The 54,599-nt window shown below is 33.9% G+C and overlaps 7 protein-coding genes across 8 annotated transcripts; 3 read left to right on the top strand and 4 right to left on the bottom strand.

Moving 5' to 3' along the window:
- The first annotated feature begins 11,950 nt into the window (after positions 1-11,950).
- Positions 11,951-14,183, top strand: LOC110728210. Its single transcript, XM_021907872.1, has 4 exons — positions 11,951-12,065; positions 12,334-12,553; positions 12,673-12,736; positions 13,513-14,183. The coding sequence occupies exons 2-4, from the start codon at positions 12,381-12,383 to the stop codon at positions 13,825-13,827; spliced, it is 552 nt and encodes a 183-aa protein (XP_021763564.1). The 5' UTR covers positions 11,951-12,065; positions 12,334-12,380; the 3' UTR covers positions 13,828-14,183.
- Positions 14,184-15,485: 1,302 nt separating this feature from the next.
- LOC110728208 (50S ribosomal protein HLP, mitochondrial-like) lies at positions 15,486-19,381 on the bottom strand. Its single transcript, XM_021907871.1, has 4 exons — positions 19,251-19,381; positions 17,935-17,984; positions 16,249-16,343; positions 15,486-16,107 (listed from the first exon to the last, which is right to left on the bottom strand). The coding sequence occupies exons 2-4, from the start codon at positions 17,966-17,968 to the stop codon at positions 15,724-15,726; spliced, it is 513 nt and encodes a 170-aa protein (XP_021763563.1). The 5' UTR covers positions 17,969-17,984; positions 19,251-19,381; the 3' UTR covers positions 15,486-15,723.
- Positions 19,382-19,397: 16 nt separating this feature from the next.
- On the top strand, positions 19,398-26,674 carry LOC110728207. 2 transcript variants are annotated; one of them, XM_021907869.1, is made up of 11 exons: positions 19,398-19,542; positions 19,964-20,065; positions 20,946-21,335; positions 21,656-21,763; positions 22,869-22,959; positions 23,259-23,327; positions 24,082-24,159; positions 24,891-24,980; positions 25,432-25,482; positions 25,975-26,211; positions 26,304-26,674. In XM_021907869.1, the coding sequence occupies exons 2-11, from the start codon at positions 19,992-19,994 to the stop codon at positions 26,451-26,453; spliced, it is 1,338 nt and encodes a 445-aa protein (XP_021763561.1). In that variant the 5' UTR covers positions 19,398-19,542; positions 19,964-19,991; the 3' UTR covers positions 26,454-26,674. The 2 variants fall into 2 exon arrangements, with proteins under 2 accessions (XP_021763561.1, XP_021763562.1); XM_021907870.1 differs by lacking the exon at positions 24,891-24,980.
- A 3,839-nt stretch (positions 26,675-30,513) lies between these two features.
- On the bottom strand, positions 30,514-31,377 carry LOC110728204 (ribulose bisphosphate carboxylase small chain 3, chloroplastic-like). The gene is made up of 2 exons (XM_021907867.1): positions 30,997-31,377; positions 30,514-30,901 (listed from the first exon to the last, which is right to left on the bottom strand). The coding sequence occupies exons 1-2, from the start codon at positions 31,309-31,311 to the stop codon at positions 30,671-30,673; spliced, it is 546 nt and encodes a 181-aa protein (XP_021763559.1). The 5' UTR covers positions 31,312-31,377; the 3' UTR covers positions 30,514-30,670.
- Positions 31,378-32,873: 1,496 nt separating this feature from the next.
- LOC110728206 (ribulose bisphosphate carboxylase small chain 3, chloroplastic-like) lies at positions 32,874-34,062 on the bottom strand. The gene is made up of 2 exons (XM_021907868.1): positions 33,638-34,062; positions 32,874-33,436 (listed from the first exon to the last, which is right to left on the bottom strand). The coding sequence occupies exons 1-2, from the start codon at positions 33,947-33,949 to the stop codon at positions 33,203-33,205; spliced, it is 546 nt and encodes a 181-aa protein (XP_021763560.1). The 5' UTR covers positions 33,950-34,062; the 3' UTR covers positions 32,874-33,202.
- A 4,123-nt stretch (positions 34,063-38,185) lies between these two features.
- Positions 38,186-50,679, top strand: LOC110728203 (probable manganese-transporting ATPase PDR2). The gene is made up of 22 exons (XM_021907866.1): positions 38,186-38,467; positions 38,882-39,163; positions 39,807-39,899; positions 41,618-41,808; positions 42,443-42,515; positions 42,661-42,833; positions 42,914-43,085; positions 43,623-43,727; positions 43,810-43,920; positions 43,999-44,085; positions 44,189-44,371; positions 44,844-44,894; positions 44,984-45,109; positions 45,199-45,278; positions 46,114-46,222; positions 46,717-46,845; positions 46,980-47,045; positions 47,121-47,192; positions 47,787-47,938; positions 48,111-48,222; positions 48,301-48,417; positions 49,236-50,679. The coding sequence occupies exons 2-22, from the start codon at positions 38,915-38,917 to the stop codon at positions 50,331-50,333; spliced, it is 3,549 nt and encodes a 1,182-aa protein (XP_021763558.1). The 5' UTR covers positions 38,186-38,467; positions 38,882-38,914; the 3' UTR covers positions 50,334-50,679.
- A 782-nt stretch (positions 50,680-51,461) lies between these two features.
- LOC110728202 (ribulose bisphosphate carboxylase small chain 1, chloroplastic-like) lies at positions 51,462-52,947 on the bottom strand. Its single transcript, XM_021907865.1, has 3 exons — positions 52,709-52,947; positions 52,009-52,143; positions 51,462-51,913 (listed from the first exon to the last, which is right to left on the bottom strand). Exons 1-3 carry the CDS (start codon positions 52,880-52,882, stop codon positions 51,683-51,685), a joined length of 540 nt encoding a protein of 179 aa, XP_021763557.1. The 5' UTR covers positions 52,883-52,947; the 3' UTR covers positions 51,462-51,682.
- Between the last annotated feature and the right edge of the window lie 1,652 nt (positions 52,948-54,599).

Here is a 54,599-nt window from a genome sequence, read left to right as displayed (position 1 = left end):
GGGATGCGTAATTTCATCCTTGTTGCAATATTTGTAGAACGGAGGAAATATAACATTGTCTAGTTGTAAGAGGTATTATTTAGAGGTGATTAGAAATTCAAGTCGGGTTAAACCTTAACATAAAATTTCATGTCCAAACTCAAAAAGGTGGCGGGCTTTGTCGGGCTACAATGAGCTTATTAGGTTTTTTCAGGCTGAGCTCGAGTTTTTAACTTAAAAATGTTTTTTTGCCTTGCCCAAACCTACCCTGGCCTTTTTCAAGTCGTATGGTTTTATTTTTTATTTTTTTAGTTCATAGGAGGGCCAAGCCCAAACAAACATATAATAAACAATTAAACAATAGACTGAGAAGTAGCCACCCCTATGACATCTTCACGAAGAAGGTCCCTTATCTCGATAGGTGGAACTTCGAAATAATTAACCCTCCCCGCTTGGATGACTCCTAAATTGGCTAAGTTATCGACTATCTTATTGTAATAACTCGTATTTTTGAAACGTATTTTCTAATTAATTAACTAATTAATTATTATTTTCTAAAAAAGGTATTTTAGTAATTTATTTTACTATTTGAATTTTGGAGCCAAAATGATATTTGAATTTTGGCGCCAAAATTATTTTAAAACTTTAGTTATTATTTTTGGATTTTGGATAAGATTTATTATCCATTTATTTTATTTTAATATCCGAATTATTTATATATATTTCGGATATTTTAATTAAGAAAAATTATATTTTATTATTTTATTAAGAGGTCCGAAAATTCCTATTGATTTGGCTATGATTTTCGGATTTTCCTAGTGTGGAAAATCTGATTTTTTTAGCTAAATTATTTAGTGAATAATTGGTATTCTCTTAATTAATTATTTTATACAAAATATATTATTTATACAATTATTTTTAATCCCTTAAATCTAGCAAAATAATTTCCTAAATGCTACTAATATGGTCCGAAAATTTGGAGCATGGAAGCTCAAAATTTTCGGCCACTTTGGTTGGATTCTGGGTGATTTATTTTGGTAATTTGTATTTTTAATTATCTCCCTTAAATCTATTATTTTCTAATTCTTATTTCTCACCTTCTAAATATTTAATCATCTTATTTCCCTACCTTATTTCATCCTTGATTATCCCCAAGCAAACTCCTTTTGCCATATTTTTTTTATGACAACATACTTTCCTTATTTTTATTATTCTTAGTCACCTTAATATTAAACTTTTCATAATTCTTAAACTCTCTTCTCCAAGTCATTTCCTTAATTCTTTTTACCATAATTCTTCCTGTATTCTCCTACCATAATTCTTGCATTAGCTAGCCATAATATATGGCTAAACACTCACATCAAATTCTCTAATTCTCTCTTAATTTCTCTCTAATTTTCTCTTCTCCTTTTCTCTCTTTCTCTTGTTCTTGCGCCAATCACCGCCACCAAACACCACAACCACCACCTCCGGCTGCCACCTGCCGTCGAGCACAACCACGGCAACCACCAACTGCCTCCCTTGCGCCACCTTTCTTCTTCCTTTTTCCTTGGTTTTCTACTTCTTCTTCTTCTCTTCTCTCATTGAATTAATTATTATTATTATTTTGGGGGATTTATGAAAAAAATTATTGTGAGTAGTTTTAATTAAATAAAATCATATTTTTATTCAAGTTTATGAAAAAAAATTTAAAAAGGTTCATGTACATATAGTTGGGGGATTTTTAATTTAATTGTTGTGATTATTTGTTAACCTTATATTAATTAAGGTTATGTTTAATTGCAGGGGGTGTTTAATCAAAGTTCTTAAAGTTCTTTTGTGTGTGCTAAGCAAGGGCCAAAGGTACGTTTAGGTGGTTAGATAGCTTTGAAGTTGATTGGATTGAATAAGCATGTTCTATATGATTTTTAAGATGATTGAATTAAATTGAATTGAAATATGATTTATGAAATAAAAGCATGTTTAAATAATTGGTTTTGATAAATAAATTGGAGGATTGATTTTTATATCATGTTATTAATGATTAAAATTATTTATCATGTTTAAAGGATTTGACTTTGAAAGCATGTTGAATTAAATAAAAAGGAGTTTTGAATTATATTGGAATTGTTGAATTATAAAGGATTTATTGAATTAATATTATTATTAAAGCTTTACAAGCATGTTGATAGTAATCCCACTATGCGGATTTGGTTGATAAGATTTTGGACTTTGTATGACCGAGTCTTTCCTCAAGAATAGCCTTGCAATATAAGGAGACTACCTTGGGGGGTGTGCACACTTGGGTGAGAAATTAGATTTAAAAAGAGGAATTGGTTTTACTAATTAATTATTTGAAATATTGGATTATTGGAATTGGTTTTGAATAATGAGTTTGGAATTATTGGATTAATTATTGGAATTGGTTTTAAAAGCATGTTTGCAAATAAATTGAGTTTACTTATCTTGCACTTATCGTACTTAGCATATTTTGCTAACCCGTATTTCCTATTTGTTTTTGTTCGCCCTGTTTACCTTAATGGTAAACAGTGTTGACTATTTTCAGGTGGAGTCGATAATTGAGCATTTGGGAGTCACAGGATGTTCTTCACCTAGATTAGGAATGTTGGTCTTTGTTTATTTATGAGTACTCATGACAATGGTTTTTTTTATAGCTATTATTAATAAAGAAAGAGTTTGAGTTTCCGCTGCAAAGTATTGGTTTTGGTTAGTACTTTTGGTAGCCTTGCATAATCACGTGACGGTAATACACCTAAGTCTATCTTTATGATATAATTTTACATGTTATATTGGTATTTCCGTAGTGGGGGGATTTAGGGGTGTTACACTTATTACCTTTACGAAAACAATGGGAAATACAAAAATTATAACCAAAGGACTTTTGGATCGGATCGTAGTTGATCACCTCTAGTATTGTTCAAGGCTTCAAATTCTCTTATTCTTTTCAACCCACCCACAAAAATGTAAGTAATTCAAATAATTAGAGATAGGGAGGGTACTTTCATTATAGGGCAGAAAAGGGAATATAAAAATAAAAAATCCGACATGAAAATACTCATAAATAAGTAGATATTGGACATGTGCCCCAAAATCTTTGCAAAGTCGAGCCCAAATTTATAAGAAATTGGACCCATAGTACCAACTAGCATAATTCAAGCAAAAGTGGAACCCAATTACAAAAAAGTTTGGTACTAGCATAAAAGTGGGCCCACTAGTATGAAGGAAGAAAAGTGGGAAGAACAAAAAAAAAAAAAACAAAGGATTGAAGTAAATTTGCTTAGTCATAGACAGCAAGGATGAGATCAAGAGTCAGATCACGCGCCGAATCCATGCTTTTGACTTTTATAAAGGAAACACACTTCTAACATGGGTCCCACTACATGTTCCCTCTCTGTCACCTTCAGCGCGTGTGAGTTATTATCCAGTACATACAGTTGCATGGAGATCTACAGTTTGGAGTATCAATGTGACGTGGCATGTTTTGATTTGTTGGTATTTGAGGAGATATCGGTGTATCTTGGAATAGTTTGACTGTCTAGCACTAACCCTCTCTTGCTATAATACAATACGAGTACCAAGCTTTGGTCTAGTGGGATACTCACTCCGTCTCATAATACTTGGGATGTTGAAGTAGACACATAGTTTAAGTAAATTGTAAGTGAGTCAATTTAAAATATTTGTTTATTGTATAAATGATTCTTTTTTGTATTTTTTTATTGTAAGAAAACAACAAAGTGGGGTTGGAGTGGGGTAGGTGAAGAGAGAGAAAATGTGGAAAATTATTTTTTTATTAGTGGTCCCTTTTCATTTTTAGTAATGTGTCAAGTAATGTGGGACGGACGTAAATGAAAACTATGTCAAGTATTATGGGACGGAGGGAGTAGTTTACATCTCACAACCAAGATGTTGTACAATCAAACCTCACTAGATGCACTTTTGGGTTGATATTTCTTTACATTTGCCTCCTCACCTTTTCCTCAAAAAAAAAATGTCTAGCAAGCTAATTCGGGTTTGGAGGACCTGTGAGAAGTTCCAGTCCGGTATAACCCTTCTCCCTACAAAAAAAAAAAAAAAAAAAAAAAAAAAAAAAAAAAAAAAAACATCTCTTGCTACAACCTTTCCTATGTCCTTCTGAAGGTTATTTTATGTGTATGTATAGTTGAGTGTATAATATAATGTTGAAGTACAATTATATGCTTTTAGTTTTGTTTAGTGTTGTTTAATCAATCTGATTAAGGAATAATATTCGGATCTAATGCATTGATGAGGCATTGAGGGAAAAGTGTGGTGGTGGTTTGGGAGTTGTATTATGATATTTTTGGTAAAGTGTGGAATACATTCGTGCGGTGCATACTAAAAGGTAAGTTTAAAGATTAGGTGATGTTTGGATCTTGTTACTCTGTAAAACCCATAAATTCAATTTGTTGAAGTAAATCACAGGGATTCAACGATCGTGTATATTGTCCTCGATTGAAAGAGTGAGACTCAAAACATATTAATATTTTGATGAATGTACGAAAGGAAATTAATAGGTCCTATAGATATTAAGGTGACTCTAAAACTCGAATGTATAGTCCATTGTAAAATGTAGCAATCAATGTTAGGTCTTATGGAATGAGTTTTCTCATTCTTTACAATGATGATTTGCTTTGATCTTTGCTTGCTTATGGTTAGCTTCTTGATCGGCCTTGATAGATACAATGTATGTATCCTTGATCCATGGCATACTAAATTACTAACTACCCTATAAGCAAGACAACTAATATACTAAGTCTATAGAGACAGTAAAGTTCACTATTGTGGTTTGGTTGTTTGGCTTGTAACTAAATACACGGGAAATACAAAAATGTGAAAAGGGGGTTTAGATAAAAGATTTAAGGTGGTGTATGGTTGACACTAGTATAGAAAGTAAACTTCATATAAAAAGATTTAATTGTAATTGAATGGGAAATTTATAAATGCTTCCTTCAGTTAAATAGGACTTTCCTTAAGAAATTTATCTTTCGATGATCAATTTATACTCCCTTTCTTTTCAAGTAAAGGATTATAGGAAGTGCAACTTTCCATGTGTAATTCTTCCCAAGGGAGTGTGTTCTACCTGTTTCCCATATATTCTTGTACAATACTAATAGACAAAATTAGTCCTAAATACGTCTTAGTTTGTCTTACTAGCACATAAACTTAGTATTCACTGTTTAGTAATGCACATAGGGTTAAGATTGTCGAAACATGGAAAAATCTTACTACAAGAATATGTCAATCCCTTCTAGGCAACATTTAAGGTATGTTTAGTAGTTCACATCATGTAAAAACCTAATTACTAATACTTATTTCATATAAGTTATGATTAACAAAATTAAGTTCAAATCTACTTTTTCGATTTATTTATGTTTTTCATCACTAAATATTTTTACGTCGTGAGTAAAAACTTATGAAAACTACATATATAAAATACACACACACATATATATATTTATATATTTATATAAGACCATATTTGATATGTTTTTTTCCCCTTATGGATCAACGTACATATAAGCTTAAAGTTTAGTTCAATAAGATAATTGATCAGATCATTGAAAATTAATTCAGATTATTAGATAAAAAATAAAAAATAAAAAAATCAAATTAAATCAGATATGCAAAAATAAGGTGCACGAAACATAGCGTTAGAAGTTTTTCCATGTACAACATAGGCTTCCATACCTAAGATGTTGCTACCCTAATTTTAGGCACATTGTAACTTAGAGAAGCTTTTGCGTGAGATTGGACTCACCGAGAGTCCAATATTTCTGACAATAATATTCTAATACTAGATGGAAGCCCGTGCGATGCACGGTTTTTTCATCTAAGATTTTTAATTATTTGATTTATTGTATTTAATAATTTCAGACAAATATAAAAAAGTTTAATATTTATTTTTTTTACTATAATTTATAACGAATTTATTAAATATAAATAAATTGTAAATATGATATTTTTTCCGTTATTTAAAATCTTTAATGTGAAATGATAAATTTTTAATAATTTAAATCCTAAATCATTATTCATTGTTTTACCATATCTTTTAGTTCGATAGAATCACCAACCTCGTCCACAACCAACCTACTACATCAATAGATAAATTAAACCGTGAAATGTTAGCGAAACTGAAATTGATATAAGTTAAATCTTTACATTTATATAAAATAAATCAATACATTTACCAATAAATGAAAAATTGTTGCGATATAAAATCAAATCTATGCATTGGATTTTTTTCATCATCTCCAAAAATAACTAAAGCCATCCATATATTAAGTATACAACATCTAATCGTATGCCATTACATAAACAAATAATCGTTAAGTATCCTAAATAAATACAATGTAACTAATAATTACAAATATAAATTTAAACATAAGATTTTAAAAGTTACCCGGACATTGATGACCTAAAACTAACACAAAATTCGCTTGATGGGGTTTTGTATTGATACGAAATTTTATTTGTGTCGTATGATGTGTTAGATCTGCATCTAAAAAACTTTTAGTAAATAAAACATAAACATATAATTGTTGAATATCCCAAATTAATACAATGTGAGTAATAATTAGAAATACTAATTTAAACACAGGATTTTAAAAATTAAGCTAAAAATTACCCGGCCATTGATAACCAAAAATTAACACAAAATTCGATTGATGTGGGTTTTTTATTGATACGAAATTTTCTTTGTGTCGTGTGATGTGTCAATTTATAATGGTAGGTATCACAAATTTTAATTTAATTATAATTAACGAACAATTTGTATTTCTTATCATATATACTATCAAAATTTATCTTATAATGATAGGTATCAAACTTTATTATAAGCGTTTATCATTTAAATATTTCTTAGTATGTTTTTTTTGGATTTCTTATACTCGTAGTATTGAATTAATAAATTTATCTTTTCCTATATTTTTACTTTATTTTTTTTCATTAAATAATTTAATTTGTGGATTATAATCTACGTGGCATTAAAATTTTAGATATATCAAATCTAATTCGTTACTTTTATCTAGGTGGCGACATAATTTTTTAATTCAAAAATAAAATACAAATCTTTCTTCTTATTGGTCGAAATAAGTATATCAAACTTTATTATAAGCGTTTATCATTTAAATATTTCTTAGTATATTTTTTTTGGATTTCTTATACTCGTAGTATTGAATTAATAAATTTATCTTTTCCTATATTTTTCATTAAAATAATTTAATTTGTGGATTATATTCTACGTGGCATTAAAATTTTAGATATATCAAATCTAATTTGTTACTTTTATCTAGGTGGCGACATAATTTTTTAATTCAAAAATAAAATACAAAAACTTTCTTCTTATTGGTCGAATTAAGTATATTTCTTACGTGGCGCTCCGAACTCTCTCCAAAAATGCCTACTTTTTATATATATATATGTGTGTGTGTGTGTACACACACACACACACACATATATATATACACACACACATATACACACACACACACATATATATATACACACACACACACAAGAAAACAGCTGGATTCCAATGGAATTTTTCCATCGGAAACATCGGAAAATCCGTCAGAAAACGGTCTTCCAACGGAATTCCGTCGGAATCAGTCTGTCGCAATACCCTTTGTAGGAAATTCGATGTTTTCTGAGGGAAATTCCGTTGGAAGCCACTTTTCCGACGGAATTTTCGACAGAATCCATTCTGTCGGCGCTGGTTTTGACTTTAAACGAAATTCCGTCGCAATTTCCAACGGAAATTTCCGTCGGAGTTGGAGAGGTTTCCGATGGAAATTTTCGTCAGAATATTTCTGTCAGAAGAGGTATATTCTGACGAAAATTTCCGTCGAAAGAGGTATATACCGACGGAATTTTCCGTCGGAAAAGTCAATAAAAAAAAAATAGCCCCACCCAGATCCACCACTGCCTACACCCCTGCTCACCACCCCAACCCACCCCACCGCCACCCCCTAACCCACCAGTCCCCACCTCACCACCCACCAAAACCCCCACAGAAACCACCTTAACCAAAACCCCACCCACACCAAACCGAAACCACCCCAACCATTAACTTACCTAGCACCAAACTCACACCAACCCCCATCCCACCACCACTGACACCACTACACACCACCACCATTCCAAAAATAAACTCTAAAAACCGAAATTAATCCCAAAAATACGAAAAGCCCAAAAAAAACCGATAATTAACCCCAAAAATACGAAAGGTAACACAACATAGTAAAAAAATACCACACAAAACAATCAAACCCAGTAGATCTACAACTTAATCAAAATTTCATTAAAAAAATTCAAAAAATAAAACGATAATTAACCAACGAAAATTAAAAGAAATATATAAATATACAATAAAATTTATAAACTTAACATGACAATTACATACAAATTAAAAATAACTAGATCTACACTGTTGACGGTGGTTGTTGGCTCGCGACGGTGGTTGTTGCCTTTGTTGTTGTTGGGTCGTTGTTGTTGTTGTTGGCTTTGTTGTTGTTGTGTCGTTGTTGGCTCGCGATGGTGGAATCAGAGAAGAGGAGTAGAGGAGAGAGAAACAGAGAAGAAGAAGAAAGAGAGAAGAGGAAAGAGAACAGAGAGGAAAGAGAGGAAGGAGAAGAGGACGGGAGAACAGAGAGGAAGGAGAAGAAGAAGAGAACAGGAGAGAGAAGAGAGGATCAGAGAAGAGGAAAGAGGAGAGGAGAGAAAAAGAGAAACGAGAGAAAGAGAGGCGGAGAAAGAGAAGAGGAGAGGAGAGAGAAATGAGAAATGAAAGGGGGAAGGGGGGTAGTTCCGTGTTTTAGGGTTTGAATTTTTTTGTATTTTTTTTTTTAAATATCAAAATTCCGTCGGAAATGGTTCAAAATCCGTCGGAACTAGAGTTAGGGTTTGGTTTTTTTTTGTTGTTTTATTTGTTCCGATGAATTTTTTTCCTCAGAATTTACAGCTTCCGACGGAATAAGAAAATTTCCGAGGGAATATTCCGTCGAAAAGTGTAAATTCCGAGGGAAAAAAAAATCCGTCGGAATATTTCCGAGGGATTTTCCGTCATAACTTACCTTTTCCGACGGAATTTTCTGACAAACCCAAATTCCGTCGGAAATTTCGAAATTTCCGATGGAATTTAAGTCAGTCGGAATCCGACCTATTTCTTGTAGTGTAGATTATATGACATTAATATTCTAATATCTAACATAATATTTGACATTAATCAATCAATAATAACATAATACTAAAACAGACACCGGGAATGACACATGTCACTTTCTGGTATCGTTTTTTCCCTCCAAAAACCATTTTCCAAAAATAAATGTTATTCTAACTTTATTTTTCTTTTTATATCTTTTTAACTGACAACTTATTTAAGGCAATAAATTTTTATATTATAATACCAATTAAAGATTTTTTTTACTAATATTAATATTATTTGCTTAAAATGATTTTTTTCCTGATTAATTACACTCAAATGGATTTAATTTATAGTATGAAATAATAAAAACATTTTTACATTATATTGCATCATATTGACTTCAACACAGAAATCTATAACTATAACTATATATTATATTAAAGGAGAAACCAAGAATGACACGTGTCATCTCCTTTATTTTCAAAAAATTTCCCGCCAAGATAATTTTTTTTCCCCAAAGCTTCTTAAAGAATATTTAGTACTATGAAATTATATTTCCTTTACTATTTGGTAATTATATTCTATTGATACACATTCAACAAAAATATTATTCTTTTATTTAATACTATGCAATAATATTTTCTTAAATGTAACTTTGTGACGTAATCTGTAATTATTTATATTAGTCGTGCATGTAATACTCCCACGATTTTCTGTAGTATGATATGATTTCATTTTTATTTTTGTAATTACGAATTTTTCATATTATTTCGCATGCAATTAGATAATTTTTATGATTAAATATATTGTTAAACTAATAATAAATAGTGAAAAATTAACGTGCATGGCACGAGACCTAATCTAGTAATCTAATAATTTAATGTTAGGTATTAAATTATTAATGTCAGATATTAGAATATTTATGTCATATATTAGAATATTATTGTTAGATACTAGATTATTATTGTCAGATATATTGGATTCACCGTGAGTCCGACTCCCCCAACTTTTTTCGTTGCAACTTAAATTGAGGTTGACTCGTAGCGGTCCATTTGGCAAAACTCAAAGTATAGAAAACAAGTGTTCCACATTGAAAGAATTTGAAAACTTTACCCTTATTTATGATGTCAATTTCCTTGTACTTTTTGATTAAAAGAACCATGCCCCTAGTAATCGCTCAAGGAAGTTTTAAATCTAGTCATATTCCCTTGCGTATGTTATAACACTAATTGAGTTACGTCAAAAATGCATATTCTTGATCGTTACGAGTATTACTTTGTGTTGTAATCTATGTTTGCTACCTTAATTAGTCTAGCCGTTTTTTCTTGATTGCCTAGTCGTTTTATCTTGTTATAGTCATATTGATTGCCTTTTAGTGATTAATAGTGGGGAAAAAAATAGTACTCCCTTTTTTTTTTTTTTTTTTTTTTTTTTTTTTTTTTTTTAATTTTAGTCCCATATATTATTTTGGGCGTTTAAAAAAGATCTACTCATATTGAATATTAGGTTAAAATTTCATGCAATGTACGGTTGTTAAATATTTTTGACAATAATATTATAAAATACTCCGTATAAAGTAAATGATATGCAAAAATATTTCATTTGGGTATATATGGAATATGATTGTCAAACTGGAAAAAAATTATCATAAGGTAAAAAAAAAAAAAAGCGAAATTGGTGGGAAAAATTTTCACAAGGTAATGACAAGTGTCATTGGTTATTCGCTTTTAGTATAAGTTAATAGATGTTGCATTTTTAACTTATCTTTTTGGAATTAATTGGTTGTGGATTGATGACATGACTCTAAGTAAGGAAATCTCTACCTTGAATTATGCAATTATGACTTATGCTTTCTCAAAAAAAAAAAAAAAAAAAAAAAAAACTTAAATAAGGTAAATTAATTATGAATTATTTTGTACTTTAATGTTAGATTCCAAATATTCTTCTTTTCTTATTTTATGTGATTGATTCAATATGAGACTAACATTATGAAATTGAGGGAGTAATATATTGTTAAAAGTTTTCAAAAAAGGAAATGAAGCAAGTAATAAGATACGGTCGTAAAAGGAAAAATGAAGCAAGTAATAACATACGGATGGAGTATAATAAAATAACTGAGCCTAATCTCCCTTTAGAAGCACATACAAAAATTCCTCTTCTCATCTTCACAAAAATCTGAAAATCATAAACTAATTGTTTTTTTTTGGGCAACGTCTAAACACAGAGCCTCAGCCTACCTACTTGATGCACATTGACTTGAGCTCGATTACGAGTTGTGTAACCCTAGAGTTCGCTTGTTAAGTGGTTGTGTACAACCATGACAGATTGACAATAATAATCAGACAAGCTTTGTGGGAAAAGAGGCAACCTTGATCAGACCTCAATTCTCATGGTTTTACTTCAATCCTCACGTTTTTTTTTTTAATTCAGTATTTACGGGCAAACTAATTGAGAGTAGAGAGGAGGTTAAGGAAAACCCTACACTCGACCCAAACACCCTCACTGGGTAGGATTATTCAAACCCAAACCTCTAAAATTTAAGGTAAGAAATTTGCCAAATGAGCGAACACTTTATTAATATAGTACCCATTTATTTATTGAATTGTTTATGTGTTTGGTGTTAACAAAATTGGTACGGTATAATTACCCACACATAAAAATTACCAAAATTATCCTTCCTTGTCAACCACAAATAAACGTGACAGCAAGTTGGCAACAAACCAAAGTCGCACGCTCTTTCTTCCCCGACAATCATACGACGCCGTACTACCTTAATTTCACTCTAATACGTCGTCGTTTCACCATTTTCAAGTAGGTCACCTGCTTCCTTTTATCCTCCTATAAATCCTCCTTTTCCTCCTCAGTCTCTCTTTCGCCCTTTCTTCTTCCATTTCATCATTTTCTCTCTCCTCGGAGATTTTTCCAGGTATTCTTTTTTTTTTTTTATTTTTTATTTTTAAATTTCTCCAATTTTCATATCTAATTTCAGCTCAGATCTAGTTCATCTAAAAAAAAAAACCCCTAATTTTTGTTAGATCTAGTTGGAAAATTTCTAATTTAACCAGTAATTATTCTGGGTTAGATCTAGCTGGAATTTTCAAAATTAACCAAAGAAAAACTGGAATTAATTCTATCAATGAGCTGGATTTGATGATCCTTAAGACTAATTTGCTGAATTGAATTTCTTTTTTCAGGCGTTAATTTTTTGTTATAAAATTCCAAAAAAAAAAAGAAAAAAAAAATGAATCGATGGGAGCTTCAACAGAACGCCATGGTGGTGGGTTGTGAAGAATTCCGGGGCCCCGGTGGAGTATCGTTGTCGGATCGCAAAGGTCCTGTTCTTGTTTGCCCGAAACCCAGGCGAATTGAGTTTTTAGCAACGAATCTTACCATGTCTTTGAGATGGCAGAGAAGGTAATTTTGAATTTTAGTCGTAATTTTAGTTTTTTCTTTGATTTTGATTTTTAGTTTTTTTTTTTGTTTTTTTCTTGGATTTTTTTGCTGAATTTTGGTTGCTTTGATTTTGATTACAGCCAACAAAACGATGTTTGTGATTCAAAAGCTGGTGCTGATCTTCTTGACATGATTCTTCGCAAGGTAAATTCCTATTTATTTTTTATTTAATTGATTTTTATGATTAAATACTTTATAATTTAGAGCTGTTTATGGTATGATTTATTTTATTCGATGAGATTTTAATATCTTTGGATGAAGAAATGGTTAATTTTAGCTGATTATGTTAAATCTTAGAGGTTGATCTGTAAAATGGTTGGAAAATTGTGTACTTGAGACTATTGTGTAATTTTCTGTTTGATTTTGATGAAACATGACCCTGTTGTTAATTATTTAGCTGATTAGGCAAAGAGTTTGTGTGTGTTGAGGCGTAGCCGCCGTGTAATCGCGTATGTTTAATGGGTGGTGTTGATTCAAAGATCTATTGTTTGATTGTATGGTTAAAAGTTAACCTCCTGGCATGTCGTATGTGTGGAACATTGTAGCCGGCCTCGGTTTTTCTAGATGTGGTTGTGGTAAAGATCTAGTGTTTGTTTGTGGTTTTAGATGATTACTTCGTATATGTTATGTTGTAGGTTTATTAGATGTGGTTGTTGCAAAAGATCTAGTGTTCGATTTTGTGGTTTTAGGTGATTATTTAAGTAGATGCAACTATTGTGTAAAAGAAAGACTTGTTTTATAATCTTGGGTTGTTTTTGTACTTAAGTATGATGTTGCTTATTGAATATGTTGGTTGAGTTTAATAGTATTCTTGTTTCCGAAAGGAAATCAGTTGTTTATGATTGATAACTTGTTTGTGTACTTTGGCACTTTTGCGAAGGACAGAATTTGCTAATCAACCTGTGTTATTGTTTCTGCAGGAAAGTCACGGTGAAGGAAGATCTTCAGCTAGAGAGATTGCATCATCACCCCCATTTTTTTGTGGATCACCACCTAGTAGAGTTTCTAACCCAATAGTTCAGGACGCGCAGTTTGGGGATGAAAATTTATCCCCTTTGTCAACTTTACAACTCGCATCTCCTTCCACATCCGCATCATCTTCACCATCACCTTCGTCTATGAAGTCCGGTGGTGTGAGGATGAAGTTTGGTCTCAAGTCACCCACTGTAAGAGTAGAAGGTTTTGATTGCCTCAACAGGGATCGCCAGAATTCAGGCATCACTGCTGTGGCATAAAGAAAGAAAAATTCAATTGGTTAACTGTATATATACAAAAGATCGAAGTGAAGCTGCCGTTGCATAAGCAACTGCATCAAACTTCTTGTCAAGGAATTCCGGATTTTGACGAAAAAGATGTGTTTTTGGTTTTGTAGAAAAAATTGCTGGAGAGAAATTGTCTTGCCATTGTATATAGGATGTTGTTCTACTAGAAAGAACACTAAGGGAGACAACCCAGAGGTGTGGTCTCTTTTCTTTTTGTACTATATGAGAGAAATTTGTATAGAGAGCCATTGAGAGTGGTCTGACCTTGTAACTTATGGTGTAAATATACGCTCATTTGCTACTATTATATCGACTCCACTGTTCTTTAACTCGTGCCTCAATTCCCAAAGATCCTCAGCAATCTAGCATGGATTAAGAGCACTTTCGAATCTCCCAAACAGGGTGTTTCTGATGTGTGTTGAGAAGGCTCGATTCAACTCAAACTTGCAAGCCTAAGTTTGAGCTCGAATGTTGATGATGTGTGCTGAGAAGGCTCGATTCATCCCAAGTTTGAGCTCCAATGCACCATCCATTGACCTAGTATTATCATATTCAATTAAAATTTTCGAGGATTAGTCCAAATCTCGGGTTCATTTGTCTTCCGTAATTGTTGATAATCCACGACCTTAATTTGATGGACTTGGTAAGAAGACAACGTGAAGAAATGGACATGTATGGAGGCTGCTTTGAGGAATTCAACCACATGTTTATTTTAAGAATCAAGTTAAGATCAAGTCTTTTGGCTGAGTGCGAAAAACTTTGGCATTGGTATTATGTCAATATCATGATTTAATGGGTTAAATAATACGTCAATACCATACTTTATCACTCTCTTATTTTCTTCGTGTTTGTTTTTTATTCGTAGTTTTTGGTTGATGGGTTTTTGTTGCTTGGTCAAAATATAGATTAATTATACATTAATTATAGGGATATAGTACGAGGACAATTAAGTAACAGCTATTGTTAGGTAGTAATTTGCAAGATTAATGCTTTGCATGTTCTTATAAGATTTGAACCTTACTTTTTCATTATTGTTGTTGGTTAGAAAGAGACATTCTTTACTTTTTAAATTATTTGATTTGAAATAGTTATACTTTAACTCCTTTTCTTTTGACAATTTCGAATTCATAGTAGGATTATTATTATTATTATTATTATTATTATTATTATTATTATTATTATTATTATTATTATTATTATTATTATTATACAAGTATCATTTAGGGAACAGGGCAGATTAAAAATCTTTTTGCAAGATTTTTAGGTCTCTTGCGTTGTTTGTACGTTCTTTAATAAGATGTCTTATTTTTATCAGAGTACTTATTACATATTATTGCTATAATAAATTACTGTACTAGATTAGATTAGACCCGAAAAAATCAAATTAGGCTACAAAATAAGGTGAAGTAAACAACCAAAAAAAAAAAAAAAAACTCCTTTCCTATTCAAATAATCTTATTGCCAGGTTTAATAACAATTTAACGAACCATTCTTCAGGACCGATAAATCCTTTTTATTTCAAGTTAATGAAATAGATCTCAAACTCATGAGCACTATCAGAATTAGTAACATACTAACATGTAATGACAAAACAAGCACCACGGCAAACCCATGGTTAGTTGATACTGAAGGAAACCTAAACAGTCAACACCAGACTAATCAATGAGAATTAGAAAAAGCATCAACAGCTTCAGGGCAAAAATTGTTTCTGTAGCCATCACATTTCAAGTTTATGATACTTTTATGATAAGTTGACAATCAAATAAAACTAAGAAATTCTTCAATCTACCTTACAGTTATCTTACAAAAGAGTGAACATTCGCCATAAAAACGACGAGATAAAAAATAAAACTTATGGTCACAATTTGATCATGCAAGATGTTGGGCCATTGTAAGAATCTTGAGATGCTTTTTCTTCCTTAGCTCATGTGGGACTGGGCCAAACACTCGGGTCCCTACAGGCTCACCTTGCTTGTTAAGAATCACCACAGCATTGTCATCGAATTTGACCTCACTTCCATCACAGCGACCTCGCTGCATGGCAGCTCTCACAACAACAGCCCGTACAACATCTCCTTTCTTTACCTTCCCCCCAGGACGAGCTTCTTTCACTGAAGCTACTATAGTATCTCCCAATCTTGCTCCTTTCCTTCCCTTTAGAGCTTGTATACACATTACCTGTTTAGCTCCAGAGTTATCAACAACTGTAAGCTTTGTCCTCATCTGAATGAAAGTCCTTAGCTGCTGCAACACCTAAAGATGTTCATGTAATATGCCAATTTTATTTTTCCACTTCCTCATTGAGCAACAATTCAGCATTATTTGGATGTTTTGTGGTGAATAGCAGATGAAATCTGCAAGGAAAGGTAAAGTAAAGCAGAGAGGGTAGCATACCTGGGGATGGGGGTGGTTGCCTGTGGTCTCACACGTAGATATCAGTAAACTAGAGCCACTACCATTGGTTAGACCACCTAGCAATGATCGGCCCCCTACAACACATATTGCAAGAAACAAACCAAGTCAACCTCAGAACAAGAATTAGAACATATACTCATCCATTTTAAGTTAACCGCAAAAATCTAGAATTGAATTAGCTTCTGTTAGTACTGCCAGAGTGCCAGGGACTGATAGGCTAGCAAAGTGAGTGTGGGTAGGCAACAAAATCCAATTTTTTTTTTACTGCAAATGAATCAGAAGCTCGTAGAGTTGCAGCTATAAATGGGATGGTCAATACTCAATACACACAAACTAGCACAACCACTTTCCTTGTTAACGTAAAGAGTCTTATTCTGAACACAAGGTAAACCAAAAATAATGTCCCCCTCTCCCCCACTCCCCCCATAGAGTAGCCAGCGAAAAGTCACTGTCCAAGAAACTAGCAGTCTAGCACACTACAAGTACTTTTGGAGAAGTAATAAATAATTTGGAACAGCTTCCAAGTCCCCGATTGTAACAATGATAGACACACCTAAATAACAAATAGTCACAGACTCACAGCACATACCACCTTAGTTTGAATAAGTGCAAGGTGCACTGAGGCATCAAGTCCTCAACTCCGAGGTGCAAAGTGAGAGACAGGTACACAGACAATCGTTAGGAAGCACAAAGTTCAACAAGAAGGCTCATAAATTCTTTGGATATTTTAGCTACTAAGAAAAACATTGAAGGTTCCATTGTCAAATTTGCTGGAATTTGAACATTACCGGATGGATTTAATAATGTGGGCTGTGGTGGTGCACTTTGATGCAAGCCTCACTGCCTCGCCACCATGAGGCAAAGAGGTTAATACCTTCAGAATAAAAATTGCAAAGGTTCCCCGCACATTTTAGAAGTCAAAACTAAGTGTGCTATTTAAGTTTTATAGGCTGGTAGAAGAAAGCATCCCACTTATGGGATTAAGGCTTTGACTGATTGATTGATTGAGGCTGGTACAAGAAAGCATCCCAAAAGATCAAAAACAAAACCTTTTTTTGCTAAGAAAACATCCACTATGGATCTGGTAGTTTAGCCTGATTCACAAGGGCAAAACATCCTATGAATAGATTTGAAAATAGTCTGTGAACACAATATGTACAAAAATACTTTTCTAGTTTATGGATTCTAAGCAACAATAATAATTTCTAGATGGAGCAAATAAAGTGCCTATAATTTCTAGACACATGATCAAGTACAATAATAATGTTTTGATACATCATAAGCATGGACAGATAATACTCTTACTCCCTTGATCCAAGCACAAGAGTACGTACTTTGTACTCTGCACTATTATATGTTTCTCCCCAGTGTAACTACTACTCCCCTTGTTTATATTTCATTTTTTCTTTTCCATGTTAGGGGGAGGGGAATTTGTCATGACATGTTAGAAAATTTTTGCACAAGGTCCAGTACGACAGCATAAATAAAGGCAAAATCTAAGATCAAATGATCAGTCCAATAAGAAGAAAGAAAGATAATCAGCATCTAAAATGCTGATCATGGTTTTTTACTACTTTGTTTGTTGATCATTTAAAAAGCACTTGATAGACAAATAAAAGCGGAAATCAAAATATAAAGCAATACGAAAACATTATGAGCATATACCACGAGATAACTTCGAAGCCAGAGAAGATGACATCTTTACTTTGAAATGCCTGTCCAATGACAAGAGAAACAAAGGCACAGATATGAGAAAATGCATATAATGCCTAAAGTAATCTGCATAAGTAGAAATGTGATGGAGAATAAAGACAGTCTAATGAGTACAAAAAAGTCAGTAGCAAAGAAGAAAGGGACAGGGGGCATTCCTCTCCCTTTGATGGTAGGAAAATCTGCAAAGGGCTTGTTCTTTTAGGCATCTTTGCCTAAAGTTTTTTAAGGGGCTTGTTCAATCAACACTACAAGTCACGTTTTACTTATTGAGTTGTAAAACAATTCATGAAGTTAACCATCAACACTGTCTAACATTTCACTCTCCAAAAGATAATACAACTAACACATTTAGTAGCAGAGAAATAACAACGCATAAAGAATTCATTTCGAGAAATTCGAACAAAAGATACTTGGTGAAGAAGAAGAATTAAAAGAAAAGAAACAATGAAGCTACTCTTAAGTACGCGAACTACTAAGTATTGTTTCTTGAATTCGTTTCAGTGCATTAAATCCTTACAATCAAATATCCGTCAATGTATTGTTCTTACATGCTCAACAGTAAACATAACCACTTAAATCATACAAGAATTACGCAATGCATGGTATAATGAGATTTTCACAAATTTATTAAATAATGTGTAATCTAAACAACTTGTGATGGATCTAGCAGTAACGAAACAGGGGGGGCAATACAACCCCTTTTGCAAGGAGCCAAATTATTTCAATGTATACCCAAAGCAATACTCTCATTCTATCGAGATTTCCAAAAACCTATAGTTAATCATGGCATTTTATCATTACTTTCATAGATTCTTAATCAAGCCAAAAACTACCTAATACCCAAATTCACTCTTCAATCTCCAATCCTTCATATCAATTATACAGCACAAACCAAATATAATCAACAAATACTAATACGAATATCGACGATGAATCGCCCGATCCTCCTTAAACCCAAAACATGAACAACAAGAACAGCTCCAATTTCCTGGAAAACCCATTTTGCACAAAACATACCCCCAATAACAATCCAAACACTACCCATTTTCTAACAACATCCAGTTGCAACATCAAACTAAGTTTAAATTTGTCACATTTCAAAATAGTAAGCAAATCACTTCTTCTTCTCCTACTGTTTCAATACTGTACCCTAATAATTATAATTAGTAGTCCAGAAAATTACATTAATTTTAATCATTAATTTACAATTACAATGACTATTCAACTAATTTTCTACAAAAGTAAACGAATTAAAGAAAGAAGGTTACCTGAAAACAATGGCAAGATGTCAATGGAGCTAAAACTCACTGCAGAAGACGGTCGCTCAGTTTATAGAGACACAAAATAGAAGGAGAGAAAAGGGCTGATTTTTTTATTTTTTATTTTTTATTTTAAATTTTTATGGGATTTTTCTAAGAAATAAAACCCCTCCTTTTACAATTTTGCCCCTCCTTTGCACTTGGTGTGTCAATCACTTTCAGATAATAGCGTTTTCTCTCTCCTGTAAAACAGAACAAAATCCAGAAGGAATTGAAGATTTCTACAGATTTAATTTTGGAGGTATGAAGTTCTGATTAAGTTTTGATTTTTTTTATATTTTGGCTCGAATTTGTGTGCTTGTACATTTCATTTGGGGATTTTGCTTGCTTTTTTGTTAAATTTATGTGGGTACAAAAAGAACCCAAGATAAAAGATTGGAACTTGATGATAAAATTATACGAAGTATCTAAATTTGGAGAAGTTTGAAACGGGTGTTATTAAACTTATTATTTTACTGGAATTTGGGATAAGTGGGTGTTCAATTTTATAGTTGAACTCTTAATTTTGGTGTTTGGAAGATCTATTAGATATGAATCCCTGGAATTTTAGTTTAGATGATTGTAAATATTTATTTGTTTATGTTTATTTGTATTAGTGGAGATTATGAGGGTTTGCTGGAATGTGTTAACTGATGATCCAATTTTATTGGATAATTTACTAGGGTTTTTAAATTTGGATGCAACACAATAATGACAAACAAGCCAGTGGAGGCTTTCCACCTCTTGGACCAATTACAGTGTATTTTGGATCGCGACCCTCTTATGTAAGTTTCTGTACTTGTAATTTGTTGTACTACATTGTGTTTGAAGCTTTTGATTTATTGAATTATGTTCTTTTGGACGCTTGGCATCTTAATTTGGTGAGCAATTCACTTTGCTATTGCTAGTGAATTATCAAAAATGACAATCTTAGTTGGATCACGCTAAAATAACATGAACCTAATGATTCCAGAGAATGTAGCCCTTAGAGATTGCGTGATCATTGCTGATAGTTTTGAGTTATGTCGAATACATTCCCCTGTTCAGGTGATCATCATGAGGGCTTTTCCCTTAGGAAATATACTCAGTAGGAATTTAGGATTATGATATTTCTTGTTCCATGAACCACAAAGTTCTCACTAGTCACCATCAAGGCTAGTCCTTTACCATTTAATCATAAGGCTTAACTTTCTCTTCTTCCACGTACTTGGATTTTTGTTCCTTTTACCCAGATCATGAATTTAAAAAATGCTATTGATTTTACTGGTACCTCCAAAAGATCGTTTATGTCATGCAAGTATCATATATAAAACAGGAGAATTAAATACTTATTCAGTTATTCATAAATTAAAAAACCTAGAGGAATTAATGGTGTCCAAAAGTGTGCGTCAAGTGCCTTGGAGCGAATTGCACTTCAGCTGAATTGCCTCGCCCCAGAGCCATTAAGGCGATCTTGTGCACCTCGAGCCTTAGTGCCTTTAAGTGTAACTTTTCTTGTACTGCTGTACATAGTGATTGTTATGAGGATGTCTCTCCCTATTAAAAGAATATTGGTTTCATCCACTATTATCTTTCTCTGCTATACAGCGTATGGATACAATCATATTTGTCCACTGCTTGTTCCCTATTATCATTCCCTTTTAAATGAGCTTGGTTCATTTACAGTGATGAGTTGGGATTTATTCATCCATCCCAGCTAATGATGCTCAATGAAGGGGAAGATGCTGCCATTCTTACTTCTAAGGATTACAAAGTAGATGCAAAACTGGGTTCTGAACCTTTAGATGCTAGTGAAGTGGAGGGAAAAAATGATTTTTTCTGGAGTAGAGAGCACAAGTTGGGAATATCCACTGAGCACCTTCTTCCATTGTATAAAGCAGCAAAGCAGCGGTTCATGGATGCATATGCAAATTATAAAAAGAATTCCAGTTGTTCTTTGAAGAATGAGGATGCGCCTAGCAGTTGCATCTTATCTGAGATTGAGGATGCAGTCATGAAGCACAGCAAGGTTCTTTTGTTGTTGAGTAGTGACTTTGGGACTGCATGGAATGCAAGGTTAATTTTGCTTGTCCTTTGCTGGATGCAATTTGCTGATATAATTTTATTTGGTATTTAACCTAAACAGAAGATTAAAACTTTTAATGAAACAGCTTCCATGTCTAAACCTACTATAGATTTTTTATCTTGGGATTATTTGCATTGTTGTCTGGCCTTCAGGCTGGCAAGTTATTGTATATTTTATTTTTTATTTTTATTTTTTATGTTCTAATAACTTCTTTTTTTACTAGTTTGATTTGTTAACAGTATATGTTGTGAGTTTATAGATGCAAATGCTATTCACTTGGACTGAATGTTATTTTGTCTCATCAATACAGGAAGCTCATTATATCAAAGAGAGAAGAATTCTCGATTTCAGACGAACTTCTCGTATCCTCTTTGGTTCTTTCTCTTGCTCCTAAATCCGAAAGTGCTTGGAACTATAGGTAATTATGCTTCTCATTGATGTCTTAGTTTCTCTTTCTAATATTTCATATTATCTCAGTTGAGACAAGTACAATGATTTACATTACTTGGTGCATTTGTCTGATTGTCTCCATGTGAGAATCCTCTTTACTTTGAGGGATTATATTTTACAAAAATTAATTCTTAAATCCTAGGCTTTGAATCTCCTGCTAATGATGGAGTTAAATTGAATACTTAGATCTAAGTGTGATGGCTCAAATATTACCCTTGTCCTTCCTTTTCTCCCTTCTTAGAGCCTTTCCTCTAGCAAACTTTAAGCTACAAAGGCTCCTTATCAGGCAACCTGCAATTGGTGGACATTTGACATGCTCACATGCAATAACTGGTGGCTTTTTCACACTGCTCCCTCTTTTTTCCCTTTTTGTGTCTTGCATGTTATCTTACTCCCTTCCTCTCCTCCTGGAAGCTCAGACACTGGCAAAATGCTATTCATCCTTTACCCAGAGTTAGAATGTAAGGGGTTTTGGCAATGCCAAGAGAGGGACATAATAAGAAGAGAAAAAAATCATGAAGAGAAACTTTTTCATTAGATCTGGACTGAATTGTGATTCACTGGTGTTTTATTGGCTGCTTTTGGTGATTCCAACAGGGCTTGGGGAGTAGAAATTGCACCTTTTGATGGTCATCTATTGTTCACCCCCATAGGCCCCATTTTTTTATGATGGAAAATGTGATGAGCCAACAAAGGCAGGGGTTGGGAATTTCTTATTGATTTTTTTTTACCTTTTGAATCCATTCAGATTAGATCTATATAATAATATGGTAGTGAGATAAGTAATTTGACCCGTGAATAGTGATTTTTTGCACAAGGGTGCATGCTGAGCTGTTCAATGACTTCGATCTGGGGCTAAATGTAATGAACTGATTCAAGTGCTGGGACGATAAGAATTTATCTGACATGTACTCTAACAGGAAGAGAGGGGATGCTATGACACCTCTCTATGTCAACTTTTGTCAGGGAGGCTTTTATGCTTTTACTGAAATTTGGTGTTTGTGGTCCTCTTTTACCACCGTTTTTTGTGTGGTTCTGGTGTTTCTGACCTCCTTGACTGTGTTTCTTGATAGGAGATGGGTTATCAAGAGAATTGCTGGAAGATGTCCAAATCTGGAGCTGATTTTGGCAAAAGAATCTGAGCTTGTTGAGAAAATAGCAGAGGTTTAATTTCAGTTGCAGAACTGGGTATTGTTAAAGGTTTATTTGCTATTCATTGTTTGTGTGGCTTCATAGCTAAGTGCTGGTTTTTGTTCATGTTCATCTTCTTTTCTTACTTTCGGGTGTGGAAGTTTTTTACCAGCTGTATTTAATCTGTTCTCCAATTTCTCATTGAAATGAAATGAACCTGTACTTACGATGAGATCACACTGTGTATTTTTTAGCTGAAGACTGAATGAGATAAGTAATCAATTAACTTTTTTTCCCTAGAAAAAGATACTAATTTTGGACTATCTTTGCAGAAGTCAAAAATGAACTACCGTGCTTGGAATCACAGATGTTGGTTAATTTCTTATATGACTAGTGAACAGGTGAGTTCTGAACTAGTATGGCATGTTATGCGTATTTTCATCCTTTGTTTATTAGATTTCCCCCCTACTATTCATGGTGGAAATTATGCAAGATAGGAGAACTTAAAATATCTGTTAGAGCTGATTTTGGAAATGTTTTCCTAATGGGTCAGCTGAGTATCTACCTTTTATGACAAGGTTTTAATATCCAAATAAACTGGTTTATGACATAAGATTCAAGGGAAGGGATCAGAGCTATTTTTAAAGGATTTGCAGTCTTATGAGCCAACAAAAAGTTGGAAGATCCTGAAGGAACTTCTAATTGACAGATCAATATAACTTTGTTTGTAAAACGCCTCTTAGTGGAAATTGGAAAATAACTATGAAAAAGCTTACTACAGGGACCAATTTATATGGTCTTGGAACTTTTAGCTCACTCTCACTTGATATCTATGTCAGGACTATGGAAGCAATAATCTAGTGACAGAAAGCAGGTCATGTAGTAAAAGTGCACTTTCAAATGTTTGTGTTATTTTGATGTGTAAAGGCCTAGTTTGGAAAGTTCTCTGAGCATACTATCTCCAGGAGAAAGGTTTCTATTTGCTTGTATAGTGTCAAAACATGTGTGACCCCAATATTCTCAATGAATTGCTACTACGCATTTTCCTACGTGTGCGTGTTGGACTGCCTGAAAATATAGGAACAGGGTATTTTAAAAGTGTTGTCCTCCCTACTTTGTGTTTCTCTGATTGAATATGACCCTGCCATGTTACAGGCTCTTTGTGAATTGAACACCAACAGAAAATGGGCTGCGTTGAATGTAGCTGATAATAGCTGCTTTCATTATCGACGGGTAAATATTCCTTGCTAAATGTTCAATTTTTACTTAGGTTGCAGGGTGAAGCATTAAGCCTCCTTTTTCCGTTTTATCCACATACACCAGATTCCTACCCCCCTCCCTTTTTTTAATGATTCTGAACCCTGCCTGCTTTCCACTTCCCCAATTCTGGCAGAGCCGCTAAGGTTAAGTTAAAAGTTAAAAAAAAAAAAAATCCATTATACTTTGTGCTGATATGGTGCATCATTGACATTAATATTCTATTCATATGACATGTTCCAAAATCCAAACAAATATTGGAGGTTTCTGTTGTTACTGAAATTGCTTCCTTAGCTTGTGCAATAGCTGGATACCTAACAGAAGCATGGAATAAAATCTGAGCTGAACTGCAGAAACAATAAGCCAGAATACTTTCTCAGGCTTATAAATGTGATTGAGCTGCTAGATAGCGCTTGGCAAATTCTTTAGTGGTAAAAATATTCAGCCACATATCTCAAAAACAGATCGTGCCAACCCCCTTTTTATGAATGCTATCAATTAGTAATTCCCTGATGCCAAAGGAAGATGTAACTCATGTAAAGACATGAAATTTGTTTACTTGATCTTTAAGATGCATTAGGTAAAAAAGATGAGGTAATTGAGAATGCTAAAAAGTACATTCTTGTGTGAAGTTTCGTGTAAGAGTTTTTGGATGATTTGGCATTTTATAGATGTTTATAACATTTTTTGACATTGCTGGGTGACAGAAGCTAATGCTGCGGATGTTTGGGGATGTGAGTCATGGGATAGCTGTTGATACATGTATTACACAGGAGTCGCTTAAACAACTATGGAAAGTAATGTCTTGAATCCGAAAATATCGTTCAACAATTTGTTTTGAGTAATTTGTTTTTTAATTTTATCAATATGGTTATACCTTTTAGTAATGTATATGGTTGGTTTAGTAAATTTCTGGTTTTAGTTACTATCCACCAGTGTGGCATGGCTTGTGTTTGTTTTTACACTCTTTATCTCACATGTTCCATGTAGAATTGAACTGGATTTGTTAAATAAGTTGCTCCAAAATCTGTGAACTAAAGTTTTTGCAGCGACATAGTAGCTTTTGGCTTCAAAAGGACTGAGTAGGGTGTCATTGTAGCTCAGAAACCCCAGATCCTGAAGCTTAAAGCTATGACAGTTGTGCTTGAGGGGCTTGGAACTTCTTGATTGTGAGGTTATGGCTTCTTTGGGTCTTCCAGCACCTAAAGTTCTTATCTTTCCGTCTAAATTATTTTTGAATGATTGCAGGATGAACTGGATTGGAACGAAGTGCTAATCAGACGTTATATTGGGCGAGAGGTACATATACTTATTTGATTGCTTGATAACTAAAATGTTTGTTTCATGTATTGTACTTGCATACTTGGTACTCTCCTAGTAAATAGACTACGAGTCATTTATTCTTTTGGTTTTGAAAACAGTGCAGTTGATTCAGTACTGATGTTAAATGATAAAAGAAGGCTTGAAATAGGTTCATGCTGTATCACATGTGAATTTGGTCTTTTGTACTTTGAGTATTAAGCTTCTATGGACTTTACTCTTAGATTCTTAGTTTACTCTTGATAGGCTTCTACGGACTACGTACTTTATAAAACTTGTATGATGAATGATGCAAGAGTCAAATTCCAATAAATGGGGAAAAGTTAAAAGTGAAGGAACCTGTTATAAGATTTTTGTGAAGTGGAAAGTCAACAGTCGCAAGTTTCAATTTTCCTGTACTTGGCACTTTGGCAGTCTATCTTTCTTTGTTACATTCAGTCTTTAAAATTGGTATTTTCAACATTTTGGCAGGCCTTGTGGCTCCATCGCCGGTTTTTATCTGTATATTGGGTGAAACATTTTGGAACTGATCAACCTGACATCTCACGGCACCCCAACGAGAAGAGCATTGAAAGTGACTATGTATCTGTCTTTATCGACAACGAAGTCGGTCTTCTGCGAGATTGCTTGAATCTTCCAGAGAGCATGTTTGAGGATGTTCAATCACAAATCATTCATTCTGCTTTCTACATTTTGTGGCTAAACAGGGTAATATGCACAACTTTTCCACATTTTTAAGTCTTAGAAAATCTGTTATTCTTCTGCTTGCTAATCTTTTCTTGTTACTCTATACGGCTCAGGAACTTCTCTGTCCTACGATTATTAATCTCAACCAGAAGCTTGAAACAGGTGATTTGAGGACATTGTTAAACAAGCTGTGCCCTGAAAAGATTACTGTTTGGGATTGTTTGTTGCGCGAACATTCTTTGCAGGACTCTACATCTTTGTGAGAGGATTCCCTCCATTTACTGACTTGAAAGAGATGATGAATTTGGAATGATAGTTAATTGTTAAACAGTCACATCGAATCCGAAAGTTTGTTGTGTTTTAGGCTACTTTATTAGAAGTGTCATAATCATATTAATAATAACCAGCCAATAAACAAAGCTTCATTTTGTTACAGCAAGAACACAATACTCATTTGCAATTATTGTTAAAAAATTCCTCATCATCTTGTAACTTAGTTGCATGTTAAACTCTTAAGTCTTAACTCTTGGATAATATATACTTCGTATAACAATTAAGTTTGAGCTACATTTCTTTTGTAAAATTAAAGGTATGTGATTTATGCTCTGCTTTATCCGACTTTGTCTGAAAATATCTTAAATTTATTACTCGTATATGTAGTACTCTATCTATAACAGGAGTGTCCATTATTCAGATTAAAACTGAAATCTTATCCAATCAACACTGAATGCTTTCAAATCGGATCAGAATGATTTTTATTTATTTTATATATTTTTTTAAATTTGGATTTTCGAATTGGATTGGTTTGACTTTGTTTGGAACTAAAAAGCCAAATTAATTGAAATATAGAGAAGTGTATCTAAGTGACTTGGTTGCCACGCCCTAGCGAACCTCAGAGGAAAGGGAAAAAAAATATACAATTACATTATGTTTTCAAGAAGACTTGTATTTCTGTGACGGGCTTAGACCAATTTTATTTTAATAATTATATTTTTATTTTAAAATTGCATTTTTTTTATAATCACATTACTTAGGCCCTAAAAATTGCAAACTTAATTAAATGAGATTTTTCGGATTGGATCTAAATAACTAAATTTTAATTCAAATTGGCTTTGTTGATATTTTTGGATCGAATTGGATTGAAAAATTGAAAATTGAATTTTATTTTAGATTTAATTTGACCTTAATTAAAACTGAAAATCAAAGAACACCTCTATCTTTAGCTTATTTTGTCTTACACTTTTAAGCAATTGTGGGAGACCATTCTTGTTATCAATGGCTAAGAATGTGAGTTTAATGGGTTACCACAAACTATGAGGGATCACAAGAGTTTTTAAATTTCGAATGAAAAACAGATGAATAAGAATATAAGATGAAATTAGATTATCTCTTCGAATAGACTGTTTATTCCAATGATATATGCGAGAGGGAAGTCCCTCTAGAATTCACTTATGAAGAAGCAAATTAGACGGAAAAAAGGAGTTGGAATAAATTAACTTTGTCCGAAACTCCAAAATTATAAAAACTTATTTTGTTTGCACTTATTTGAAATTGCATAGATTTAAATAAGTAGAACATAATAGGGTCTTACCTCCATTTCGTATTATCTAACTACCAATTTCAAATTTCACAATTTATGTCAACATTCAATTATTTGTCATTCTAAAATAGCAGTGTAAATACAAGCCGTCAACCTAAATAACTAATGAAATAACTACTTGTATCAACTTTGTAATTCATGTGAACAATTTTGAAAACGGTAATATAAAATTGAATAAACTGGCACATAAACGCGTTTATCATCATAATGATACATAAACGTGTTTATCATACTGACACATAAACGCGTTTATCATATGACTTTCTTTTCAGGTCAATGTAATTATGAAATGTGCCTCACACTATTTTGCATTTTTGCTAATGTTGGATACTTTGGTAACATTCATTTAAGGCCATGAAAGGTTTTTTTTATATCCCACATGATTTGAATGGTTGGACATAAATATTAGTCCAAGTGGGATCATCTTTTTTTGGGAAATTAAGATTAGTTCAAACATTGACTTCTTATAAAATTGTTAGCAAATCATTTTAGCTCTTATTCAAGCAATATTTTCCTTTAGTAGAGGATATTTCACCATTTTTTTTACCATAAAAAAGTCCCATAATAAGCCTAAATTCAATTAAAACACATTTATTAAATAAAAAAAAGACAAAAATTATAATAATAATTATAATAAAGGCCAAACTAATTAAAATCACAAAACTCTTTCCATCTACCACCACTATAAATAAAAACCTTGTGTTCATCGAATTATACAGTTTCATCTTTGTTTTCTTTAAATTTTCTCTCATAATTATTTTTTAATCAATTTTTACAACATCAAAAATGAGTAATTTTGATGAAGGAGGCAATAATAATCATACAAACCTAACAAGTTGGGAGAAAATGAGGATGGATTATCATATATGGGGTTATGATGAATTGGAGGCTTGTTGGTATCCTTATTACAAATTTGCATTTGAGGATTATGAGAGGATTATAAAAGAAGATGGTGAGGAGATTGTTTGGCAAGATGATGTTTGGAATTTGATGGACATTCAACAAACTCCAGATTCTAAAAAGAAAGATGATCAATTGGTCTCTAAAGAAAAAAAAAAACTAAACTAAACTAAACTAATAGTACATTGTACTGGAAGGCAAAGCATGCGGCAGATTAGAGAGTTATGGTAGCACATTTGGTTTTTTCTCACATTTTGTTATGTGAAAAAATGCGTTCTTATGTAACATTTGACCCTAAAATTATTATAAAAGATGTGTGATTCCTGCATTTTTATTTTTAATTGAGAAAGACATAATCTGCTAGCATATATGTCTAAAATTAGATGGATCTATATATTTAACTAAGAAAATTTCATCCATAAAAAGTTTAAATCATTAAAATTACAATCATTGACACCAATTTTGTTAAGTTTTGTAATTATTGACACCAACTTATATCAACTGCTAAATTAACACCAACTTGCTACAAAAATTACGAAATTGACATAAATGACACTGAATAACTAACTTTACATTACTTTCAACCCTTGTGCAAGTATAAAATTCCTTTTTAACAATCATTTGCTTCAAAAAGTTTTTAATGTGTTGGAAAGATAAGACTATATAGATGTCATATGTAGAGTATTATTGACTGTTTAGTGCCTTTAATGTCAATTTTATTCTTTTTTTGGGCAAGTTGGAGTCAATTTAACAAGTGACACAAGTTCGTGTCAATATTTGCAACATACTCCTAAGTTGGTGTCAATGAGTGTAATTTTGTCTTATTTATTTATTCGTTACCAATGTCCTTGAAAGAATTTACAAGCTGAAAATTTTCAAGCTCTCCATCAACAATCCTATCCCTCTATAATGTCAATTAGCCTAATTGGTTAAAGTTATGTCTATTCTTTCCTTTCCTAGCTTGGCAATTGAAAATTTGAAATTATGAAATGAGAGAGTTATTGAAAAGTGGGTCCATCAGCATGCCTTTCGTGACTCTCTTTACCCAAAAATAAACGTACCTCTGTCCTTTTTTAACGTCATACTACCTCTATTTTAAATTCTTAATTGCTACGTTTTTTTTACATTATCCGTGTGGTTTGTTTTAATTATTTTTTGTAATTTATACTCTAGAGAAAATATAGTCCATGTGGTATTGTTATGTGAATTTATTAAATTAATATAAAATCACTTAAATTTTTGGTATAATAATAATTAAAGATATTAATGGTTAAAGTTTTGCATAAAGTTGTCTACATACTGTATTTGGATAAAATTGAGTTCAGCCAGTCCAAAACGTATTAATTCATGTTAATATACTATAAAAATTGGATCGAATCAATTTAATTTTTGTAAATAAAGAAACAAAGCTTTTCAGACTGCATTGAGAGAGTTTGAATCCGATCTCATCGAATAAACAAAACTTGGATTTATAAATGGCGTGGACATATTTTTGTAAAATCCTAATTGAGAATCTGAGATTGTAATTTATTTTTAGTGCATTTTTACAAAAATCATAATTCTTTGTCATTCAAGTTTTGAATTGGAATCAAATCCCTAAACTCTTATTCAGATTAGATCTAATTGAAATTAACTTGGTAGGAGATTCAGATCGAATTCAATAATTCAAAAACGATTTTATTTCGAATAGGATTGGATTAAAACAGACTTGCACTGTCAGTGCAAATATGACTAAAGATACGTAACACGTAACGACTGGAAATAAAAAAGGAAATAAGTAAAAGCTAGGAATTAATTTGGCAAAATGTATGAAAGATTAATAGTTGATGACTGGCAAAAAAGGGAGATATCATTTATAATTAGGAAATAAATCAACTTTAAATATAACAATCACATCCCTCTATATGAACACATACATATTCTATTTGAATCCGGGATAAATGGAATTAATCACAAACAAGATAGCAAAAAACAATCAAACTAGTACCCAGCAGGCTTGTAGGCAATGAAACTGATGCATTGCACTTGACGGTAGCTGTCGAATCCAATGATTCTGATGAAGGCGTTGGGGTAAGCCTTCTTGGCTTCCTCGAGCTCGTTAACAACCTGGGTCGGGTCAGTGCAACCGAACATAGGCAACTTCCACATGGTCCAATATCGCCCATCATAGTATCCTGGTGACCTGTGGTTCTCACGGTACACAAATCCGTGCTACAAAAAATTAAAACATAAAATGTGTTAGCTATGTACATACGTAAATATGATATTTACCTATAGAAAATGTTAGCAATTAATATGAAACTTACCTCAAGCTCGAATTCTAAGCAAGGAACCCAACCCTTGTTAAGAAGGTATTGAACTTCACTAAGCAAAGACTCAGTGGTGAGTGGTGGAAGGTAAGACAAGGTCTCGAACTTCTTCTTGCCAACTGGTGGCCATACTTGCATGCATTGTACTCTGCCACCATTGCTAGCAAGAGAAGTAACATCAATGTTGCTCTTCTTAGTAACAGGGAAAGCTGAAGTGGACTTCAAACCGTTGAATGGTGCCACCATGCTAGCCTGAGCAGTGCTAGCTGAGGCTACAGCCGCAGCGGCGTTGGACATCATGCTAGCTGCCATTTTATTCACTCTAGTGTATGATGTGTTTCTCTTTTGTTATTCTCTTCTTCTTTGGTTGAGGCTTATGTTGTGTTGAACCAATGCTATTTATACTCGGAAATTGGTTTAGTTGCCTAATAAAATTTATGGTCCTTATTTAAATGAAGAGATGAATGAGATATGGTTGTGATTTTATTATGAATAATAATAATAATAATTTTGGCCATTATAATCAAGTGGGTATGCAAGACCTTAGCTTGTAGCATAACCACCACACATGACTCAATCTTGGAGATGTTATGAATATTTTCCACCTCAACATTTTTTGACTTTTCTTTAATATAAATATTGTTTTTTTCAATAGTGCTCATAATTTCTGAATATATTTTGATATATGGTAAATGCATAGTAGGATCACAACTACAATTTCTCCTAAGAAATTATTTAGTGAATAACCAGGTAATTATTTAATTGACCATGCTTGTGTGCTTGGTTCATGGTTGGATTGGTTTTTTGTTTAGTTCGTTCTTTTTTGTGTGTCAGAAGAGGAACATAAAAGCAATGGTTTAAACATGATTCGATTGCAACAGTTCAATCTTGATCAAATTTAACCCTTAAACCTTAACCAGACCAATTAAACGAACTTTACCCCATACATTGACATTCATATTGTTTTTTTTTTTTTTAAATATAAAATTTATTTATTTAAGTTATCAAGTTCTATTCGAATTCGTGTAATATTTTGTCCGACTTTAAGTATTGAGCTATACTATTGGTCTTAGACTCTTAGTCATACACATCAATATACTCTTATATCCAAAAATTCAAATTTACAACTACATGGTATACTCACTCCACTTGATTAGATTTTTTATACAGAGTAGTATGGAATAGAATTGGGCTCAAATGTAAGGCAAGGAGAAGAGTGTAAAGTGTAAGAAGGAATTCAGGAATTGAGACTTGGGATCGATCAATGTATATACTTGGAATCTATAATTCTGTACCATCGACTAGTAAGTTTTGTTCACAAAGAAAATGTTGATAGAGTTTAAGATAGCCATGGAAATAATAAGGTAAATTCTTTTATGCATATATGAATTATTATAATCACTCCGTTCTAAAATTTAGTGCTTATATTTTATTTTTGATGCTCCAAAAAATTGTAATGTTTTTTTATCTTTTATCTTTACTTTACATAATTTGATCATGATGTATCAACTTTTTTTATAAAAACTTATTTTTATACAAAATACCTTAACATTTCCCCAAATTTTTGGGCCATTATTTATCTTTTAGCCTTTTTTGTGTAAATTACCCTTATATCTATGCCTTCAATAAATGAGTAAATGCATGTTTGAGTCATTTTTTTTAAAAAAAAAAATAAAAAATAAATAAAATATTGGTATACTTGACTAGATTTTTATGTCAATTTAAGAATATCACTCCCTCCATTGTACTACTCTTAATTCCCATGAACAATAGAAACAAACTCAATATAATGTGACGAGGAAGTAGCAAGTACTTAGTGCCAATATACATCCAAATAATTAATTAAGTAGTAATGACAATATACATCCAAATAATTAATTAAGTAGTAATGACAAATTCAGTAACACATTTGAGAATAAGAGAGGTTCCACTACTTGATATGACCCGTAGGCCTCCTTTTACATCAAGTCATTTAATTTACAAGTTCACTTCTCTCTATATATGGACCCACTCAATAACCCGAAACAACAAAAATAAAAACCAAACAAGCATAATTTTTCAATGAAAAAAAAAACTTCAATTCAAACAAAGATCATCAGTCATACATAATGCTTAGATACACGATTTATGTGTAAAACAAAACAAATCACAAATTACTGAATTAGGCCAAGCACTTAGATCGTGCAACATAATCCATCTTTGATCACTCGTAGTTCTCTGGCTTGTAGGCAATGAAACTGATGCATTGCACTTGACGGAAGCTGTCGAATCCAATGATACGGATGAAGGCATTGGGGTAAGCCTTCTTGGCCTCCTCGAGCTCGTTCACAACCTGAGCTGGGTCAGTGCAACCAAACATAGGCAACTTCCACATGGTCCAGTAACGCCCATCATAGTACCCTGGTGAGCTGTTGTGCTCACGGTACACAAATCCGTGCTACAATAGGAAGAAAAAAAAAACATAATAAGTTGTTTATCTAGGTGCAAACATTTATTATATCATACATATTATTTTTGGTAACGAAAAAGAGACCCTACTGAACCAGCACCTCTTATAAGTCAATCAACCGTTAGTTCAGCAACATATATGGTTAACTATTGAAATAAGAGGGGGGAGGGGAGGGTTTATAGGGCTTACCTCAAGCTCGAATTCTAAGCAAGGAACCCAACCCTTGTTAAGAAGGTATTGAACTTCACTAAGCAAAGACTCGGTGGTGAGTGGTGGAAGGTAAGACAAGGTCTCGAACTTCTTCTTGCCAACTGGTGGCCATACTTGCATGCATTGTACTCTGCCTCCATTGCTAGCAAGAGAAGTAACATCAACGTTGCTCTTCCTAGTAACAGGGAAAGCTGAAGTGGACTTCAAACCATTGAATGGTGCTACCATGTTAGCCTGAGCAGTGCTGGCAGTGGCCACGGAGGCAGCGGCGTTCATCAAACTAGAAGCCATGGTTTTATGTAATTTGTTACTCACTCTAGCTTAGCTCTTTTCTTTTGATTACTTCTTTGTTGAATGAGTAATATTGATGTATGTACGGTCCAATTTATAATAGTATGAAATAACTCAAGCTAATCTTCTAAGATGTATCTTGTATGGTCATTGCATAGTTTGCAAATAAAGAGGATTTTTAACCATTGGAATGGAGTGGGGGTGATAGTGTGGGGCCTTACTCATCAACTTAGCCTCACAAGTAAAGAGATTTTTATTCATTCCTTTTTCGGTAGTCTGGCACCCATTTGGCCATATTCACAAAATAATAAATACATAGTAAGGTTTTACTTTCCCGTAAAAAAAAAAAAGAAAAAAAAAAGGGACTTTACTGAACCATACTACGGAGTAGTACACTTACAGACCAACTAATTCAGCTATTAGGTCTAATTTTAAAAGGATGTACTTAAATAAGTACATTCGGGTGTATAATAAATATGATGTTCAAAACAGCAGACAAGTAAGTCATTCAATTATAAACGCAATGATAAAATTACATAATATACAACTAAGTCTTGCAAATCTGCATAATAAAATATCTTACATCATCTTACCAATCATTTTTTTTTTTTTTTTGTCAATTACCGATCACCTTCACAATTACACTACAAGTACCTTTCAAATTTTAACCAATTAACGCAACAAGTCTTAAGCAACGGTCATATATGAATGTATTATACTCTTTTGTAACAATGCGAGTTGTTTGATGGACTCACTTGTGACTACAAATTGAGATAAGAGCATCTGCCTAAGCTCAATAGAAAATTATGGGTCATGAATTTGATGTATATTGTATGTATGAGAATCCAAGAAAAACCAACCACAAAAATTGAACTACATCTAAAAGATAATGACCTCCAACCTATCAATACTCTTAGACAAATTTTGAGAAAGTTGAAACAGTTGTTAATGGACGGTATTTATTTTATACAAGTATATTGCAAGATTTGCAACGAGTTACTCGATTGTCCCACTAAATTGTCTTTCACTTATTATTAGTTGCTCCACTAGTTAATTAGACAAGATAGAGAAAACGAGACATTATTGATTTTATGCTCTTGTTCTTTTCATTTCGAAATTTCTAAATTTGTAGAGTAATTTTGTTAAATTGGCTGTACATAGCAAAGTAGGACCTTACAAGAAATATTAGTTTTGCTTAATTGAATTATGACAAAATTTTGGTTTAGTTACTCATACAGTCATACATTTAGGCATGTGAGATAATTCTAATATAATTATATATCATAGTTTTTCTTACTTGAAGGTGAATGTGCATGAGGCCATGACACTTATGAGAAAAGCATTAGTGATTTTGCTGAAAATTCTATGGTTGTCATTTGAAATACGACATTCATAATTTTTAAAAATGGACGGTAAGCATAATTTGGCAAATGAGTGCAGGATCAAGTTATTTAGTTTTATTAAAATATAGTTTTTTCGTTTTAGTTGCTGTTGTAGAAAAAAATTCAAAATTCAAAATTCTATAAATCTGAACCGTCCATTTTTAAAATTATTGTTGTCATTTTGTAAAAGACAACCATAGAATCATCAGTGATTTTGCAAAATATAAAGATATGTAGTTTATTGAATAGAATTTTTGTTTGGTAGATTCGATTTATTGTTGAAATGAATTGTATATAAAGGCCTAAAGTTCATAAATGTCACGTGTCATTGACGATCATGGCTGGTTTCACCGAAGTAGAAGTATGTATTTTTTTTTTTTTTTTTTTTTTGTATTACCTTCAATTTAAGGAACACTTTTAGTATCTTACAAAAATTAGTATGTGATTCTAATAATAAAGTAAACTAAAATAGACTATAAATTAGGATGACCTGGTTAAGCATGAGAAAAAAAACATAATCTCTTAAATCGTAGTTAATATATTGTTTAAAACATAAAGAATACTTCAATTTAACTTGACACGAAATATTTGGTTCTAATTGTATTAAATTGGACCCCCGAAATCGATAAAAACTTTGATTATGGGACTATATTATTACTTGGTCTAACCTAGACCACTTGATTTGGTTCAGTCTATTTTCCAATGCATATTGAAATGTGATTACTTAGCCCCTCGTCAATTGTTCTTTCAATAAATTGATTTCCACAAGCCAAAAGTGGAACTTAATGATACAAAAATATGATACTTATGGCAGAGCATAATACTTTTGATAGATTGACACATATAAATTTGTAAGTTTTACCTCGTCCTGATTATGGCACCGAAGTTAACTTATACATACCAAACATTATGAGGCAATATGATATTACTAAGCATAAAAGGCAACCTATATCCGAGTATTAGGAAGTATAAATGTGTTATTCTTAGTGGTAAAGATACATACACTATATTACTATGTACTTCTATAGCTTTGGGTTTTGCAGGCAATGATGAAACAAATGCACTTTGGGCCTTTGGGGGTGAATAAGGGACCTTTCCCCCAATTTTGGTCGGGTTGACTAGTGTGAGGTTTCAACCCATTAAAATGCCTTTTTCCCACCTATAAAAAACGAAACAAATGCACTTGGCTTGGTGTTTGTTGTCAAATCCAACGATTCACATGAATGAACTGGGGTAAGCACTTTCGGTCTCCTCAAGCATGTTTGGGCTTGTAGCACTTAAGATTGCGCATATGCCCAGGTAACACGAAAATGGCATGACCTTGCACGAAACTGCCACAAGTTCTGCATGACATCTGGCATGCCGGTGACTCGTAACACGAGCAATGCATGGACATCGTTATCAAATTTTGGCACAAGCTCGACACAAGTACATTAAATCAACATGTTTAATAAGTTAATATTGATCAATTTCCAAAAAAAAGTACTGAATTCTTATATTTGGAGTAAAAATTAGGCCAAATTAGAAAATAACACCCAATAAAAACCCCGATTTTGATAATAACACCTTTAAAAAGAAAGTTTTATTATAACACCACCAAAAATCCCAAAATTTTGGTTTCACCACCCACTAACGGATTTTTGGATGGAAACCGTTAGTGGGGCCCACAAGGGACACGTGTCAGTTGTTTATTGGTTTAAAAAAAAAGAAAAATACAAAAAAAAAGAGAAAAACCCCTAAACCCTAACCCAGCCACCGGCGGCCGTGACTCCACCGCCGGAGACCCCCAGTGCTGCCGGAACCCTTTCCTTCACCGGCGAAATCACTGGCCATCAACCCCACCCACCACAGCCCCTCCTTTACCGTCGAAACCACAATCCCTTCACCGACGAAAAGGAAAAGTCGCCACCACCACCTCTTTTTCCCAATCTCCGTCGAAACCACACCAGCCACCAACAATCCTTTTCACTGGTTTTAGGTTCGTGGTTTCGTGTCGCCAACAAGGGGTGAGGTCGCAACTGGATCTGGCAGGGCTGCTGGTGGAATTGGGTGTGGTTTTCTCCGGCTGGTGGGTTGGGGCTGGTGATAGGGCTTGGATTTCGACGCTTCGGCAGTTGCTGTGGTGATAGGGTTGTTGCTGTGGTGATGGGGCGACGGTGGTGGTGATGTTGCGCTGGTGAAGGAAGGTGTTCCGATGGCAATGGGGGTCTCCGGCGGTGGAATGACGGCCGTGGGTGGTGGGGCGGGTGGCTGGGTTAGGGTTTAGGGGTTTTCCTTTTTTTTTTTTTAATTTTACTTTTTATTTTTATTTATCTTTTTTTTAAACCAATACCTTATTGACACGTGTCCCTAGTGGGCCCCACTAATGGTTTCCATCCAAAAATCCGTTAGTGGGTGGTGAAACAAAAATTTTGGGATTTTTGGTGGTGTTATAATAAAACTTTTTTTTTTACAGGTATTATTATCAAAATCGGAGTTTTTATTGGGTGTTATTTTCAAGGTAGCATGCTTGAAGGTCATAGTCTGACATAGTCAACATGTATGCATGAACTCTACTTATAAAATACCACTCTGAACCCATCTCGAAATAATAATTAGTTTTTTTTTAAAGGTAATAAGAATGTTCTTGACCTTACTTCAATGCTCATGGTTTTTTTGATTCGGTATTTGCGGGTTAAACACTTTGAGAGTGAGAGAGGAAAGGTACAGAATCCCCACCCGAAATAATTATTGGTCGACTATAATTCTGTAACCATAGACTACTTGAACACGAGGCATGATACATAGGCCCTGCACAGTTTGACCCGTCCCGTACCCATAACACCGGGAAACTGGTAGCACGTGACATAACACTAACCCCGTATCAAAACTCAACTCAAAGAACACGAACCGTATTCTATGCTCTTTACTGTAATAGATAAATCAATCGTACACATTGCAAGGTGCTTTGATTTTAGGGTTGCAGAGATTGATCTCCTTCCGAACACTTAATTCGATTTCGGAATGTCCAATCTCTGTTAAATCTTCTTCTGATTATCTGACTTTTTTTTCAGCGCAACTACAATCTAGTAATCTACTATAGTACTGTCAACTCTTTCTTCCATTGCTTTCCGAGCGATTTCTCAAATTTCTCAAGGTTAGTTTTTTATCCTGTTTTTTGGTTCAATTTATAATTTTGATATGAACCCATCTTTTATTACATAGTTTTGCATTAGTTTTTATCTTTGTTCGATTTGCTATTGTTATTTGTTGTTTCAATTTGATGATTCAATAGTGATGGGGTTGTTGGTTTTATTTTGGAGTATATGGGATCGAAAGTTGAAGAGTTTCGAGCTAATTGGATTGAATTTATTGAATTTTATGGAGTAGGGTTTTTAAATTTTTGTTGTTGATGTAGCAATGCAATCCCAGTATTTGATTTTCTTCAGGGTCTCTTCTATATGTTAGATAGATTAGCTTGATGTGTTTAAAGATTCAGTCTTTAGAATGATTTTCGCATCATGTCTTGTTTAGATGTTAATTTTGTGTAATGTATTTTTTCCACATGCAGTGGATTGAGAATTTGACTTGGATTTCTATCGAGATGCCGAAATTTTGTATGGGAGGGAAAGTAGTTGATGGAATTGACTTGTTGAAGAAGAAGCAAAAGCTATGGCGACTCGACGTTTGGCCGTTTGCCATCCTTTATGCTCTTTGGTTGGCGTTGATTGTTCCTAGCTTAGATATAACCGATGCCTTGATAGTTCTTGGCGGTCTTATCACCTTTCACATCTTGATCCTGCTTTTCACAGCTTGGTCTGTGGATTTCAAATGCCTTGTACAATATAACAAGGTACGTGGCTGTTTTATACTGTTGTCTAGAAGTATGTTGCCTCAGTTAATAATTATGATTTTATTTTTCTTTTGTAATTTCTGTATGGTATTTGTTCCCATTGACACCCCTAACTTAATCAAGTTTCTCAAAATGAATCAAAAAGTGGCATTGTTTATCAAAATGAATCAAGTTTCTCAAAATGAATCAAGTTTCTGAAGTCTTAAGACTCTTAACTGTACCCAATAACAGCTTATGTTCAGAATATGTTTATCAAAGGTCATTAGTTTGAATATAGAGATGTTTATTGCGGATTAGGGGGTAATATATAAGCAGTATAAGTTCCCCAATACGCCAATACGCGAGGCCTTTGTTGACCGGCTTAACATTCATATTGTATATGCTGAGGGGTGTATACGAGTGTAGGCATATACGGTACTTGTAAACAGAAAGCATAAACGATCAAAATGGGAGTGGGGCTCGTAAATAACATGTGGTTATTAATGGTGCACATCAGAAATCCTTTGAGGGGCTGTTTTGTAGATCCTGCTGGCATGTTTCGCTCCCAGCAGTCATCTACTTAAAAGCTATTGTGTGTATCAATGTTGAGGTGTGGCAGTGGGATCCTTTATCAAAAACGCAGTTGTCATTTTATGTTCTGCAGGTTGACGATATCCACCAAGCAGATTTCTGCAAAATCACTCCCGCGAAGTTCTGTGGCTCAAAAGAAATTGTTTCGCTTAAGTTCCGTAAACAAGTAAGTTCCAAATTTTTCCTGGTTTTGGAAGGTTTATAGATTTATTAATTGTTACAATTACCTTTGTATTGCTGTTCATAAGATGTCTAATTATTTCAGGTTTTGGGTTTCTTAGCTTTGTCTACATTAATTACTTAATTAGTGTTGCTTACTCCTATTTTACTGTGAGGGATCAAACTTAAGTTACTGAAAATTACGTGAGATCATGGGTGATTCTGTATTTGTAGGACAGTGAAGACTTGATGAAATTTTATCATTTTGAACCCACTCTTGTAATATTTGAGGACACTATTTTTTGGAAAACTTCATGTGTGTGTTTTAGCTGGAGGCCTTGATTTTCTTCTTTCTCACCTATATGCTTAGTAGGGTCCGTTTGAGATGGCTTTGTGCCTAAGCCTTGCTCTTCCTCTGTAATTCTTTGTCCTTAATCATTTTCTACTAACCTACTGCAAACAAGAAAAGAAATAGTAGGGATCAAGGACACTATTACTTTGGCTCTAAGTGGTTGGGTTGGCAAATTGAAAAGGGGGCCTAAGGTACTATTTCAATATGGAGCTTGAGAAAGCCAATTAAGAGATTGCTTGTAGGTTGACTTGAGGTTATTGATTGAAGTGGTACATAATTATGAGTTATCCTGCTCTTATTTTTACTGTGGCGGAGGATATTGTTTTCTTGTACATCAAAAATTTGGGATGAAAAATGATATGATTCATGGAAATCTTCATTGAGATCTTTAGTTCTACTTTTAATTTGATGTTTGCTGATCATACATTCCTACCATCTTCCATGTGTCCTCATAGGTATAGGATTGAGCCTGTAGAGTTTGGGTGTTTTTCCAAAAGCTGTCTTGATGCTTAAGGGTTAAGTTGGGAAATGATTCTGTGCAACTTAGATTTTTTTAAAAATAGTGCAATTGTGAGGATATCATCTTTGATGGGGATGTAAACCTCCTTAAGATGTTTACTTACACAGTGACTTGGGCTTCGCTGGGAGGCTTTCAAGAACCTAGTCTATACAGGTTGTTCTCTGGCAAGGGTCTGCATAAAGCTAGATGGTAGAGAGAGTCTTTTTTACTGTATGCCATTGCTCTTATATAGTCCTATTTTGTATGACAGTGCTGCTGTTTAGTGTTCTTAGACGGTTGGCATGTGCTGGATAAGATCATACAATTATTTGATAGATGTATAGCCCTCCTATTGTACATGGGCGATCTACTGACCACTGACAAGTCTTGATGGCATATTAACCTAACCTTATTTAATGTTGTTTACACTGGACTGAATGCAATGCTTTGATGTATTTGAAAACTTTTATGCTCCTCCCTTGGGAATTCATTTTGGAGGTTTGTTTCCTTGCTCATGTACAAAATTAGATTGAAGGATTAAAGTCTTGCTTTCAGGAGGTTTTTTGTGGGCAACCCTTTCTCTCCTCTGTCGCACATTCTTGTCTTTGCTTAAGTTTTTTGTTAGGGAAGGACATTAACTCTCTAGGAACTCATAAGAATAAATTTTATTTTTCAGGGTCAGTAGGACACTTCATATGTTGTTTGGGGAAGGGGGGAGGACTTTAGGATTTTATAGTCTCTTACTCTTGGATCCTATTATACCCTGATCCAGATAGTTCCAATTCCATAGTATATCAGACTTCTGGGCAGTATGTTTCTATTTTCTGTGCAGTAATGATGATCAATAACAAGTAACTTGATTCACCCCTTGCAGGCAGGTTCCACTGAGGATGAAGAAATTTACTTTGATTTTAGAAAGCAAAGGTTTATCTATTCAAAGGAAAAGGAAACATTTTACAAGCTTCCTTTCCCAACTAAAGAAACATTTGGATACTATCTCAAAAATACTGGACATGGCTCTGAAGCTAAAGTGGTTGCTGCTACAGAAAAATGGGGACGCAATGTGTAAGTTTTTCTTGCACAATATGTCTCAAATCTGAATGGTTATATTTTTGAATAATGTATTTGCTACACGACCACTGTCATTATTATTACCTTGACTTGCATGACCAATGTGTGTGGCTCTTGCTGCTACTTGCTTGTAAGAATACTTTTAGGTATCCTTTTACTTGTAAAATTGTAATATATGCTGATCTCATTGTATTAGTTATTCTCAGCGTCCCCATTGATTTTACCTAGTACTTCCAACTATTTGGCTTTCTTGTAAAGTGTTTTTTTTATGCTCTTTAGACGTAAGCTATGAGTTGGATTTTCTGATGTTAGGGTTTTCTAAATTCGTAGTATATGCTTGTTCTTTTATTTCAATATAATTGCTTTGCTGAAGATTCTTTTATATTGACCTCCTCATATCTCTGAAGGGATAAGACACTGCATTTGTTTTTCAGCAGATCTAGTGTAAGTAGAAGCACCCTTTGTTTGCTATACACTCATACTGATTAGGCAAAAGTACTCTGGTGTTTAAATCAAGAAATGGAAAATTGATATATTTTTTTTCTAATTCTGTTTCAAATTACAAAAATAAGGATGATATATATTTTTTTTTCCTGATTCCTTTTCCATTTTGTAAATGGTGCTGCAGATTTGAGTACCCCCAACCAACTTTTCAGAAACTAATGAAAGAGCACTGCATGGAGCCCTTTTTTGTTTTCCAGGTTTGCTTCTTCTGACACACTTTTTTTGAGTGTGTGATTTCTTTCTAATTGTAGGCCTTTCCTGCTCCTGTTTGTTATTAACTTCAAATTTCAGTTATATAATTACCTTGTATATGATTTTGAGTTGGATTTTTTCTGTGTTTAGGTCTTCTGTGTAGGTCTCTGGTGTTTAGACGAGTATTGGTATTACAGTTTGTTCACCTTGTTCATGCTGTTCATGTTTGAGTCAACTATGGCGAAAACCCGTTTAAAAACTTTGACGGAGCTTAGACGTGTACGAGTTGATAGCCAAACACTAATGGTGCATCGTTGTGGCAAGTGGGTGATTATATACTGTTTCAGTTTGTTTATTGGATTTAGAATTTTGTTTCTGATGGTGAATTGATGATGAATTGCAGGTGGGTGAAGCTTTCTGGAACAGATCTTCTTCCCGGGGATGTTATTTCTATTGGACGCTCATCTGGTCAAAATGGCGAAGATAAGTCTGTACCAGCAGATATGCTATTATTAGCTGGAAGTGCTATTGTCAATGAGGCCATTCTCACAGGCGAGTCTACTCCTCAGTGGAAGGTGCTTCTTCTCCCTTTGCATTTCATTTTAAGTTTGCGTTAGTAAATTTTTTAGTGTATGGGCTTCTGCAGAGTTTTGTTGCATTCAGTTATAATGGAATCTTATTCAGACATGTTAATGTTGGTAGATAATTTTTTAATCTTTAATTCTTTTTAATGTTGTCTTTTTAAAAAAACAGGTAAGTCAGAACCCACCACTGAGGGATGGGAGGGTTGAGAGGAATCCCTGAGTTGAGCCCCTCAAGTATTAATGTTGTTGTTGGGGTTGATTTTGAAAGGGCTCATTACTCTCCTCCTCCTGATTCCCGGATCTATAGCTGTACCTAGCTTTTCTCTATGTTTATATTGCGTGAAATCAAAGGATCATACTAATTTTTTCTACATCTAAATGAAATAGAAAACCTAACATAATACTATTATTAGAAGCTCAATTGTAGCATTGCCATCGCATTATACATCAAGTGACTGAGATGTATTTGTTTGTGAACTAAAGAGCTGGATTTTAATATAGTGATTTTTTAAACTTGGAATTTTGTAGGTGTCCACCACAGGCAGATCTGCTGAGGAGATGCTTTCAATTAAAAGAGATAAAAGCCATGTGCTTTTCGGTGGTACAAAAATATTGCAGCACACTCCAGATAAGGTAGTTTTTATCGATCAAACTGGTATATTACTAATATTATTTCGCTCAAACTTTTCTTCACTAATATGCTGTAATATATCAGTCTTTTCCTCTGAAAACCCCTGATGGTGGCTGTGTAGCTGTTGTCTTACGAACTGGTTTTGAGACAAGTCAAGGGAAATTGATGCGCACGATATTATTTTCTACTGAGAGAGTATGTAATCTTCTTGTCTATTACTGTTTCCTTGTTGGTACACTTGATGCAATCTTCTCACATACCATTTTGTATCAGGTTACAGCGAACAGTTGGGAAAGTGGATTGTTCATCTTATTCTTGGTTGTATTTGCAGTTATCGCTGCAGGTTATGTACTGATGAAGGCAAGTACATGTTTACATAGTTTAACACTGTTTAATTTGTGTGCATTTCAACACTTTTTAGCTCGTATGACTATGCTTCCTATAACCAGAGTGTTTTTTGTAGGGACTGGAGGACCCTACCAGAAGCAGATATAAACTTATCCTTAGTTGTTCGCTGATTATCACTTCTGTTATACCCCCTGAACTTCCTATGGAATTATCTATAGCTGTCAATACTTCCCTTATAGCTTTAGCTAGACGTGGAATATTTTGCACAGAACCATTCCGAATTCCATTTGCTGGGAAGGTGAGTGGCTTTTCCTTCTAAAGGCCTTCAAAAAAAATTTCTACTTGAAATGTCATTATATACTTGAAGAGTTGAGGTTTATGTTATATATTTCTCTTGGATGGGAGGTATGGTTATATGCTGGATTGATTTATAAAACTTGCTTAAGACTTTGTGATACCCCCGAGCCTAGAGACCCTGATAGGAAACCCCTTCTTTTTTATTTTGGTTTTTGATGTCAATAATATTTTGGTATCAGTTTCTCCAAAACACAAACTACATTTGAACTTATATCCCAATGGATTCACCAAGCTCTAAGTTATGTTTAATAGCTTAAGGCAGCTTGGTCCATTGTTCCATGTGTTGCAGTACATATCTGAATTTATTGGTGTTGTACATTATGGTTAGCATATTAGCCTATGATAGAACAGGCATCAACATATTCTCTTCTTTGCTAGTATTCTGAGCTTTTCAATCACTTTATTATTTGCAGGTTGATATATGTTGCTTTGACAAGACAGGAACCCTGACTTCAGATGATATGGTGTGTCTTATATTTGCTTTGTTGACGAGTCAACTTGAGCCCAAGATTCTTTCAACTCCTTTCTTTAATATTTTTCTTGTTGCCTTTAGGAATTCTCAGGTGTGGTCGGATCCACAGAAAGTTTGGAATTAGAGACAGATATGAAAAAAGTACCAGGTCGAACTCTGGAGATTCTTGCTTCTTGTCACGCCTTAGTCTTTGTTGACAACAAGCTGGTATGCTTTACTTTTCAGTTAGTCGTCAAAATTATTTGCTCGTATGGTCCAACTTTTAATATCTTCATTGGTTAATTTTTCTTGTCTAGGTTGGTGATCCTCTTGAGAAAGCTGCACTGAAAGGAATTGACTGGTCCTACAAATCTGACGAGAAGGCAATGCCTAAAAAGTAAGAGATGGCATTAGTGTCAAGTATTCTTTCATCTACACACTTAAATACCCTTTATCAGTCCTGTGGCTTTTCTTACTCCGTGCTTTAGGGTGCCATCATTCCAAAAATAATTTGCGCCAAAGACATTTCACCGAAACTTCCCCCCCCCCCCTCCCCCCTCCCCCTCCTTCCCCTTTTTACTTCAGTGCCTTGTACTTACATGGAGCATTAAGGACTGTCATAATTATAAATGTCCATGTACAGATTGCCTGTTGCTCTAGTTGATTGGAATTTGATCGGTCTTATGGTTTTGGTCATGTATATATACAACTCTGTTTTGTTAATGACCATCACCACAACCTGTAGAGGCGTAGATTGTAGTATGAACCATCCTATTAAGGGAAGGTTTGGGGAGATTCATATTTATACCATGTCAAGTAATTAACAAATAAAGAGGCACTTTTTGTAATACCAACTCTTTTTAGGTTATGTATTAATGTCTAGTACAAAAGCTTTGCCATAATTAGTACTTTGTATATTCAATCATCCAAACAGCATCTATTTTGTTGCTCCCTCTGTTATTTGTTTGGAAAATTAGAAAGTATTAAGCCGTTAAGGCTATGTACCTCAACTTGTTTCAGGTCCTCATACTTAACTGACACACATCAGTTATCAAACTACACCGCGCCAGAAAAAGATTACATCAGACCGCACCAGATCCTCACTCTAATACAAATTTTGTTTTTTCTGTGAGATCTGTATGTGTTGCAACTTGCATGATAAGATCGCAAAGGCTATGTAAATATTGAGTACTTGTGAACTGATGTGTTTGTTTGATCTATCATTTTTGTAGGGGTAATGGAAATCCCGTGCAAATCGTTCAACGACATCACTTCGCATCTCACTTAAAACGAATGGCAGTGGTTGTACGTGTTGATGAGAATTTTTTATCATTTGTGAAGGTTTGTCTCTGCACATCTTTCCTTCAGATTTTTCATTGGTAAACCATGAACTAATATGTACTGTATGTAATTAGCTGTGTATAACAAAATACAGATGGTGTATCTGCTTCAATTAAGATGGAAGTCATGGAACCATTAAAAAAATAAAAAATAACAAATGCAAATGCTGGAGGCCAGGCATTTTATTGTGCTACAATTTCATTACCTTTGTGTGTCTCCCCTTGCGCATGTGTTCTTTTCTTTGCATAACCTCAGATAGCCCTGATGTCTTTTCATAGTTCCTTTGTCAATATGGAAGTCTGTATAATACGTGGATTTTAAGCATGTTTAGAACAATCCTATTCTTTCTCTGCAGAACGTTATGTTTAATGTATATGTCCTCTGTTGATTTGTTTTTCATATAATGAATCTTGGCTGTAGAGTAGTTGATTATTGTGCAATAATGTAAAATATGTTTGGCTTAGACTCCATGTGTATCACTTTTTATGATCCAGGGTGCACCTGAAACTATTCAAGATAGACTCATAAACCTGCCATCCTCATATGTCGAAACCTACAAAAAATATACACGTCAAGGATCCAGGGTCTTGGCCCTGGCATACAAACCCCTTCCAGAGATGACAGTAAGATTTCTTCCATTGTATTTCATCAGTTCTAATCATGAAAAGCAAAGTTTGTTATCCGCTTTATGTACTCTGTGCTGTATGGATTGGTGTATTTGTCTTAATTATTGTTTGACGTGTTTGGCTGCCTGAAGGTTAGTGAAGCCAGAAGCCTGGATCGAGATGTGGTGGAAAGGGACCTAACATTTGCTGGTTTTGCGGTAGGCTCTACTACTGTACATTATTGTCTTATCATTTTTTTCTCTTGGTATCCTTAAATTTTATTCTAATTTCAGGTTTTTAATTGCCCTATCCGCCATGACTCAGCCTCTGTATTGGCTGAACTAAAAGGATCCTCGCATGATCTGGTAAGGAAGTCAATGTCTTAGTTCACTTGTTTTCAGACCTTCACTTTAGATAGTTCCTGCCTTGTGTCAATTTTTTTTAGCCCATCATTATTTCCTGTTGATTAATTGTTGACTTCAGCAATAATTGCATAAATTTTTTTGTATAGTGTAAAGTGGGAATGACTTCTGCCATAATTTGAAAGGGAATTTTTTTTTTTTGAAAAGTATTCTATATCCTTTCATGTAATACTTTATTCAATTATCATGTAATGAGAAAGAGTGTATGAAGCATAGCAGCTATTAATCTCTTCCAAGTTAATCTTTTACTTCTGCCATTCATTATATAGATTTGTGGCACTTCTAAAGTTCTATTTTATTGTAAGCAATTTGACAAATGTGTAAGCCATTCTTGAAATAGAAAACCGACATAGAAAAGCGGATTGTGTGTATTTAGCTGGAAAACTATCATAATTCATATGATCCTGCTGCATCTTCATGTAATCACTAATTGTGACTTATCTATGAATTTCTATTTCCACTTGTACATAACTATATTGCTTCTGACTCTTGATCAATGACTTGTGTTGCCTTTTACACTTTGGGGAATCCTTGCAGGTGATGATCACTGGTGATCAAGCATTAACTGCTTGCCATGTTGCTGGTCAAGTGCATATTATTTCCAGACCAGCATTAATTCTATCTGCTGTTAAGGGTAGTGACAGATATGACTGGGTTTCACCAGATGAAACTGAGACCATACCTTTCAAGTAAAGCCCGACTAATTCTCCTCACACCCTTCCCTATTTATAGCTACATGTACATATGCATTTATTTGATATACAAGCATTTTCACCATTGAAAATGTTGCCTATTTCCTCATGCTTCTTTTCCATCTACTTTTCTTTTATTTGTTTTGATAAACTAGACCTTTTTTTTCAGTGCAAAAGAGGTTGAGGCTTTGGCTGACTCACATGATCTTTGTATTGGTGGTGATTGCTTTGAGATGCTGCAGCGGACATCGGCTGTTCTGCTAGTTGTGCCTTTTGTTAAGGTTTGTGAATTCCAATGTTTGAGTGTTGTTTGGAGAATAAATTTAATGCATTTTAACTTATTTCTGTCAATAAATCAGGTTTTTGCTAGGGTTGCTCCTGAACAGAAAGAGCTTATTTTGACCACACTAAAAACTGTGGGAAGGATGACACTAATGTGTGGTGATGGTACAAATGATGTTGGAGCTCTCAAGCAGGTAATATTTTGTAAAATAAATGTCTGATCTTCATTTCTGCTGCCTATGATCTTTCATCCTTTTTGCTTCTTTAGAATATTTCATGTATTTTGGGGCATTTGTGAGTTATTTTGTGGAAAAGAATTTCCTTTTTTACTTTTGATATATTCAGCCATTATGCGACATTCTAGTTGGTAACCTTTTGGGGTTCTGTTTCTTCTTCCTTTTTTTTTCTTTTCAAAAAGATCATTTTGAAGGGTCCAAGTGGGAACTCATATAATCCAATCATTTTTTTGTTAGAGCTGCATTTTGGATTGACAATGGCCTAAGACCTATGCGTCTTTTCATGAAGCAAACTTGATCTAGTTATCTTTTCAAAAAGATCATTTTGTAGGGTCCAAGTGGGAACTCATATAATCCAATCATTTTTTTGTTAGAGCTGCATTTTGGATTGACAATGGCCTAAGACCTATGCGTCTTTTCATGAAGCAAACTTGATCTAGTTATTAATCTCTGTAAGCTAGTTTCATTTGGTTTCACACTCAACAGTATGTTCAATTTTTGTGTTAAATTTATATAAACTTATCTGAACTTAACACTTATTAGAACTTATTGTGGTTGTGATTGAACTTGGATAACCCTTGTTGGCGCTAAATTTAACTCATCAGCCCTTTTTGAAATTATTGGCCCTGCTTTTATCTGTGAAATTATCTTGAGCTATCTGAACCTAGTTTTCCTGAAATAAGGTGACAAGAACAAAACCTCAAGGTGCCTTTATAGCTCCAAGCTTCCCACATGAAGTTTGCTTTAATAATCTTGATTTATTGTTATGTTATTAGGCACATGTTGGGGTGGCTTTGCTAAATGCTGTGCCCGAAGATTCCTCCGTAACTGCAAAAAATGAAACTACTGCATCCAAGTCCAAGAAGCCAAAGGTTGCTTCTGAGGATAAGAAAGCTGTCAATGTTAGTGGTGAAGGCTCTTCAAAAAAGAAATCTGCTTCAAAATCTGAATCCTCTACCCAAGCAGCTGGCAATAAGCATCTGACTGCTGTTGAGTTGCAGAAGCAGAAGCTAGAGAAAATGTTAGAAGAGATGAATGACGATGGTGATGGTCGTTCAGCCCCCATTGTGAAGCTAGGGGATGCCTCGATGGCCTCACCTTTTACTGCAAAGCATGCATCAGTAGCCCCAACCACAGATATTATTCGTCAGGGTCGGAGTACTCTTGTTACCACACTTCAGATGTTTAAGATCCTTGGTCTTAACTGCCTTGCTACTGCCTATGTGCTCAGTGTCATGAACTTGGATGGTGTCAAGCTTGGTGATGTCCAAGCAACTATTAGTGGGGTTTTTACTGCTGCTTTTTTCCTATTCATCTCCCATGCTCGCCCGCTTCAAACACTCTCGGCTGATCGACCCCACCCTAATATATTCTGCTGCTATGTTTTTCTCTCTCTACTTGGACAGTTTTCTGTCCATCTGTTCTACTTGATTAGTTCCGTGAAGGAGGCTGAGAAATACATGCCTGATGAGTGTATTGAACCAGACTCTGATTTCCATCCAAATCTGGTAAATACAGTTTCATACATGGTTGGAATGATGTTGCAGGTTGCCACTTTTGCAGTGAATTATATGGGGCATCCTTTCAACCAGAGCATTACAGAAAACAAGCCCTTCCTATACGCTCTTGTGTCAGCAGTCGGATTTTTCGTTGTCATCACATCTGATCTGTTCAGGGACCTCAATGACTGGCTAAAATTGGTGCCCATGCCAAAACCTTTGAGGAATAAGCTGTTGATTTGGGCTTTGTCTATGTTCTTGATTTGCTATTTCTGGGAAAAGTTTTTGAGATGGATATTCCCTGGAAAAATGCCCGCATGGAGGAAACGCCAACAACAAGCTGTGGCTAACTTGGAGAAGAAGAAAAATGAGTAAATTTCAGACGGTCACAGATGAAATTCCTCTCTTCAATGCTTGAGCCTCACTTGCCTGCTGCTGCCATACATCGATGGAGCAAAAAGGAGCCAGCTTACGTGCAGCTACATAACGTGTTTGAAATGTATTTCATGTTGGCTGTTGTTGGGCATTTTTGTTAGGACATGCTTCCCTATTCTTTTGTAACGATTAGAGATGTTTATTATGATAATTATGGTCTTTAGTAGCCATAGTGATAGCGGTTCTTATATTTATGCCTGGGAAGGTTTTTTATGTTTTCTTAAGCTGAATACCAGTTTACAACTCATAAGATTATATGAAGTTATACCACTATTTTTTCATTCAATTGCATTCTAAACTTTTTGCTGTGGTCTATTGGAAATTCAAAGGCTGTAATGTCCTATAATCTGGTCCCAAGCTTATTACATGGTCAGCATTGAGGCAGAGAATTGGGAACGCTTGGGTCTGATTTTTTGGTCCCTTCCCTTCCTCTTGTCACGACTCACGAGTAGCAGTCTGATGTTCTAATCTACAGGCACTGCTTCTGTCCTGATATGCACCGCGTCTAGAAATTTCTTAGTTGTAATACAGCAGTCTGATGTTCTAATCTACAGCCACCGCGTCTAGAATTTTCTTAGTTGTAATATTAACTCGTAATGTGACAAGTAAAGGCAGACAGAGCTAAAGGCTAGTATCATCTTGCTTGGATTGTACTGTATATTCTCTTAACCTTGAAAGTGAAACAATTCTGTTAATTGAAAATGATTACATACATTATTATTAGCTGCTATGCAATGAAATGCAAAAGAATCGACTGGTTTGCTCATCAGTTCTGCTTATTCGAAATTGATGTGTTCTGCTCATTCAAAATTGATGTGTTCTTGACTTGGCAATTAACACTGGATTCCTATGTACAGAATGTTCTGATTCGAATATTCTTGTTTCCGCACTGAATCATTGTCATGGTCATTAGTCGTAACTGTCCACTGGATATTAAGATTAACATGAGGTTCAGGATCCATTCGAGCATAATGTGCTTGATAAGTAATCTTTTCCCCATTTCTAATTGCAACATAAATCTCTACCAGTTAAATATTGTGCAAGAAAGTAGTGCATTGACAAAGTACGAATTGGAAGAAGTTGTAAATATATAATTGTTAGGGACAAAGCTATTATTATAGAGTACAATGCTCAACATTCCCATTTCATTCAAACATCCGAAAAGACATCAACGAACTTAAGAAGGGGAAAAAAAAAAAACAATAAGTGTTTTCAACAAGAAATAAAACATCGAGTTCTAACTACACTTGATCATCAATATAATGCACAAAACATTCTTGATTTTAAATTTAGTAGCCTGCAGGCTTGTAGGCAATGAAACTGATGCATTGCACTTGACGGTAGCTGTCGAATCCAATGATTCTGATGAAGGCGTTGGGGTAAGCCTTCTTGGCTTCCTCGAGCTCGTTAACAACCTGGGTCGGGTCAGTGCAACCGAACATAGGCAACTTCCACATGGTCCAATATCGCCCATCATAGTATCCTGGTGACCTGTGGTTCTCACGGTACACAAATCCGTGCTACAAAAAATTAAAACATAAAATGTGTTAGCTATGTACATACGTAAATATGATATTTACCTATAGAAAATGTTAGCAATTAATATGAAACTTACCTCAAGCTCGAATTCTAAGCAAGGAACCCAACCCTTGTTAAGAAGGTATTGAACTTCACTAAGCAAAGACTCAGTGGTGAGTGGTGGAAGGTAAGACAAGGTCTCGAACTTCTTCTTGCCAACTGGTGGCCATACCTGCAATTTATTCAACAATTCCAATTAATTAAATGAATTTTTTATTTCTTATTTAATTTTTTATAAATGAAAAAAATGAAGGTATAAATGTGTTAGTCTTTTCACTTAGTAGTTTAATCCTAGCATGATTTTTCGTCTCTAATTGCATTTCAGACAAATAACATTAATTTCATAATACTCCAATTTCACCAAATATCATTAATCATTTACAAAGCCTAGACTTATTTTAATTTTTAAAGTTATAGATCCCCAAAAAAAATCAACTAATTTTATACTCTATACTCTATATCAAATAAACATGAAGCGGAGTGAAAATATACACTATAATCCTAGATAAGCGAGTTTATCCTAAAATTGTCAATTTATATATCCAAATCAACTAATTTTCGAATTAATGTATGACAATTAAAATACAAATACATTGTCCGTGACTTATAACTTAAAAATAAAAAAAGCAATATAATATATCTAACTACCCTGTAATTTAAAACCCAAATAAACAATTTCTTAATTTATAGTACTTGTTCATATTAGTACTTTAGTAGTAGTAGTAGTAGTAGTATACCTGCATGCATTGGACTCTTCCACCGTTGCTAGCAAGGGAGGTAATGTCATCATTCTTCTTGGTGACGGGGAAGGCAACGGTTGACTTCAAGCCGTTGAAAGGAGCCACCATGCTGGCTTGAGCCGGGGCACGGACGGCGGCAACTGCGGTGGATGAGATAACGGAGGAAGCCATTTTGTAACACTAATTCACTACTCTTTTACTTACTACTATTACAAATTCTTTTTCTTGTTACAACCTTACTATATATAAAGGCCTTAAACTTCTTCAATGTGTTATTTTTAACAAGTGGATATGATTTTAGGATAATTTAATCTTGACCGTTGATTCTGTTAGGTGTTGATATTACACTTTAGCTACCACACACCAGGGAGTAATTTCATTTTTTTTTTTTTCAATTTTTTGAATTTTGATTTTTAATTACTTGATTACTAAGCACCATGGATTGATGCCACGTGGCAAAACCCAAATCTTATCTCTTCTTTACAAAAAATAGATGATAAGAAAAAAAATGTGTGATGGTTGTGAATTCATGAGATCCTAACTTTATCTTTAATTTGTTGAGATGTGGTATGATGTAATATATGGTTTATTTCTACCCATTTTAGCAAGGAATTTTAGACCATACCTTTTTTCAGAAAATTTATTGGATTTTTCTTATGTGTAAACATCACCTTTTCAATTTGATGTTTATGATGACTTTTGACGAATTAATATGATTGGTTATCAATGCCTAATGTAGGACATTATTCATCATTATTAATGCTTAATGTTTAACGATTACGCAATGTAATTTTTTTTTCAAATATTTTAGAAAAATCAAGTTCAAAAAGAAAAACACTTCAAAAATTATAACTTTGGGAGCATTAAAAATTATTTACAACTAAAATTAATTTTAATAAGGTCAGATATTAGTAAAAATTGGATGAATAAAGCACATTATTATCATATGTTGTGTAAAGCGGAGAATATTATACAAATAAAGAAATGATATTGTATGTTTTACTAAAGTGTAAGCTACAATTCCAAGAAGTTATAAAAGCATCTTTGTCCAAGTAATCACTGCAATCTTTGTGAAACTTTTATTTTTGATGAGATTAACCTTAGTTTTCTATCTAGCTAGGACAATATTGTAATATTAACAATGTATAGTAGCAAAAAAAAAAAGGGGGAGTAGAAGAGAAGAGTGAGCAAGTACTATAGTGTGACTAGTGAGGGGACTAGTCTGACTACATTAACAGTAAGATTGAAGCTTTATGAAACTCAATTATGATAACAATCATTGGTTTGTCAGCAAAAAAAAAAAATTACTGTATGAATTTGTTCCATGGTACGGAAAGAATTTCTTGAATCCAGACCATTAATTAGCTTAATTTAGATTATATGTAGATAAATTTAGGTCATTTTCTACATTTAATTTTCCACTCTTGCTAAGGTTGTTTTAACCTAACTAATCTTCTCACAAGTTACATGTTGAACAAAGATCTACTTGTTCCTTGTACGTACTTGTATGATTTGTTACTTTGTTTCGTAATTTTTGTGTTTTTCAGTAAGTTATATTTATTTCATCAAAATTGTCGCAATGTTATATTACCTCCGTTTATTATTATTTGCAACAATTGTACCTTTCACGGAGGCCAAGGCAAAAGTTTTTAAGCATGATTCTTAAAATATAAGGGCGTGTATTTAAACACTAATCCAATTATAAAAAAATAAAAAATAAAAAAAAAATAAAAAATTTATCAGAACCACTAAAACCCAGAATCACCACCACCACCGAACCCACCGTTAACCACCACCACCACCACCAAGCCCACCGTAAACCACCACCACCGAACCCACCGTAAACCACCATGAATCAGATCTGAACCCCTACAACCACCCCACGAAC

The sequence above is a fragment of the Chenopodium quinoa genome, unplaced genomic scaffold (genome assembly GCF_001683475.1).
Source record: "Chenopodium quinoa cultivar QQ74 unplaced genomic scaffold, ASM168347v1, whole genome shotgun sequence".
In the NCBI taxonomy this organism is placed as follows: domain Eukaryota; kingdom Viridiplantae; phylum Streptophyta; class Magnoliopsida; order Caryophyllales; family Amaranthaceae; genus Chenopodium; species Chenopodium quinoa.
Note: the sequence above shows the minus strand (reverse complement) of the source record. Positions and strands in the feature narration are given on the sequence as shown.

Excerpts from the sequence above, each read along its gene's own strand:
- LOC110728210 (XM_021907872.1), top strand. The coding sequence starts at position 12,381 with ATGAATCGATGGGAGCTTCAACAGAACGCCATGGTGGTGGGTTGTGAA. Across the intron at positions 12,554-12,672 it reads TCTTTGAGATGGCAGAGAAG|CCAACAAAACGATGTTTGTG; the intron begins GTAATTTTGAAT and ends TTTTGATTACAG. Across the intron at positions 12,737-13,512 it reads TTGACATGATTCTTCGCAAG|GAAAGTCACGGTGAAGGAAG; the intron begins GTAAATTCCTAT and ends TTGTTTCTGCAG.
- LOC110728208 (XM_021907871.1), bottom strand. The coding sequence starts at position 17,968 with ATGTCATCTTCTCTGGCTTCGAAGTTATCTCGTG. Across the intron at positions 16,344-17,934 it reads GGCTTCGAAGTTATCTCGTG|GGGGCCGATCATTGCTAGGT; the intron begins GTATATGCTCAT and ends TATGTGTTGTAG. Across the intron at positions 16,108-16,248 it reads GCAACCACCCCCATCCCCAG|GTGTTGCAGCAGCTAAGGAC; the intron begins GTATGCTACCCT and ends GAACATCTTTAG.
- LOC110728207 (XM_021907869.1), top strand. The coding sequence starts at position 19,992 with ATGACAAACAAGCCAGTGGAGGCTTTCCACCTCTTGGACCAATTACAG. Across the intron at positions 23,328-24,081 it reads CTTATATGACTAGTGAACAG|GCTCTTTGTGAATTGAACAC; the intron begins GTGAGTTCTGAA and ends GCCATGTTACAG. Across the intron at positions 24,160-24,890 it reads GCTGCTTTCATTATCGACGG|AAGCTAATGCTGCGGATGTT; the intron begins GTAAATATTCCT and ends GCTGGGTGACAG.
- LOC110728204 (XM_021907867.1), bottom strand. The coding sequence starts at position 31,311 with ATGGCAGCTAGCATGATGTCCAACGCCGCTGCGGCTGTAGCCTCAGCT. Across the intron at positions 30,902-30,996 it reads GCTTAGAATTCGAGCTTGAG|CACGGATTTGTGTACCGTGA; the intron begins GTAAGTTTCATA and ends AATTTTTTGTAG.
- LOC110728206 (XM_021907868.1), bottom strand. The coding sequence starts at position 33,949 with ATGGCTTCTAGTTTGATGAACGCCGCTGCCTCCGTGGCCACTGCCAGC. Across the intron at positions 33,437-33,637 it reads GCTTAGAATTCGAGCTTGAG|CACGGATTTGTGTACCGTGA; the intron begins GTAAGCCCTATA and ends TTCCTATTGTAG.
- LOC110728203 (XM_021907866.1), top strand. The coding sequence starts at position 38,915 with ATGCCGAAATTTTGTATGGGAGGGAAAGTAGTTGATGGAATTGACTTG. Across the intron at positions 42,516-42,660 it reads AGCCCTTTTTTGTTTTCCAG|GTCTTCTGTGTAGGTCTCTG; the intron begins GTTTGCTTCTTC and ends TTCTGTGTTTAG. Across the intron at positions 43,728-43,809 it reads TGCAGCACACTCCAGATAAG|TCTTTTCCTCTGAAAACCCC; the intron begins GTAGTTTTTATC and ends GTAATATATCAG.
- LOC110728202 (XM_021907865.1), bottom strand. The coding sequence starts at position 52,882 with ATGGCTTCCTCCGTTATCTCATCCACCGCAGTTGCCGCCGTCCGTGCC. Across the intron at positions 52,144-52,708 it reads GAAGAGTCCAATGCATGCAG|GTATGGCCACCAGTTGGCAA; the intron begins GTATACTACTAC and ends AATAAATTGCAG. Across the intron at positions 51,914-52,008 it reads GCTTAGAATTCGAGCTTGAG|CACGGATTTGTGTACCGTGA; the intron begins GTAAGTTTCATA and ends AATTTTTTGTAG.